General features: G+C 31.4%; 4 protein-coding genes across 5 annotated transcripts in view; 2 read left to right on the top strand and 2 right to left on the bottom strand.

Annotated features, from left to right (window-relative positions):
* The window catches only part of LOC132731766 (uncharacterized), a 7,006-nt gene extending 6,345 nt beyond the window's left edge, over positions 1 to 661 (bottom strand). Inside the window, exon 1 of the mRNA XM_060718018.1 lies at positions 493 to 661. The gene's annotated coding sequence lies outside the window, so the exon portion shown is untranslated. The remainder of the gene's footprint in view (positions 1 to 492) is intronic.
* Positions 662 to 7,429: 6,768 nt separating this feature from the next.
* On the top strand, positions 7,430 to 13,964 carry LOC132731768 (uncharacterized). 2 transcript variants are annotated; one of them, XM_060718022.1, is made up of 2 exons: positions 7,430 to 7,534; positions 10,730 to 13,964. In XM_060718022.1, exon 2 carries the CDS (start codon positions 10,731 to 10,733, stop codon positions 12,813 to 12,815), a length of 2,085 nt encoding a protein of 694 aa, XP_060574005.1. In that variant the 5' UTR covers positions 7,430 to 7,534; position 10,730; the 3' UTR covers positions 12,816 to 13,964. The 2 variants fall into 2 exon arrangements, with proteins under 2 accessions (XP_060574005.1, XP_060574003.1); XM_060718020.1 differs by lacking the exon at positions 7,430 to 7,534 and adding an exon at positions 10,122 to 10,349.
* Positions 13,965 to 23,163: 9,199 nt separating this feature from the next.
* On the bottom strand, positions 23,164 to 34,866 carry LOC132731771 (paramyosin-like). Its single transcript, XM_060718024.1, has 13 exons — positions 34,712 to 34,866; positions 34,256 to 34,351; positions 33,106 to 33,394; positions 32,776 to 32,979; positions 32,288 to 32,467; positions 31,361 to 31,455; positions 30,994 to 31,105; positions 30,399 to 30,514; positions 29,811 to 29,831; positions 29,438 to 29,458; positions 28,313 to 28,402; positions 26,377 to 26,643; positions 23,164 to 24,819 (listed from the first exon to the last, which is right to left on the bottom strand). Exons 1-13 carry the CDS (start codon positions 34,864 to 34,866, stop codon positions 24,564 to 24,566), a joined length of 1,902 nt encoding a protein of 633 aa, XP_060574007.1. The 3' UTR covers positions 23,164 to 24,563.
* A 5,320-nt stretch (positions 34,867 to 40,186) lies between these two features.
* LOC132731778 (uncharacterized) lies at positions 40,187 to 43,023 on the top strand. The gene has a single exon (XM_060718033.1). The coding sequence runs from the start codon at positions 40,187 to 40,189 to the stop codon at positions 42,266 to 42,268; it is 2,082 nt and encodes a 693-aa protein (XP_060574016.1). The 3' UTR covers positions 42,269 to 43,023.
* The last annotated feature ends 29,066 nt before the right edge of the window (positions 43,024 to 72,089 follow it).

Genomic DNA, 72,089 nt, shown 5'->3' with positions numbered 1-72,089 from the left:
CCTGGACAAATAACCTCATGCAAGCGCACTGCATATATCTCAGAGTTCAATTTACATTGACCTGTAATCCTGAAATATTTCAGGACGAATTTTAATATAGTGGGGGAGTGGTCATCACCGTCAAGAACTGTTCACTATTTAGGGATAAATATGTGCAGCCTGACTGGACCATCGGAATACCGCTCTGCAGCTCTACCCACTGAGGTAGCCGGCCGCTAACACATCTTTCTCCCCTAAATAATGAACAGTTCTAAACCACGACATACTCCCCTGCTATAATGAAATTAAACTCTATGCTATATTTAGTCACAGCTCAACATTATGTCAAATGTCACAGGGTGACAAAAATGTCCAGCCGGATCAGGACTAGGGCTCAGGACTCTCGGAACGAACACTATTCTGTGTGTCCAACCACTGAGCTATCTGGTCGCTTACACATTTTCTCCCCTAAATAGTGAACAGTTCTGAACCATGACATCTTGAAAACTGTACCTGTAACATTTCTACTTGTTCCGACTTGGCTTTAACTGTTGATTTATTGGTATGAGAGATAGCATTTAGTTCCTGAAGTTGTGCTGATGTAGCCACACATTTCTCCTCTTCTATCCTCAACTTCTCCTCTGCCTTCATTACCTGGTTCCTCATCTCCACGAAGCGAGCTTCAATTATGTTCTATAGATAAAAGATGAAGGTATAATTACACATAGAAATACAAATTAACACATAGACATTATATTTTTCAAAAAATATCATATGTCTGTCTCTTCAAAATGCGTTTTCCTTAACCATTCCCAGGCTAAATAACTTCAATTGACATCCTTAATCTGGACAAAACCATTCATTTTTGTAAGATAAAATTTCAAAATAAGTATTAAGTAAGTAAATAAGAAACAGTGAAGACTATTATCAGGCTACTTGTCACATGGGTAGATTCAATTACTACAATACCTAGAATATTAAATATCACATGATTTGTATACTTTGTCATTTTTCATGTCCTCCAGTTGTAACCTGAGTGTTCCTACAGATTGTTCCGCCAGTCTTCGTCCAGTGCTCTCGTCTGATAACTTAGACTGCAGTTCCTGTACAGTGTTTTCTAGCAGACGACACTTTGCCTGCATGGAATCTCTGTCACTAGGGTTAAGGTTGTTGAGTTATTGGTCAGAAGTACAAGGTCAATATGACATTGACCCCTTGACCCCAAAATCAATAGGGGTCATCTACTGGTCATGACCAATCATCATACAAAGTTTGAAGTTCCTAGGCATAAGCGTTCTTTAGTTATTGATCGGAAACCATTTTTACCTACAAGGTCAATGTGACCTTGACCTTGGACCCCTTGACCCCAAAATCAATAGGGGTCATCTGCTGGCAATGACCAATCATCATACCAAGTTTGAAGTTTCTAGACCTAAGCGTTCTTTAGTTATTGATCAGAAACCGTTTGTACTTACAAGGTCAATGTGACCTTGACCTTTGACCCCTTGATCCCAAAATCAATAGGGGTCATCTGCTGGTCATGACCAATCATCATACAAAGTTTGAAGTTCCTAGGCCTAAGCGTTTTTAGTTAATTGATCGGAAACCGTTTTTACTTACAAGGTCAATTTGACCTTGACCTTTGACCCCTTGACCCCAAAATCAATAGGTCATCTGCTGGCAATGACTAATCACCATACCAAGTTTGAAGTTCCTAGGCCTTAAGGTTCTTTAGTTATTGATCGGAAACCGTTTTTGCTTACAAGGTCAATATGACCTCGACCTTTGACCCCTTGACCCCAAAATCAATAGGGGTCATCTACTGGTCATGACCAATCACAATACCATGTTTGAAGTTCCTAGGCCTAAGGGTTCTTTAGTTATCACTCGGAAACCATTTGGTCTAGAAGAATTTTCAAATATGAAATTAAATTTATATACAGTTTTATATGAGGTAATGAACATACTTGTGAAAGATTATCATTGAGGTAGTGTCGTTCATTTTCATGTTGAGATTTTAATTCATTTATTGCAATATTTAATTCCCGAGCCTCACGTTTCCCAGTTTCCTTTTGAGCCTTCAGATCAGCATGAATGGTATGGTTTTCGGCTATTAGACGAGTGTTTCTCTCTTGGAGTTTGGCAAGAGCTTCATTTAGGGCCATTAACTCTTTTCTCTGGCCATCAAGTAGCACCTTGGAGTCCCCAGTTGAGGATTCCAATTTCTGAACACGAGCTTCAAGTTGTCTCTTCACTCTGTCAAGTGAAAAATAAATTACAGTAAATAATCCTTATTTCTGTTTAATAAATGTACCATAAGATGGGTCTTGGTCATTTTCTATTTGCCAGCCTTTAAGATCTTTCAGGTTTTATGTCAATTTTCAAGCATGATCAATTGTACCTATTTGGAGAAATGACCAGGATTTTTGGAACCTTAAACATGTAATCATTCAGTAAAATTTCACACTACAGTTATGGCCCTTTGCAAGTTTTCTTCAAATATGACAAAAATATAACATATAAGTTCAAGTAATATTTGTGCAGAAAGAATTTGTATGTACAACCTAACAAGGAATTTTGTTAGTTCAGAAAGACACCGATACCCGATTAAGTAGGCTGCTTCCACTATTCCTTGTAATCAAGCTAAAGGAGTTGACTGAAATATTACTTGCCTTGTTACAGATTCCTCTATTCCTTGTAATAAAGCTAAAAGAGTTTACAGAAATATTACTTGCCCTGATACAGCTTCCACTATTCCTTGTAATCAAGCTAAAAGAGTTGACTGAAATATTACTTGCCCTGATACAGCTTCCACTATTCCTTGTAATCAAGCTAAAAGAGTTGACAGAAATATTACTTGCCTTGTTACAGCTTCCACTATTCCTTGTATTCAAGCTAAAAGAGTTGACTGAAATATTACTTGCCCTGATACAGCTTCCACGTTTTCCTTGTAATCAAGCTAAAAGAGTTGACTGAAATATTACTTGCCTTGATACAGCTTCCACTATTCATTGTTATCAAGCTAAAAGAGTTGACAGAAATATTACTTGCCTTGATACAGCTTCCACTATTCCTTGTTATCAAGCTAAAAGAGTTGACAGAAATATTACTTGCCTTGATACAGCGTCCACTATTCCTTGTAATCAAGCTAAAAGAGTTTACAGAAATATTACTTGCCTTGATACAGCTTCCACTATTCCTTGTAATCAAGCTAAAAGAGTTGACAAAAATATTACTTGCCTTGATACAGCTTCCTCTATTCCTTGTAATCAAGCTAAAAGAGTTGACAGAAATATTACTTGCCTTGATACAGCTTCCACTATTCCTTGTAATCAAGCTAAAAGAGTTGACAGAAATATTCCTTGCCTTAATACAGCTTCCTCTATTCCTTGTAATCAAGCTAAAAGAGTTGACTGAAAAATTACTTGCCTTGTTACAGATTCCAACTCTTGTAAAGTTTTTGCAAATGTATTCAGCTGTATCTCCTTCTGTTTTAACTGCTCATTTATATTGTCTATCTCCTTTCTAAACTAGAACTATCACTAAATGTGATTAATACCCCCACAAGACTGCTTCAGAAATGAGGATGTTACTAGAAACAGAATACCTTGTAAAAGAATTGAAATATAGAGTTATGGTTGAGGGCAATTAAAGATAGTTGTGGTTCTTGTATGTTGCATGATGAAGTTGTATTGAATTTCAAACAGTAGTTTTCAAATTATGCTCTGGACAAGGAAAAGTAACAAAGGGCAATAACTCTGTAATTAGTCAAGATGGAGTTATGGTTCTTGTGCACTGCACTTCCTCTTAATGTGCTTGACCATTGTATGAAGTTATATTGAATTCCAACTATTAGTCTTCAAGTTATGCACCCCGGACAAAAAAAGCAATGGAAAAGTAACAAAGGGCAATAACTCTGTAATTAGTCAAGATGGAGTTATAGTTCTTGTGCACTGCACTTCCCCTTATTGTGCTTGACCATTGTATGAAGTTGTTTTGAATTCCAACCAGTAGTTTTCAAGTCATGCTCTGGACAAGGAAAAGTAACAAAGGGCAATAACTCTGTAATAAGTCAAGATGGAGTTATGGTTCTTGTGCACTGCACTTCCTCTCAATGTGCTTGACCATTGTATTAAGTTATAATGAATTCCAACAATTAGTCTTCAAGTTATGGTCCGGACAAAAGAAAGCAATACAAGTAACAAAGGGCAATAACTCTGTAATTACTTTAGATAGAGTTATAGTTCTTGTGCACTGCACTTCCCCTTATTGTGTTTGACAATTCTATGAAGTTGTTTTAAATTCCAACCAGTAGTTTTCAAGTAATGCCCCGGACAAGGAAAAGTAACAAAGGGCAATAACTCTGTAATTAGTGAAGATAGAGTTATGGTTTTTATGCACTGCACTTTCTCTCAATGTGCTTAAACATTGTATGTAGTTATATTGAATTCCAACCATTAGTCTTCAAGTTATGGTTTGGACAAAAAAAGGAATGGAAAAGTAATAAAGGGCAATAACTCTGTAATTACTTAAGATAGAGTTATGGTTCTTGTGCACTGCACTTCCCCTTATTGTGTTTGACAATTGTATGAAGTTGTTTTGAATTCCAACCAGTAGTTTTCAAGTTATGCACCGGACACAGAAAAGTAACAAAGGGCAATAACTCTGTAATAAGTCAAGATGGAGTTATGGTTCTTGTGCACTGCACTTCCTCTCAATGTGCTTGACCATTGTATTAAGTTCTAATGAATTCCAACAATTAGTCTTCAAGTTATGGTTCGGACAAAAGAAAGCAATGGAAAAGTAACAAAGGGCAATAACTCTGTAATTACTTTAGATAGAGTTATGGTTCTTGTGCACTGCACTTCCCCTTATTGTGTTTGACAATTGTATGAAGTTGTTTTGAATTCCATCCAGTAGTTTTCAAGTTATGCCCCAGACAAGGAAAAGTAACAAAGGGCAATAACTCTGTAATTAGTCAAGATAGAGTTATGGTTCTTGTGCACTGCACTTCCTCTCAATGTGCCTGACCATTGTGTGTTGTTATATTGAATTCCAACAATTAGTCTTCAAGTTATGCTCCGGACAAGGAAAATGCAACGGACGTCTGGACCGACCGACTGACCGACCGACCAACCGCCCGACCAACCAACCGACCGACCGACCGACCACCGGGTGACTCCTATATACCCCCCAAACTTTGTTTCTGGGGGTATAAATATACAGAAAATACATGAAACATTTCTTATATAGAACTTTTGACCTATGTTATTTAGAAATAACATAATGAGTAACATAATGAAAGTAAATTTTCTCAAGCAGAATGTCATTATTATTTTTCCTGTGATACATGTATATTGTTATGTGTTGTTGTTGGATATCCTATCAAAAAGTCATAATTATGTCAACTGTAAGTTTTTGAAGACTGACAGGGACTCAATAAACCCCATTGATTATCTTATACATGTTTACCTAAAAATCAAACAAAACAAACAGAGTTCCACTTAACACTAATTTAAACCTCTCTAGGAGCTAACATCTCCTATTTACAATTAAAATCTTTATCTTTAAAGAGAGATTTGTTCTGTATACAGAGGTTATATACACTTACTTGGCTAAATCTTTCTCTTGTACCGCCATGGTCCTATCTTGTTCCAGTCGTAACTTTTCCTGAGCGTGTTCTCTTTTCAGATGTTCTATTTTCTCATCAGTTCTCTCCCTTAGCTCTGTTAACTGTCTTTCTTTCTCTGTCAGAGAGCGACACATTCCCTCATAATCTGTAACCAAGTGTAATGTTTAATTGGAAAGGGCAAGAGTACCTGAACAATTATGTCAAGACAATAAGCTGCGCTGTCTGTTTAATCAAGATCAGGGTGAAAAAGGATTATTTCTTATTGATACCCTTGTTTAATTTTGATGAAATTAATAAAGTGCGTTGATTATCGATGTTGCTTGTTAAAATTGTTGATTTTTATGTATATTAAATTCTTTTTAAGGTGAGAAAGTTTTGACAAGAATAAATTCAAATTGCTATACAAAGTAACCAAAGCTGAATACTTCAAATTGCTATGACACTAATTCATTAAAGGAACTTCACTGAGGTCCTAAAAATCTAAATTCACAGTTATGTCCCAGAAAAAGTTCAAAGTGTGATAATTCCAAACTTAGGCAAGGCAGAGTTACTGTTCTTTGCACTGAACTTCTACTCAATGAGATCTATGTACAGACTTGAACGTGTCACATCGTCTCAATTTGTTGATCATTCCTGTGAAATAGTTGTAAAATCCGACTTTAAATAATAAAGTTATGGGTCGGACAAGATATTGCTGCAAGGTCATGCTGTGACCTTGACATTCAAGGTAACGACCCTAATGATGCGTGCGACATGTCATCTCAATATAGTGATCATTTCTGTGAAATAGTTGTAAAATCAGGCTTCAAATAGCAAAGTTATGGGCCGGACACTATTTGGCTGCAAGGTAATGCTGTGACCTTGACCTTCAATGTAGCGACCCAAATTTACGCGCGACACTTCATCTCAGTATGGTGATCATTCCTGTGAAATAGTTGTAAAATCCGACTTCAAATAACAAAGATAACTTATGGGCCAGACAAAATTTGGCAGCAAGGTCATGCTATGACCTTGTCCTTCAATGTAGCGACCCAAATTTTACACGTGACACTTCATCTAAATATGGTGATCATTTCTGTGAAAAAGTTGTAAAATCCGACTTCAAATAACGAAGTTATGGGCCGGACACAAGTTCAGGGCGTACGTAAGAGACATTACAACACATTTTAATTTTGGTCATTTTTTCTCAATTAGAATAATCATTTTGGAAAAACTCACTGAGTGAATTATCTGAAATTTGGCACACAAGTTATTGGTCTAGACCTTCATTAAATGGAACATTCATCTTGAAAAAAAAGAGTGAAATAAGAATCCCTAAAGAAAGCCCAACGCGGCAAAATTGAAAATGTTGCAGACTCGGTTTGATTGAGCCTGTTCATGGACAGTACTGTCAAGTGCAAACTACCGTACACACCCTCTAGCATCGGCTTAAGCAGAATTCAACAGTTAACATGAACTGGTAAAATTAAGAATTTTGAAACATCCGCAGATGTGTTCATATGGCGGTTATCATGGAACCTTCAATGTGACACGTTAGTGCCATTCCATGAAAAGCAGCATATGGTCCCCCCAAGTAAAAAAATGCTGGAGCCCTAAACAAGAAAACAATGGGTGGAACTAAATAAAATTGAAGCCTGACAAAATACCTCAGTGGAGTCCCTATAACATACATGAAGCATGAATCTAGGACAGTTGATCTTTATCTTATATTGTCAAGAAATTTTCTTCAACAAAGGGAGACAATTAAGTCATAATATGAAATATCTGCTCAAGAGAGTTATCTGCTTAAGAGTTAAAAACAAATCCAGCAAACCGGATACTTTATTTGCAACTGGGAAATTCCTGAAGTATTTTGTTTTGCTTTTAAATATTGAAAATCTAGTGACATTATGATCTTAATTTGAAGCAGATATAAACAAAAAGGTAAATATTTCATGATTACTCTATAATATTACTGGCTAGTGTTGATTAAAATTTATTTGAAAAAGAGGTCAAAGTTTTGTATTGATTGAAATTTTCGATTCATAGCATATATATAAAAAACAGTATAAATTAATTTTCACACTACAAGTCATTTAAAACATTAAATAAGTAGTAATAAAAACTTATTTCAAACAATTTTCTATTAAGGAAAATTTCACAATTTAACAATAAACAACAATAATATTTTGATTGTTATCTTAGATAAGAAAATCAGAAAAGAAGTAAAGAAATTTAGTATGCCAGAAACTTTATACTACTGTAGAACAATAATTATAATATTTTCAGAATGTATCAGGTACAAAATTACAACCACATTGTTATGATATTTGATACAAAAGTTATTGTTCTAGACCGTTACTAAATAAAACATTAATCTTGAAAAATCATTTCCAGTCCCAGACTGACAAAAAAACCTCAGTGGAGTCCCTTTAACATACATGAAGCATGAATCCAGTACAGTTATCTTTATCTTATCTTGTCCAAATATGGTGTCAATCAGTTTTCTTCCACAAAGGGAGACAACAAGTCAGATATGAAATACCTGCTCAAGAGAGTTATCTTCTTAAGAGATAAAAATAAATCCAGCAAATTGTTGTTAACAACTGGGAAATTTCTGAAGAAGTTTGTTTTGCTTTTCTAAGTATTGAAAATCTAGTGACCTCATGATCTTAAATTTGTAGCAGGTATAAACAAAAATGTAAAAGTTTAATGATTACTTTATTATATTACTGACTACTAGTGTTGATTAAAATTTATTTCAAAAAGGGGTCAAAGTTTTGTATTTAATTGAAATTTTCGATTCATTACATATATCAAAAATAAACAGTATAAATTAATTTTCACAATACAAAAGTCATTTAAAACATTTAATAATACACTTCTTTTAAAATAACAAATATTGATTATGATCAAAATAGTGATAAAAACTTATTTCAAAACAATTTTCTATAAAGGAAATTTTCACAATTAAACAATAATCAACAATCATAGTTTGATTGTGATCTTAGATAAGAAAATCAGAAAAGAAGTAAAGAAATTTAATATGCCAGAAACTTTATACTATTTTAGAACAAAACAATATTTTCAGAATGAGTCAGGTACCAAATTACAACCAGACTGTGTCAAATAAGCAATCAGAGGTTCTGACTGGTAAAGATGAATACTTTCTCAAACACAGAACAGAACAATTATTCTTAAAAAGAATTCTACAATATTTTTATCAAACAGAGAAATCATATTTTAGTGCTCGATTTGAATTAAAATCATAGTAAAAAGTAACAGTTTTGGGTCATTTTTTCACAATAAGAATAACTTTTTTGGAATTCTGGAAAAACACACTAACCAATGATCTGATATTTGGCACAAAAGTTATTGTTCTAGACCTTCATTAAATGGAGCATTCATCTTGAAAAAATATTCCAGTCTGAGCCTGACAAAAACCTCAATGGAGTCCCTTAAACAAACATACACATACATGAATCTAGTATGTTGATCTTTATTTTAACTTGCCCAAAAATCTTAGTCAAGTTTTCTTCAACAAAGGGAGACAACAAAGTCAGATATGAAATATCTGCTCAAGAGAGTTATCTTCTTAAGAGTTAAAAATAATTCCAGCAAATTGTTGTTTGCAACTGGGAAATTTCTTAAGTATTTTGTTTTGCTTTTCAAATATTGAAAATCTAGTGACCTCATGATCTTATATTTGAAGCAGATATAAACAAAAAGTAAAACTTTAATGATTACTCTATTATATTACTGGCTAGTGTTGATTAAAATTTATTCAAAAAGAGGTCAAAGTTTTGTATTTAATTGAAATTTTCGATTCATAGCATATATAATAATTAAACAGTATAAATTAATTTTCACAATACAAAAGTCATTTCAAACATTAAATAATACACTTCTTTTAAAATAACAAATATTAATTTTGATCAAAATGGTGATAAAAACTTATTTTAAAACAATTTTCTATAAAGGAAAATTTCACAATTTAACAATAAAAAAAACAATAATATTCAATGATTGTGATCTTAGATAAGAAAATCAGAAAAGAAGTAAAGAAATTTAAAATGTCAGAAACGTTATACAATTTTAGTACAATAACAATATTTTCAGAATGAAACAACCAGACTATGTCAAATATAAGCTATCAGAGGTTCTTACTGGTATAGGTTAATACATTTTCAAAGACAAAACAGGAACATTATTCTTAAAGAATTCTACAATATCTTTATTAAATACAGAAATCATATTTTAGTGCTCGATTTGAATTAAAAGAGTTGTAAAGAGTAACAATTTTGGGTCATTTTTTTCAAAATAAGAATAGCTTTTCTGTAATTCCGAAAAAAACACGCTGAACCAATGATGTGATATTTGGCACAAAAGTTATTGTTCTGGACGTTTGATAAATGAAATATTAGTCTTGAAAAATCATTTCCAGTCCTGGCATGACAAAATACCTCAGTAGAGTCCCTTTAACATACATGAAGTATGATCTTGTCTAAAAAAACTTGTCAATCAGTTTTCTCCCACAAAGGGAAACAACAAATGTAACATATATATATAATAACTGTTCAACAGAGTTATCTTCTTAAGATTGAAAGAGAAACAGGAAGTTAAAAATAAATCCAGAAAACCCAATACTCTAATTGTTGTTAGCAACTGGGAAATTTCTGAAGTGTTTTGTTTTGCTTTTTAAATATTGAACATGTAGTGACTTCATGATCTTTAATCTGCTGCGGATATAAACAAAAACGTAAAACGTTAATGATTACTTTATTATATTACTGACTAGCGTTGATTAAGGAGGTCAAAGATCCGATTGAGCTATTTTTTTTTATTATTTTTTTGTTTCATAGGGTAAATAAAAACATAAACTGCATAAATCAATTTTCACAAAACAGAAATCATCTAATACATTTTAATATACATTTCTTTGAAAATTAACAAAAATTAATTATGATGAAGCTGATGATAACAACTTATTTTAAAACAATTTCATCTAAAGGACAATTTAACAATCAACAATTGCAATCTGATTGTTGTGATCTCAGAAAGGAAAATCAGTTTATCAGTAAAGATATTACATATGCCAGAAACTTTATAATAGTTTAGAACATTGATGATATTTTTCAGAATGTATCAAGTACCAAATTACACTGAGACTGTGTCAATGAGATTATCAGAGGTTCTGGCTGATATAGGTGTTGATGAGAGAATTATACTGAAGAGGAGAAGAGCATGGCTTCTGAGAGAATCAATAGAAAATATACATGACCAACTACTTTATGGAAATCTTATTACATACTATTTTGGGAGTCAATCAGAAGGCACAACTACAATTGGAATAAATTCAGACATGGACCAACTTGTTTGTATCAATGAACTCACTGTGATACCAGACTGGAGTGACTGGATACCTGGTGCACGTAATCATTTGATGATTCAAGATAATTCTGTAACTCCTGGATATTGTTTACTTCAACGTCTGAGATCTGATGCTCCGCTTCCTGCTGATTGTGAATCTGACCAATTATTCTTCAAAGACAGATCAGGAAAATTTCTTTTAAAAAATTCTTTTGTTCGTTGCTGTGTTTATGAATTACATGGGCCCGCACAAACACAACAAGGACAACAAGGCTACTGTGATAAGGATATTGTATTAGCTCTACATTGTACAACATGGCCACAACAAGCTAGAGAATGGTTGGGTCAACAAGGTGAAGGTCAATGGCCCTCTGCTGAAATGAAACAATATTGCAGCAGAACTGGATGCTTTGTTGTTCCTGTTGGATTTAGTGGCAGTGAACATGAGCATCTTGAATGGAGAATTTCAACATCTTTAGCAGAAAGGTGTTTAATGTTCAACCTGAATGTTACACAGATTCGCTGTTATGTATTGATGAAAATTATTTTAAAAACATTTATAAATCCATTGTTTAAAGATGTTATTTCAAGTTTCATGTGTAAAACTGTACTCTTCCACTGTATTTCCAAAACACATTCTAACATCTGGAGGGAAAATAACATACTATCTTGTCTATCATTGTGTTTATATCTCCTGTACAACAGTATCATTAATAAAAATTGTCCACATTTTATCATACCTGGGAATAATTTAATGAGGGGGGAAATTTCACGTGCAGTCGAAACATATATCCTGGAAATACTCAACAATATCATCAACAGTGAAGGAGTGGCACTACTTGGGATTACATGTGATGCTCTTGGTTTCAGGCTTTGTCTCAAGTTTTATAACTTATGTCCTTTCAAGACAAGTGACGATATTTCAGCAGCACTATCATTTAATCTGGCTTTCAAAATATATCTGGCACTGATAGAAACTTATAATTTTCTTTACGACAGTAGTCCAAAAAAAGCTGTAGAAATATTAAAGAAATATGTATCAAAGATACTAAACTTTCAACATAAAGAAGGATTGCATAAGACAGCCAGTCTTCTTCTGTTACCGTGGTATTGTACAACACTAGGATCTGTCCTGGCTTCACTAAACATCTATCAGTACTACACTGTATCTGCAAATGCCCTCCATCTCATCTCTTTTGGTCTGAATACAGATGTTGCATCAAGTAAACTAAAATTAGCTTCAATCTTATACTGTGCACAAGAAATACAAAAAGCTGACCTAGTACTCACTGAAATTGAAAGAACATATGATCTTCAAATTGTTGAGCCTTTCTGTGGTTGTAATTTATTAGAGATGGAATTACCAAGACAAGGATACCTTGAATTATGTGACAATCATAATGAAGAAGCCTTACAGTATACAACAGCATTCTGTGTTAGATTTCTGCCATGTGAAATTCACTGTGTACCCTATGAACTCAGATATGAAATGTTTAGATCAACACAAGAGGACAGAATATTTCGTACAGACAGAGACAACACATGGATGAATTTGGCTGTGGTGGATTCCCTCCCTTACCTCTACTTTTTACAATACAAAGTTTACAACCATTTAGGGAGACGTGACCAGAAACAAGCTGCTCTCTTCAAACTTATCAGAAGCATAAAAGAGGAACCAAGACTTAGACATCGGGAAACAGCTCTAAATCTTCTAGGAAAATGTATGGAACAAGAAGGTAGAGCTGGAGACGCTTTACAGTGTTTTTCAATGTCACTTTATGTAAGGGGTAGAAACAATGCTGCAAAGATTCATATGGCCAAACTCCTATCTGTATTGATAAATTCAAGGACATAAAAGGTGACAAAATGTGAAAGGAAAGAACAATTTACAATTTAAATAAATGAACAAACTTTAATCTATGGCCTTTCACAACTTTTTTTCCTAAATAATGTGATTTGTGCTATCCGTACCAGCAATATCAACTTTGATTATACCCTAAACAAAACAATGACCTTTAACATCAAAGTACTTTGAAATGTGAAGTTTGGAGGCTGAAGGTGGATGAACTTCCAGCAATTCAGGAAGCATAATTTCTATAAAGTATTAGAGTATTTGAAAACCAGGCCAGAGAGTGTGTCCATATCATTACATAGAATTTGAGCTGCATATGAATTTAGTCAAGTTTAGTCCATGGAAAAATTGTTTGATTTGAAATAAAACCTTAATAAGTCTTAAAAACTTAAGTATAATATATTTTTCAGATATGACCACACAATATTACAGCAAATATTTCCTGTTTTCCTTGATAAATGGTTCCTTTATCTTGTATAAGTAACTGTTTCTGTACTGTATCCTTGATAATGAGCAGCTGACCTTTATTACTATCCAACTCGACATTAGTGTTACTAAAATCCTTCATGGTAGATAACTCCTCCTCTCTATCTTCAAGTTCCCTCTACAAGTTATATCATTAGTTATTACTTTTTTGCAAGTTTTATATATAGGCAGGTCCTATATAAATGGTTGTTTGTATATATAAACTGAGCCCCAGACAAGGGCTAAATTTCAAACAAACATTTATATAAGGCAATAATAACTTACAGGAATATACATTATATAACGAAAGGAATATTGATATCGATAATCAGGGCTAGAAAATAGGTCATATCATTTAATTTGTACATATTTGAATATTATTCCTTACCAGACCAAGTATTGAAGTTTTAATGATGGCATGCTGATTCAGTTTTTAAATATTTCTGAAAACTTTTAAATTCTCAATAAGTTTATACAGTCAACTATACCATGGTATGTTGTAACTTCAAATGAACGACATCAAGTGTTCTTGTTGATGATGTAACTGAACTTTTAACTATGTTTCTATTGAACCATCACTGCATATATAGTTTGATATTTGTAGTAACTATTTTTCATTATTTAAAAAATGTTTTTATAAAAATGTGAATTGTAAATATTAAACAATAAATAAAACAATTTTATATCATTATTGGGGTTGAATTTTGTCTTTTTTTAAGAAACATGACCAAATTAACTTTTCTTTATAATCTTGAAGTTTGCAGTTTGGATTTACATCTGTAGGCTAGCTAGACAGCTTCCTCAACTGAAAGAATCCAATATCCCTGGCAGGATTTGAACCTTCAGTGATAGGGAGCAAGTTGTTTGAAGTCAATGACCTTGACCTCTTGGTCACAGATAACTAATACTAGTAATCATTATGTTTATGTGTGTGGTTTTACGCTGCACCAACATTTAAAAGGTCATATACTGAATTTTAAGCTTTACTGGTAGACTTCAGGTACGCATCTGTGCGTAGTTTCAGGCATGAACAGGCACCTAAGTAGAACCATTGACATTCTGTAGGTTAGATGGATAGTTTTTCCACACATTTAGAATACAAAGTCAATGGTCAGGATTCAAACACATAGTGGTGAGGGACAATGAATCGGAAGTCATTGACCATAACCACTCCGCATAGGATGCCCAACATGATCATTCAGTAAAATAATAGTTGTACATTGTTAAATAACTTAGAAAGAATACCAACTTTTAACTTGTTGACAACTTCTAGCTCAGACTGGTATTTATCACACAGTACTGTATGATCGTGCTGTAAAACTTCAAAGTCATGTGACAATATTGTATAATCTTCCATCCATTTAGAGACTGAATTTTTCTCCTCTGCTAGCATTAAACAACAACTAAACAGAAACTGTAACATTGTATAACAGAAAACAGTAAACAAAACAAAGTTAACACATCATAAGTTCAATTTACTTTGTGAAAGCATAAGTTTAACTTCCCTAAGCTCTTATAAGAAATTGAAATTGAAATAGATATTTTAACATCCATTAGAAGATTTGTAAACGTTACACTCTACCAACTATAATAACAAGTCAAATAAGTTAACAATCAAACAAAATTCCAAGTTTTAATTAATGAAACAACTACTTACGGAATTCTTTTCTATTTAAAGACGCTTCTCTAGAGATCCATTAAAACCCATTCAATTTTTCAAGTCTTCATTTCAAGTCACTTCTGATTCCATCCCCATCAAGTTATGTTTTGTATTTCTTAAATCAGATTCTAGAGTTAATATTGTATTGTCCTTGTTCCTTGAATCCCTTTCCGTTGATTTTTGAGTAGTTTCTGTTCTCTAAATCTATGAAGAAAGAAGTTACAATTAACAACACCATTTTCTCCCAAAATATCTCGAAAAAGAAAAAAAACACAAACTGCTTTAATTTTGAAAAAAAAAATAAAAAGACTTTATTTTAAAAGGCAACATAGTTAGGCAAGCTCAGTCTTCCCTATGAACCTCTATCAAAATGTACAAATATACAGTTACAAAAAAGATTTATATAAACAAAGAAAACTTGATTATTAATGTTACAAGTAATACAACATAGAAAATATTTTAAAGTATGAAATTGTACAGTTTATGACCATAACATGTATATATGTGATATTAAAACAATAGCTAGGTTATTTGATGCCCATCAGAGAACCACCATTTTAGACAATTAGTTTTGAATGTTTGTAACTTGGAAGATTTTCGTATGTTTAAAGGTACTACTAGGGAGTTCCAAAGTTTTGAACCCGAATATAACAGGGATTTTCTGCAGAATTCAATTCTTGGCTCGGGGACTAAAAGTCAACTTTGTTCATATTATCTTAATGATTTATTTTCCGTATTTATAAAAAGATTTTGCATATAATCAGGGAGAAGATTGATTAGGGACTTGTATACTAAAATGGCCTTTTTATAATTTACTTTATGATTATCAGAGAATTTTTATCCAGAAAAGTTAAGGTCATACAGCAATTTTAAGCTTTACTGGTGAAACTATGCATAAAATTCACCTTCATTAATTTTTTCAAGCATGCACATAAGCTTAACAACCAGAAGATGAAAGAATTCAATGTCCCTAACAGGATTCAAACCCACAAGGGCTGAGGGCCGATTTTGGAGTAATCATATTGTAGTTGTACTAGTAATTTGAAATTAACTGTATAACTGTGAGTAATTTCACTTACTTTTCCAATGACATCTTAGATCTCCACTTTTCTCTCATCATTGTGTTTACTCTCAATCTCAAGCTCTTTCTCCAGTAGTCCAATATATTAGACGTTACAGGCTTGTTATAGTTTATGTCGGTCAAGCCTGACGTCTAATAGTTATTGCTCAAACACGCATACTGAGTAGCATCATAAAAAAAATAAAAAAATGTCTATTGTCTTGCCTTTCAAGCTTTATTCAAAAGCTTATCTTCTTTTCTTTCAATTTCATGCTCAATCATACACAAAAACTCTCAAACAATGTTCTTATCAATTTAAAATAAAATATAAACATCAATCTATTTTTGTCTATCAGCCATGCTGTTAAGCAAGGTGCTTTACAGATTGATTCCAAATTTTTGAACGGAAAAATATATTCGAACACAATGACGGTGCATAGGCAATTATTTCGTTAAAAAAATATTCCGTTAGATTATTCTGACTCAGTTAAACGCTTGCATTTGAATTTGCCAATCAGATTTCGCGCACTTTATGGCCGCCATTTATTTATCGGCTGTAAAAAGAATTGAAATACATGAGGGGATTTAATCATGATTTTCGGATGTGACAGTTTAATTATTTTGACAAAAGGTATTTATTTTTTAGTTTTGTTCATAAATAGGTCAAAACTTATGTAAATACACGCTGTTTACATTGTTTTTCGTTCCGCCCGATTTTCTGGCGGAACATGCTATGGGTTTTTGAGCAATTTCGATATGACGTTGCTTTGCCCAGAAGCAAAAATATCTCAAAGCGACGTCATATTCATAGGACTATTTCTCCAGGTGAGATTTCCCATTCTTGCATATCAGACTGGCGTTTCCGTGAGTTTTACCCATGCCGGAAATTTCATCTGGCATGGGAGGTGCCAGATGAGTCGCGTGCTGCACGCATAGGATGACGTCATTTTACCGTTATGAATAAAGTTGTAATTCATACGCTGTTGTAAGAAAGTAGTTACGGCTGTATTGTCCAATAAATATTGACCTGGCACTTCATTAATTTTCGGAAAGGTCATATGAATAAACATTGACCATTACCTATCGAATATATCGATATATTTGCTAACTTCACTCGTCATTGTGGTGTGGATGTCGGACTACCGATCTGAATGTCTCTGGTTCGATACCTAACCAACGTCACGTTATAGGTTTTTTTAAAATTAAATCGCAAGAATTAATTTGAAATCGTTTTACTTCACCTGGTTTTAGAATACCTTTTAAGTTGTGTCTTTATGCTAAATTATGTCTCTTTTTTCTTTACGGTGTCTTTCAACGGTTCTTTTTCTGACATTATGCAATCGTATATGCTTTTTAATGCATACACGCTATAAAGGCAGTTATTAAAAATTCTACATATGTAGTACACACAATAAAAAGGTTTTAAATAGTTTAAAGAGAATGGCAATTTCAAAATTAAAATTTAAAAAAATCGCTGAAATAGGATTTGAACATACCAGTCTACGTTTACATTCTTCCAGTGAAAACTCTTTACCAACTGCGCTAAGGGGGAATTTTAATTTACACTTTTTTAACAATAGGATATTTGTAAACATTCAAATTGATTTACAAGTAGATCGTAACGTTTACGGAATATACCGACTACAGGGTCAAATGCAAGAGTGCCAGGTCAATGTTGTTGGACAATAATTATATAAATTTCCATTGTTTTGTTTTGTTTTTGTTTTGTTTTGGGTTTTACGTCACATCGACACAGTATAGGTCATATCGCGACGTTCCAGCTGTACTGGTGGAGGAAGACCTAAATTTCCATTGAAATTAAACACTGTTAAAGACACAGGGACCCAGCACAGTGTTGGGATAGTGTAAAAAGTAATTCTAAAAAAAAATATATACTTTATATATAATATATAGGGTATATATTTTTTTTTAGAATTACTTTTTTACACTATCCCAACACTGTGCTGGGTCCCTGTGGTTAAAGATAAAGAATTTAAAATCCAACGAAATATGGTAGAATATGCAAGAAAAAATATCTGACATATGTCAGGATTCAAACACATAGTGGTGAGGGACAATGAATCGGAAGTCAATGACCTTAATAACAATTATTTACATTATTAGTATTTAAACTTACCCCTTTGAGCCTTTCGTACGTTTTTTGTATGAAAATTCTAAAACGGTAAAAAGCACATTGCAAATGGCTGGTTACAGAAAGGGGGACAACTGTTAGGCATTCGTACCCAGTAAATTCGTATATTAACAATGGTGAATGCGAAATAATTGGTTCCTATCACAGACACTTGGGGTTTGGAGCTCAAAACGCCTTTAAAATCCAAATAAAATGCATATTTGTCAATCCCAGCACATGTACTGATCATATATATCAAAAAACCTTAATATAAGCCGTTTTGAAAAAAATTCATTTTTCAAAATCTATAATAATACAATATAATATATGTATTATTATAGATGTTGAAATATGAAATTTTTTCCTTATATATTTTCCTTATCTATTTTGTTAATGTTGTTAACTATTTTATAAGTTTCAATCATATTTGCTCTGTTTCTTCTGTATTCTAAAGTTGGTATGCCTAATTATAACAGTCTCTCGCTATATCTTTTTCCAGCTAATTCACTTAGTACTCTAGTGGCTATTTGTTTGCACATTTTCAATGGATACTGCAAATTTTTTAAATTTAGGTGACCAGATTGCAGAATAATGATCATTATGAAAGTGTAATATAAAATTAGCAAAGCTGTCAGTAACCATTGTTATCAACAACACTAGTACCATTATAGTGAAAAATGTTTGTGTCCCGTGTGAATGAGAGCTTGCCTTAATGGGTTGGGGAGCAGAATTGCAGCCAATGTTTAACCCTGCAGGATCATAAATGGCGGCTAAATTGTTTCAAATTACTGGAGTATATGCAGCTCTTAGCCCCAATAAGTGATGTGATTTCGACCCCTGGTATCGCTTTAAGTTTGTTACACCCAACATTAGTCCTGATGTTTTATACTAAGATTGAAGAACAACATGTACATGGAATATTTTATTACCACCTTGACCAACCTGATCCTTTAAAGTATCAAATATATCAAAGCACTTTTCGGAGGCTGATTTAACTCTCAAGGCCAGACATTGCCTTTTCATTTATTACTTATTGATCCCAAATGATGGAGTTTCTTGTTTAACATATAGAATCATTTAAATATTGGAAGCAGTATGCCAGGTCTTTCTTAATATATAGGTACAAACAATATTCATTGTTGCAATCTTGACCTTTGACCCCGACAATCAAAATGAGAACTTCGATACAGGGCTTGTTTAATTAGTTTGACACCTGCTATTCACGTTGTTTGGCCTGAATGAAGATCTTTAGTGGCCATCTAATCTTAGTTAATCTCCGTTCCTGCCTGAAATAATGCACGGAAGGGTCACTGAGCTCTTCCTCCACCAGTAAAGCTGGAATGTAGTTATATGACAAAAAAGTAGATTTCTGTCTTCAGTTTTTGGGACATATCACAATATATCAACACAGATTTCTTTCAGTTAATGCTTTATTTAGCTTTGCATAATAGAATTACAGTTAAATACTGGTACATATATTATAAAATACAATTGATATCTACTATATGGAAAAGAGTTTTGCAATAAATGAAAATGGAATGATTTAGCATTTTGCTATAATTTTAAATGTGAAAATAGACAAAGAGCAACATATAAACTTTTACAAATATTATAAAATCCATTTGTTATACTATATGGAAATAGATTTTGAGAAATGGAATGATTCAGAATTTTGATGTAATTTAAAATGTGAAAATAGACAAACAGCAACATATATATTGGTACAAATATTATAAAATCCATTTGTTATACTATATGGAAATACGTTTGAAAATGTAATGATTCAGAATTTTGCTGAAATCTTCAATGTGAAAAATAGACAACCAGCAACATACATACAACAACTAACAGAACTACCATACTGGCAAGAATTTGAGTCAGTTGAATGCTGTTATTGTAATTTGTATATAAATAATTAATAATGTTACATCACATAGATATTGGTTTATATAATCTGTAAGAAAGAATGCTTTCATTTGTGAGTTACTAAATCTTACTACGAGAGTTTCAGAAATTATGGTTTTGAGTGAAGCACAAGTTTTAAATAAAGTTACCATTTTATCATACAATCTAAATAGGGCTTAAAGTAAACTTTGCTTACTTACTGGGATTCTGTCACATTTTCTTTGACATTTAAGAGTTTTCCACAATTGTTACTTCATGTAGTAGCAGAGGAGCAAAATTACAAATGTTATAAAAATTTCATTTTGATTCTACTAGTCAAACCACTATACTAATGTACTTCCCTGTTGAACTAAGTTTAAAAAATCGAAAAAAAAAACATATGTGTACATTATACTAACATTAAAAAGAAGAAAACATCTATACAACATCATTCTGTTCTCAAATTACAACATGCTTATACCCTACTAAAACTTTTGTATGACAAATGTTACAATTACATTTTTTGCATGTTGAATTTTTGAATTTCAATATGGCCAAGCTTTTTAAATATTTTTTGAGCTGTCAAGTGGACAGTGTCCTCAACTTTTCTCACTGCTTGAAATAAGAAACCTTTCTTACTGAAAATTTTGGCTAAGACTTTATAGAAAATAAATTTCTTACTACCTCCCTTTCTTTACATGAAATGTAAATTCGGGGTATAGAAAATAAATTTCTTACTACCTCCCTTTCTTTACATGAAATGTAAATTCGGTAATATCTTTACAAACAAGAACTGTCGGAGGACAGTAACGCTCGACTATTCGAAAATTTGTCACAAGGGTGTTTCATTGAGTATAATAATGCTTACCTATATGAATACATAAAATTGTACGAAAATGTACAAACCCTTTCAAGTTTCAAATACAATCACAGAGAACAAGTGTGTGAAGTTTCAATCCATTCCTTCAGTAGTTATGGAGATACCAGCTTTACACACAAAAACTTAACCACGAATTTATGAATCGAAAAAGGGGAATAATTATGCGAAAAAGTTAAATCAGAGTAATGGGACTTGTGCCAATCATCTTAAATAATCACAGAGACCGAGTGTGTGAAGTTTCAATCCATTCCCTTCAGTAGTTATGGAGATACCAGCTTACACGCAAAAACTTAACCAAGAATTCCTAAGATAAAAAAGGGGCATAATTATGCAAAAAAGCAAATCAGAGTTATGGGACTTGTGCCAATCATCTTAGATAATCACAGAGACCAAGTGTGTGAAGTTTTCAATCCATTCCCTTAGTAGTTATGGAGATACCAGCTTACACGCAAAAACTTAACCAAGAATTTTCTAAGTCGAACCAGGGGCATAATTATGTAAAAAAGCAAATAAGAGTTATGGGACTTGTGCCAATCATCTTAGATAATCACAGAGAACAAGTGTGTGAAGTTTCAATCCATTCCCTTCAGTAGTTATGGAGATACCAGCTTACATACAAAAACTTAACCAAGAATTTTCTAAGTCGAAAAAAGGGGGCATAATTATGTAAAAAAAGCAAATCAGAGTTATGGGACTTGTTGCCAATCATCTAAGATAATCACAGAGAACAAGTGTGTGAAGTTTCAATCCATTCCCTTCAGTAGTTATGGAGATACCAGCTTACATACCAAATCTTAACCAAGAATTTCTAAGTTCGAAAAAAGGGCATAATTATGTAAAAAAAGGCAAAATCAGAGTTATGGGGACTTGTGCCAATCATCTAGATAATCACAGAGAACAAGTGTGTGAAGTTTTCAATCCATTCCCTTCAGTAGTTATGGAGATACCAGCTTACACGCAAAAAACTTAACCAAGAATTTCTAAGTCGAAAAAGGGGCATAATTTATGTAAAAAGCAAATAAGAGTTAATGGGACTTGTGCCAATCATCTTAGATAATCACAGAGAACAAAGTGTTTGAAGTTTCAATCCATTCCCCTTCCCAGTAGTTATGGAAGCATCCCAGCTTACATACAAAAACTTAACCAAGAATTTCTAAGTCGAAAAAGGGGCATAATTATGTAAAAAAGCAAATCAGAGTAATGGGACTTGTGCCAATCATCTTAGATAATCACAGAGAACAAGTGTGTGAAGTTTCAATCCATTCCCTTCAGTAGTTATGGAGATACCAGCTTACATACAAAAACTTAACCACAGGGACGCCGACGCCGACGCCGACACCGACGCCGACGCCGACACCGACGCCGACGCCGACAAATGGGTGACTGCATTAGCTCGATTATTCTACGAATAGTCGAGCTAAAAATGCTTTTTGGAACTTACAATATTGATAAATCTTCATTTGAGCATCATGTTTATGTTATAAAACCATAAAAACTTTAGTTACAGGATTTGTAACTATTTTTCATCTTCTAAAATCAGTAATATTCGTTTATGGCTACAAATTAATTCAATAAATATCTGAAATGTTTATAAATCAGTAGACAAAATAGATTCAAATCACAGATAACAAACATAACACACTATTATACAATCAAAATAAAATAAGTATGTTTTAAAACATATCTTTAAAAAAAAATCGAAATGCAATTTTGGTGTTTGCTTAAAATGTGTATCACAGAAACGTGTAGAAATAAAACATATATCTAATATACATTACATAAAATACATCAAATCAGATAAATAAATTTGGTTTTAATGTTTTAATGTTATACCATTGTTTGTTTGTTAGGTTTTATGTGAGATTACAATATTATATAAGTCATTAACTAATGGGCAGTTTCCTTAAAAGTTATTATTTAATCAATACCCATGTTGTCTGTTTTCTGCAAGTAAATGCTTAATTTTCCAACCCCCCCTCCCGAAAAAAAACAACAACAGAAAACAACATCAAACAGCACAAAAATACATGTATTTGAGTATAGGCTGTGAAAAACTAATGCAAATTATAAAGTATCATTTAGAACATAATCATTTTGAACCAAACCATCATGAAAATGTGTGTGACAGACCCAGGAATGTACAACTAGAAATGAGACTAATTGCTGTGGATAATGTATGGTAAGAATGACTTGAATGGTTATGAACACATATTTATTACTGTTTTATTTCAATATATTGCAAAAATGCCCAGGTATTTAATTTTCTCTGTAAATCTTGAGACATTCAAATATCGCAGATAAAATCATATAGTATGATAAGAATATAAGAGTAGGCATGTTTCTTTTAATATAAGACGAGTCTTGTTGTTTTAGGTGATTTATGCAGTGCTTGGTTAAATCTGTATTGTTTTCTTTCTAATATTATTATATAAATTATATGATTAATCTGTTTTCTTATTAAATAAATATTCATAATTCTGATTACTTTCTTATTCTAAAAAATACATAACTAAACATTGATTTATTAAATTTTATAAACTCAAACATAGAGGTACCTCACTAAAATAATAATATTTAAGTTTATTTCAATCTGAAATCAAAGGGAGGGTCAAAATTAGTAATGCAATATCACCCTTTTGTAATAACATTTATAAATATACATGTTACACATGTATTGTGTATTGAACACTTGTTGCCAAAAAAAAAAGCATGAATAGAAAATGTGTTTGGTTTTCACATTTTAATATAACATCTCCCTTTATACTCCCTATAACTATTATCATTTGAGAATATTTTAATATTTTGTAGCCTCAGTGAAATATAAACTATATCACATCAATGAAAACAAATATCATCTATACATACAAGATTTGTGATAAATACAATAATATAGACATGTATGATTATGTAGATAAAAGTTAATATCATGGAAGGACAACTACAACTAACATATCATAGGAATAATACATTGCCATGGTAACAAACATAAAATACAGTCAATATATCACTAAATCTATAAATTTCTCCTGGTATTGTGGTTTTGATTATAATTTAATGATTATGAAAATTAAGTCATGTAAAGCATCAAGGACGGAATGTTTGTGACTAATTTCTACAGTAAATACTTAATATATAAAACATATAAAAAAGATATAATCATTTATATATTCTGTATGTTTTTCTAGTTACAGCTTCTATTAAACTATATAATATCATATGACTGACAATATCAAAATAAAATACTGGCAGTTCTATTCTCTGAAAATATCATACAAATTTGTAATCAGCTGCTGTAGAAATAATGCATAGTAAGGTTTAATGCAATGTTTTAAGACAGTTCAGTATGTATAGGCTATACTTTTACAATATTCCATAGAGATAAGTCTATACTGTATGGATTGTGAAAAATTACAATGGTAATGTACACAGTATTTGTCTTGGCTAAAATTAATAAAAGACACTGAACTGTAATACTTAAGTATTATATGCACCAACTAAATAACTTATTAATCAAGACATTTCAATATCCATTTACTAAACTTGATGACCATATTACTGTACAGTAGCTATACTATACTGTGCAGTTCATGTATGCACTAGCTTTACTCTACTGTACAATTCAGTATGTACTAGCTATATGCTACTTTACAGTTCAAAATGCACTAGCTATACTATGATTTTGAGGACGAAAGCCCGTAATGCATTGGTGGTAAACTAGCAACAGACAAATCTTCGCAGTAGGAATTGTCCGGGGAGTCTGCATGACGTGGACTGTGAAATCCAACTCTGTGACTGGCCTGGTGTGTGCGGACTCTAGGGCTGACCATACTGTCATCAAAGTGACCGCCTGAAGACAAAAGAGCTTGCGCCTGGGACTGTGACCTGGCTATTATAGCATTGATTGCTTCCATTCTGTTTTTGTGTTTTCTGTGGAAAATGAAAGATGTTTTGTTTAGAATTAATTATAATTTTAATCAATTCTATAATTTCTAGTGAATATATATATATAAAGTCACCTAAACATGTGTTAGTTCGGCTAGCTTGTAAAAAGAAGAAGACGAAAAACAAAGCAACTGTTTCACATATTATAACTCAAAATGAATTTTTTATTAATTTGTAACTCAATTTCAGGGTTACAGTCATCACAAATCTATAATGGCTGAGAATTATGATATAATAAACTTAAAGAAAATTTCAAATAAATATTCTGATTTTTACATAAATAAGTCATTCAAATAAAATATACTGATATTTACATAACAAAGTTATTTTCATAAAATATACTGACTTTCACTAACAAATAATTAACGTAAGAAACAAAGTGATTTTTACATAACAAAGTAATTTTCGTAAAAATAAACTGATTTGTAAAAAACAAATTCATAAAAGAGAACATTATAAGTATCTTTTTTTAAGATAAATATATTTTTCACTTATTTCTTATAATAATACAAAGTGAAAGTATCTGTTACGAAGTGAGTATTGTGAGTTTTAAGTTTTATATAATAACGATTAGGGTATAAGTTACATTTAATAAATAACATGAACAATGTAACATGTGAATATTAATATGTCATTAAAAGTGAAAACAAATTGGCGTTCAGTATATAATGGATAATTAGAAATTCCTAAATGTTCCTGGCCACACAAAACTTAGTGCTATAAGAAAGCATCATCAATTGCTCTCAAAAGGTAATAATTTTTGAAATTAAATACATCAAAAACTGTCTGAATTACATATTACTAGCTTTACATATTAACATTACAATTAAATGTGCTATAAATGTGATTAAATAAGTTAAGTTTTTTGTTGTTAAATATCAACTTTTATTAAAACAGGACCATGCTTTAACTACTGTGTCATGTTTTAGTTTATTGCATCATGTATATAATATAAGACAAATGTTAAGAACAAGGTGAGTTTTTCTGTTACCTGTTCACTACTGGCATAATTGGTGTACGCTCTAAAGTTAATAAATATACCAAGAAATGAATATTTCATATAATAATGTTTTTATTTTAAGGTCAAACTTACAGTCATACACTATTATGGTAAGTTTCCAGCTTTATGGATGAGGGAGGATTTTATGCCGAGTCCCTTTATGAATTATTTCAAATATAAAATTCATACGTTCCATAAGGTATTTAAACCTAAAGAAGAATAGGACATGTGTCTGCCCCTAAAATATATATATGTTTAAACCACTCTGCCAAGAAAGCCTCTTATTTATGTGGAGATTTCTCCAGAGTAGTAAAGACAAAAATAAGTAAGAGAAAGTCTCCTGAAGTGTAAAAACAAAATCAGAAGACAGTGACAGATATTCCTCTTTAAATTTATATAGCAAACATTTCAAAGCCTCATATTAACGTTGATTTAATTAATATTACATAGACAAGATTTATATAACAAACATTTTAAAGCCTCGTATTTACGTAGATTTTAATTAACATTACAATTATTATTAGACCAGATATTTTACTTACTTTTCTCCGGAAGGTGGATCACGTCTCCGATAATGATGTAACTGTTTACGTAACCTTTGACAATCTTCTTCTAGCGCCACTAACGACGTCTTAGTGATCTGATGTAGGGATTTCTCTGTACTAAGTTCACCCTGAACTTCCGCTACCTGTTTTCGTAGCCTAGATACAAGGGACTCGGGACTCTTCTCTTTGTCTCCACCCCTTGTTGAGTCTAGATGTGTAGTCATTTGACGACTCAGATCTTGAATTACTCGATTCATCTCCTGCCTGTAATAATGTTACACATACATTTAACAATAATAATGGTTACCAATATATCTAACAATAACAATGGTAACCTATACATTTAACAGTAAATGTTTCTGAAATTTTAGTATATAACAAGAGCTGTCGGTAGGACAGCACGCTCGACTATTCTAAGTGCTTGATAGTAAAAGAGCCTTGATAATGTTAAATCTTTTAAGATCACAAAAGGGCTAAAAAATTTTTATAAATTCATGTTATAGGCCTTAGAGAGAGTCTAATTATACAGTATTGGCTCGACTATTCGGAAGGTAATGTCACAAGGGTGTTTTATTGAGTATAATAATACTAATTACCTATGAATACATAAATTTGACAGAAAAGGTACAAAGGCTTCTAATTAAGATGTTTTATCAAGTAAATCACTGCTTTATTATTATGAATGCATAAAATTGTCCAAAAAAAAGGCAGCAACTCTTCAGTAGTAATTGAGATAACAGCTTACAAGCAAAACTTTACCATGAATTTCTAAGTTGAAAAAGGGGAGAAAAATCAGCCTAAATGCAAGATAGAATTATGGATCTTTGTCAGTGACCTACAATTATGACCCTAAATGCATATGTGAAGTTTTAAATAAATATCTTTAATAGTTATTGAGATAGGTAAAACTTGCATGTAAACATTATAACCAAGAGACTAAGTAGAAAAGGGGATATGAATCAGCCTCAATGCAAGATAGAGTTATGGAACTTGGTCAGTGACATACAATCTTGACCCTCCAATTATGACCCTAAGTGCATGTGTAAAGTTTCAAGTAAATATCTTTGAAGACCTTTAACCTTTAACCAAAATTTCTAAGTTTCAAAGGGGCAAATAATTCTGCAAATATTGCAGGCAGAGTTATGCAATTTTGCAAACTGATGTACATTGTTACTATAAAAAAGTATTTTAAATTCCAATTGAATATCTCAAGCAATAATTGAGATATTTGACTTTACAAAAAAACTTTACCCAAATTTCTAAGTTCCAAAGGGGCATAATTCTGTCAATATTGTAGGCAAGTTATCCAACTTGTCAATCTGATGTACCTTGTTACTATAAATAAGTATTGTAAGTTTCAATTGAATCTCTCAAACAATAATTGAGATATTTGACTTTAAAAAAAAATTAACCAAAATTTCTAAGTTAAAAAGGGGCATAATTCTGTCAATATTGTAGGCAGAGTTATCCAACTTGTCAATCTGATGTACCTTGTTACTATAAATAAGTATTGTAAGTTTCAATTGAATATCTCAAGCAATAATTGAGATATTTGACTTTACAAAAAACTTTAACCACAATTTCTAAGTTAAAAAGGGGCATAATTCTGTCAATATTGTAGGCAGAGTTATCCAACTTGTCAATCTGATGTACCTTGTTACTATAAATAAGTATTGTAAGTTTCAATTGAATATCTCAAGCAATAATTGAGATATTTGACTTTACAAAAAACTTTAACCAACGCAGACGCCGACGCCGGGGCGACTACAATAGCTCTCATATTCTTCGAATAGTCGAGCTAAAAACCTTCAATCTGACCATGGAATATATATTGCAATTGTTTTATACTGTGTATGTACCTATTTTGAATCACGTTAAGAAACAAAAGATCATGTTAGTGAATGTATAATACTAAAATACAAAGGTAACTTACCACATAGTTTTATCCGAGTCACCTGACTGTTCTACTTTCCTAGCTAGAAAATTACGTAATCTTTTCAATTCTTCCTCCTGTGCTTCAAACCTGTTTTGAATATTATGTTTTAACAAGTATATAATTAAAATAAATGACATTAAATTCTACAGATATACATTTTTGTTTGTTTTGCATAAAGAAAAACAAAGTTTAGAACACCAGATGCATTATTTGATAAAGTGGCATATCCAAAAATGAAATATTAATATTGGTGTTTGTGAGCTAGATATTATTTGATATGCCATTTTATTTTAACAAACAAATTTTCTATTTATTTCATGAATTTCTTAACGGTTATATTTTGTCCTTTTTTATTGATGTTTTGCAGGACTGAAAACTGGTTTTCAAAAATATGTTTAAATATTGCTAAAGTCCTCCTTTAAATTTTGAAATAGTCAATTCTTATTTTAAGACTTTTTAATTACAAGATGCTAGATATTATAAGAAATTGAAAAGAAATGTAAGATCAACCATAGTAACTAAATCCCTAGCCCATAAAATATGACTACTGTAATAGCTAAAATTACAGAACAGCTTTACAAATTGCTATAAAACCTTTGAAAAAAAAGTAAAATATTCTGTTCAGGTTTCAGGTTACACTTCTTCTATCACAGTTGTATAAAGGTTTTCATTCTTTACTGGTCAAGGAAGGGCTGCAATATATTGAACATTATTTCCAGCACAATGATCCGGACATGGGAGTGCACACTGTGTTCAGAATAAATTATAAAGTTTGTACAGGTTTGATCCCATAATTATACCCATCCTTTCAAAATCAGTTTTCTCTGTCATATTTTTTAAATACCTGTAAATGTATAATTTACACACAGAAAAAATACTGGCAACACTTCAATTTTAGCCACACTCTATATAATATAATATATATATAATGAATGCAATGGTGTGTATTTTTGTCTAAAATGACCTTTTTTTCTATAAAAATATGAACACCCAAAAATTGAGTCAACAAAAAACAAGAAAGTTCCACACAAGTGCAAGTTAGTTTAATGTGTATGACTTCAATCAGTAAAAAAAAAACTTTGTGCTGTTTTATATTTGAGCACCACATTCATAAATCCTCACCACTTCTCTTCAAGCTGAAGCCTGTATTATACATGTAGTAAAATAACAGCTAATTTCTTGTCAATTTTTCTAAATATCATTAAAAACTAAGATTTTTATACCAATTTCACTCCTAAAATTTAAACAAGTTTTGTAAATAGAAAGTAACATTAAGTTTTTTTGTGGTTATATTATAGTTATTCAATTCAATTTATCAGTCAGCATGAAAGATTATTTCTTGTTTACTAAATTAAAAACATGAGAAACCTAACTTTGATCAACTGTGTTTGATAACATCCATACTCTCGGATTTGTGCCAAAAGCTAAAAAAAAATATTCTAATTATAAAAAAAGAAAATGCAGTGGCAGATATTCCCAGTTGCTAATTGCTTACCATTTTTCTTCCATTTCCAAGCTAGATATATAACAAAATATGACTTTCAAGCTATATATTTGATGTAACAAAAAATGATTTCAAAATGTGCTTCAATACCAAACACATGGAACCTTCACAAATAATGGCACTTATTATATTTGCTATGTTAAATAGTTTTATTGACAAAAAATCTTACAATTAACAGATCAAACAGGTAAATATAAATTTCAGAAAAAAAAACTGTCATTGGGAGTAACATGAGAACTGAGGAAACATAAGGAGGCAAATTACATTTCAAGTTTGATATAAATTGTCAAAATTAACGTGTAACAATTAAAAAGCTGGCTCTCATTAAATTTTGGCCTTCGTCTCCATTTAGTCAAAATTAATAAAGAAATAAAATACACAAAAAAACGTGAACACATGTTTTTTAGATCTGAAACAAAAGATACATTCATGCCTGTTAACAATTAAACAGAAAAAATACATGAATTTCACATGTTAACCTTTCAAACATAACAAACAGACAATGAAGTCTGACAAGATGTTTATATATATATAGAAATGCTGTAAGAAGAACAGAAAAGAAATGAATATACAATGTACCTAGCATGTAACTCCATTTGTTTGTCAGCCTCTATCTTTAACGTATCCTCAGCATGTTTCTGTTTCACCTTACATTCTCTAACATTATCCTCTAGCACCAATATCTCCTCTTGTAGCTATAGTTACAAAATAGTATAACATTGATAATAACATAAATAAAAGCAATAACTCATATTCGATAAGTTTAAACATAATAATTTTTTACCTCAATTAAAAAAAAATTGAAGCTTATATAAATCACACTTGAGATAATCTACTGTAATCACTGGTATCATACAAGAAAACACAAACTGGTCATAAACACAATGTCATAATCCCTAAGTCAAAATTCAGACTCTCTGGTTCTGCAATGATAATTTGTTTGGGGGACGTAGGTGGTGAATAGTTGAACAACTGTTGGCACAATCAGAAAACCAAACATTGAGGGAAGTAATACAAAGCACTAAAGCTGGGTGGGGCAAAATCAATTTTGTATCTGACAATGATAAAATTATTATCTAATTCACTAATTGTAAAGACTGATTTATTTGCCGTATGACAGGAGGCGAGCATTGATAGCACATGTTAAAATCAGTTACTGTTTGTTATTGTGTACCTTAAGGTTTTCTTTATTTTTGCTGGCAATATGTTCCCTGCATGAGTCAAGATCTGTAGATAATTGTTGATTTAATAACTGAAATTTATCCTTCTCTTCTTCAATGTTTTCACTGTAATATATAAATTACATAGTGTAAATACACATATTTAGAATAACCAAAAAAGATAAGTCTTTGCCATTAGTATAGAACCAGGCCAGCATGCACATCCGCATACCCTCAGACCAGACTCTATACTGTTTGTAGCTATACTTTTTTTAATTTTAATATAGAAATCTCTAAAACTTTGAATTGACTGGAACTAACCAGTACTGATGGCATATGAGGAAACATTGTTTTGACTTAACGCTCCTTCCTTTTACTTACATTTGTTGTTGATATTCTAGAGCTGACTTTTTGATTTTACCATTAAGATTCTGTTTCTGTGTTTCTATAATCTGTTTCAAATTACTAATCTCCTTCTGCAATGTAAAAATATAAAAAGTTAAAAATTAAAGTATAAGTATTAAGAGAAGGAAGTTATTTTTGCATTCTAAATAAATGATGGCATACATAAGAATTGTGATTGCCAAAAGATAAATATGTGCCATGTTTTTACTATTCGTTTTATTAAAAATATCATTTTATGTTTTATTTTGTCCTTGAATCTTGTGTAATTATTTTGTTATTTATGTGTTATATTTCTTTACAGTCCAATATACAAGTGCCATTACCATTTCATCTCACCTATTCATTCTAACAACCAATCACTAATATTTTATCTAAACAGAACTTGCATGCTGTGCCTCAGTTTTTACAAACTTCCCTGGACAAATAATCTCACGCAAGCGCACTGCATATATCTCAGAGTTTAATTCACATTGACCTGTAATCCTGAAATATTTCAGGAGGAATTTCAATATAGTGGGGGAGTGGTCATCACCGTTAAGAACTGTTCACTATTTAGGGATAAATATGTGCAACCTGACCAGGACCATCGGAATACCGCTCTGCAGCTCTACCCACTGAGCTATCCGGCCGCTAACAAATCTTTCTCCCCTAAACAATGAACAGTTCTAAACCACGACATACTCCTCTGCTTTAATGAAATTAAACTCTATGCTATATTTAGTCACAGCTCAACATTAGGCCAAATGTCACAGGGTGACAAAAATGTCCAGCCGGATCAGAACTAGGACTCAGGACCCTCGGAACACCATTCCGCGTGTCCAACCACTGAGCTATCTGGTCGCTTACACATTTTCTCCCCTAAATAGTGAACAGTTCTGAACCATGACATCTGGCAAACTGTACCTGTAACATTTCTACTTGTTCCGACTTGGCTTTAACCGTTGATTTATTGGTATGGGAGATAGCATTTAGTTCCTGAAGTTGTGCTGATGTAGCCACACATTTCTCCTCTTCTATCCTCAACTTCTCCTCTGCCTTCATTACCTGGTTCCTCATCTCCACAAAGCGAGCTTCAATTACGTTCTATAGATAAAAGATGAAGGTATAATTACACATAGAAATACAAATTAACACAAAGACATAACATTTTTCAATAAATAACATATGTCTGTCTCTTCAAAATGCGTTTTTCTTAACCATTCCCAGGCTAAATATCTTCAATTGACATCCTTAATCTGGACAAAACCATTCATTTTTATAAGATAAAATTTCAAAATAAGTATTAAGTAAGTAAATAACAAACAGTGTAGACTATTATCAGGCTGCTTGTACCATGGGTAGATTCAATTGCTAAAATAACTAGAATATTAAATATCACATGATTTGTATACCTTGTCATTTTTCATGTCCTCCAGTTGTAACCTGAGTGTTCCTACAGATTGTTCCGCCAGTCTTCGTCCAGTGCTCTCGTCTGATAACTTAGACTGCAGTTCCTGTACAGTGTTTTCTAGCAGACGACACTTTGCCTGCATGGAATCTCTGTCACTAGCTGCTGCAGCCAGGCTTGCTTCCACTGACCGTAATCTTGTTTGTGTCTACATTAAAAGATTATCATGATAAAAATTTGTTTGAAGAAACACAAATCTAAATAAAAAAAAAGAAGAATTTTCAAATATGAAATTAAATTTATAAACAGTTTTGATATGAGGTAATGAACATACTTGTGAAAGATTATCATTGAGGTAGTGTCGTTCATTTTCATGTTGAGATTTTAATTCATTTATTGCAATATTTAATTCCCGAACCTCGCGGTTCCCACTTTCCTTTTGAGCCTTCAAATCAGCATGAATGGTGTGGTTTTCGGCTTCTAGACGAGTGTTTCTCTCCTGGAGTTTGGCAAGAGCTTCATTTAGGGCCATCAACTCTTTTCTCTTGCCATCAAGTAGCACCTTGGAGTCCCCAGTTGAGGATTCCAATTTCTGAACATGAGCTTCAAGTTGTCTCTTCTCTCTGTCAAGTGAAAAATGAATTACAGTAAATAATCCTTATTTCTGTTTAATAAATGTACCATAAGATGGGTCTTGTTCATTTTCTATTTGCCAGCCTTTAAGATCTTTCAGGTTTTATGTCAATTTTCAAGCATTATCAATTGTAAAGTTAAAAATGATATTATCATAGCAAAACACAGTAAACAATACTTTTTTTTAATAAGGTATATTATAAGTTGGGATTTGTTTATTTATTCATGTAAGCCTTTAAAATCAAACAGATTCCATTACAGTCTTATGTCAATTATTTAAGCATTATCAAGTTAAAAATTACAACTAGCCATCACTTCTGACACCAAAACACCTTGGCAGAACCACCAACACTCCATCAGACAAAAATAAAAATGTTTGTCAAGAAAAGTTGCACTATCAGCATCCTTAACAATTTGTAAACTATAACTTTAGTAAAACAAAATCATGCAGGATCTTTTTATTTAAATACACAAGGTAGAAAATCATGATATTGGAATTGGTTAGGTTTGTTATATTTATGGGTTGAGAAATGTAAGCTGTTTTAGGGAAATTCTGCAGTAGATTTGGAGAAATTACCAGGATTTTTGCAACCTTAAACATGTAATAATTCAGCAAAATTCACAAGTAAAATTTCACACTACAGTTATGGCCCTTTGCAAATTTTCTTCAAATATGACAAAATATAACATATAGGTTCAAGTAATATTTGTGCAGAAAGAATTTGTATGTACAACCTTACAACCTTACAAGGAATTGTGTTAGTTCAAAAAGACACTGATACCAGATTAAGAAGGCTGCTTCCACTATTCCTTGTAATCAAGCTAAAAGAGTTGACTGAAATATTACTTACCTTGTTACAGATTCCAGCTCTTGTAAAGTTTTACCAAATGTGTTCAGTTGTATCTCCTTCTGTTTCAACTGCTCCTTTATATTGTCTCTCTCCTTCCTAAAATATACAGAAATACATGATGAAGCATTTCTTATATACAACTTTTGACCTATGTTATTGAGTATTAACATAATGAGTAACATAATGAAAGTAAATTTTCTCAAGCAGAATGTCATAATTGTTCTTTTTTGTGATATATTGTTATGTGTTGCTGTTAGGTATAATATCAAAAGGTAATAATTATGTCAACTGTAAGTTTTTCATGACTGACAGGAACTCAATAAGCCCCATTGATTATTTTATACATGTTTAATAAAAAAAAACAGAGTTCACTTAACACTAATTTAAACCTCTCTAGGGGCTAACATCTCCTATCAAAGAGAGAGTTGTTCTGTATACAGAGGTTATAACACTTACTGGGCTAAATCTTTCTCTTGTAACGCCATGGTCCTATCTTGTTCCAGTTGTAACTTTTCCCGAGCGTGTTCTCTTTTCAGATGTTCCATTTTCTCATCAGTTCTCTCCCTTAGCTCTGTTAACTGCCTTTCTTTATCTGTCAGAGAGCGACACATTCCCTCATAATCTGTAAATGCAGAAAGCAAGTAACGAGTTTCTTATTTAATAATAAAAAAGTGTCCAAAATAAAAAGAACTGGATGGGACAAATTTTTTCAACAAAATCATGCTATAACTTGCAACTGTTATTATTAAGTTGCAACCATATTTTGACTGCATTTACATTAAAAAGTACCAATGAAGAAAACGGAAACCACTCCCAACTGTAACGATTTAATGAAAAGGTCAAGAAGAATATGAAAAACAAGATCAACAAGGAAAGGCGGCGTTCAATGAACGCAACCCCCATATGACCCAGCAACAAGAACCAATGGCAAGGAGCCCAGGCGGACCCCTAACATAAAAAGGACAGGGCAACGACATGTTAATCATTAAATGATAAATAATTTGTAACTGATTAGGAATTCAAAGAAAATAATAATAGGCCCACAAAGGGGAAGGGGACAGGAGACCGGGGGAAGGGGGGGGTTAATCAAAGAAATAAAAACTAGAGGCAATGGGGAAGATACTTACCGTAGACGAGAAAACAACAAGGGACACAAGCAAAAGTGTCACCAAAACAGTATGAAACAACATAGACATACATCTGAGGAACACAGTGGGGCGCCGCCTTGGAACGGTCAGCAGCAAAATAATGACTGCTGGGGAGTTTAAACCGGTTAATGGTGCACCAAACCTCGCTCTTAGCCCCACCATGTTCCTATAAACGAGACAGTGTAAATAAAATGAATCCCCGCCAAGTGAAATTCTAACAGTTGTCATGGTTACAAAAGGTTAAATAAGTAAAACACTAAAATGATCATGTAGAAACATATAAAAGTAAACCCAATGACCATAACAAATGTACTCAATGTCCTAAAGGAAGACATAGCAACAAGAAAATCACCTACAAGGGCCCGACGAAGCAAGGCAGAAGACGAACATTAAGACAATTCAGTCCCAAAGGGCTTTACGAACTATCCATCATAGTGTCTCCCACTTGGTCCGTCAGATGCAATCAAAAGAGGAAAGCGTAGTGTCCAACTGTAAAAGGGTTGAACACTAAACATGCAGTATGTCTTAAAATAGTAGGTCATAACCTCTTTTAATAAAACGTTTAATGATTTTAGTAAAAACAGCAGAAAAATTACCATGACCCAAAATCTTACGAAGTTTGTAAACCACATCGCCATAAAAACCAGGCTGGCTAATCCCTTGTCGCAGAAGAGTTTTTTAAATCACTATTGAATTTAGAAATTAAATCAAAGTTACGATTGTAAAATTTAGTAAAATATTTTCCGTAATTTATGATAGCGGTAGCCCTGTTTTAGAAGCTTGCTGGTAATAAAAATATTCCGCTCGTTGAAATCCTTTACGTTGTTACAAGCTCTAGCGAATCTAATTAACTGAGAAACATAAACTCCGTAGGATGTTGCATGGGGTACGTCTCCATCCAAATGTGGATAATTAACTATACAAAAGTCAAAGTCATCTCTTTTATCATAAATTTTCGTGTGAATAGAATTGTTGTTGATAGTAATATGAAGATCCAAAAATGATGTACTAAAATTTCAAGAGTTCGTTTTATTAAGTTGTAGTTCATGCGGATAAATGTCAGACACCATTTGATCAAAATAAGGATTATCTAAATTAAAAATATCATCAAGGTATCTGGAAGTATTATTAAATGCGACTATAACATCTTGTTGTTTCTCTTCAGAGAGACTCAACATAAAACCATGTATAATATGTCAGACAACTCATGAACAGTTTGAGGCTGCACTGTCTGGCTATAATATATTCAAGATCAAGATGGGCATTAAAATATATTATTTATTTAATGGATAGCCTTTTTTAATAAGCATAGTGTGTTGATTATCAATGTACCATGGCACCTTGTTGAAATTATTTGTTTTTATTGTACAGTTTTGTTTATGTTAGTATGTTTTTGTATGAATGAAAGGAAATTGTCATACAAATTTAAGTAGCCGTTGTTGAATAAACTTTTCCTTCAAAATGTTTTGAACCTATTGGATTAACTAACATACATGAAGCATGAATCTAGTACAATTTTGAGTCACTAGATTACAACTGTATACCAAATTCACATGCATGTTTTTTCTAATCAAATCTCAATAACAGCTTAAGTTAACAGATTCAAAGCATGTTAAATCAATAAAGGCAGATTATAATTTAATTGTGAAGCATAATACAAATTGTCTTGTGCAAATATCTTGTGTCAATCAGTTTTCATCATCAAAGGGAGACAACAAAGTCAGATATGAAATGCCTGCTCAAGAGAGTTATCTTCTTCAGAGTTAAAAATAAATTCCAGCAAACCCAATGCTTCAATTGTTGTTAGCAATTGGGAAATTCCTGAAGTATTTTGTTTTGCTTTTCAAATATTGAAAATCTAGTGACTTCATGATCTTAAATCTTCTACAGAAGATATAAACAAAAAGGTAAAAATTTAATGATTATTCTATACTACTGACAAGTTTCATTTAAAGTTATTTCAAAAAGAAGTAAAAGTTTTGTATTTGATTGAAATTTTCGATTCATAGGGTACAAAAAAAACAGTATTACTTAATTTTCACTTAACAACATTTAAAATATCACATAATACACTTCTTTTAAAATAACAAATATTGATTATGATGGTGATAAAAAACTTATTTTAAAACAATTTTCTTCATAGCAAAATTTCACAATATAACAATAAACAACAATAATATTCTGATTGTGATCTTAGATAAGAAAATCAGAAAAGAACTAAAGAAATTTAATAGGCCAGAAACTTTATACTACTTTAGAACAATAATTATATTTTCAGAATGTATCAGGTACCAAATTAAAACCAGACTATGTCAAATAAGCTATCAGAGGTTCTGACTGGTACAGGTTCATACAAAGACAGAACAGGAAAATTATTCTTAAAGAATTCTACAATATCTTTATCAAACAGAGAAATCATATTTTAGTGCTCGATTTGAATTAAAAGCAGAGTAAAGAGTAACAATTTTGGGACATTTTTTCACAATATGAATAACTTTTCTGGAATTCTGGAAAAACACCCTTAACCAATGATCTGATATTTGTCACAAAAGTTATTGTTCTAGACCTTTATCAAATGAAAGATTAGTCTTAAAAAATCATTTTCATTTTTGGCATGACAAAAACTCAGTGGAGTCCCTTTAACATACATGAAGCATGAATCTAGTACAGTTGATCTTTATCTTATGTCTTAATATCTTGTCATTAAAGGGAGACAACAAATGTCAGATTAAATGCTCAAGAGAGTTATGTTCTCAAGATTGAAAGAGAAAGAGGAAGTTAAATATAAATCTAGAAAACCCAATACTAGCAACTGGGAAATTTCTTTAGTATTTTGTTTTGCTTTTTAGATATTGAACATCTAGTGACTTCATTATCTAAAATCTGCAGCAGATATAAAAAGGTGACAATTTAATAATTACTCTTTTATATTACTGACTAGTGTTGATTAAAATTTATTTCAAAAAAGAAGTCAAAGGTCTAATTAAACTATTTTATTAAAATTTTGTTTCATAGGTTATATAAAAATTAACTGTATAAATCAATTTTCACAAAACAAAAATCGTCTAAAATTTAAAAAAAAAACATTTCTTATAAAATAACAAACAAAAGCTGTTACAGGAGACAGTGCAGCTCGACTAATAAAATACTGGACGCAGTAAGGAAGACAAATCTATGAAAGAAAAGTCAATTATGTATAATTATGTATTAATTAAGTTATAGTAAAAAAATAACATTGTTAACATAAATTTCAAGTTCAAGGGGGAATAATTCTGGAAAAAGTCACACTAGAGTTATGAACCTTGTCATACAACATGTGTGTAATGATAATAAATATATTTGAAGTTTGAAGTAGATACCTTAATAAGTAAAGAAGTTATAATATTTCTTAAAGAAAATCCTAAGTTCAAAGAGAAATAAATCTGAAAATATTGCTTCAAGAGTTATGCACCTTGTCACATAAGATGTAATTGATGATAAAGAATAAATATTTGAAGTTTGAGGTAGATACCTTTAAAACTAAAGAAGTTATAGTAAAAAACATTTTTCAAGGAAAAATATCTTAGTTTATGGGGAGATAATTTTTTCAATATTGGTGCTAGAGTTATGATTCTTGTCAGATAAGATGTACTTAATGATAAGGAACATTAATGAAGTATAAAGTTAATCCCATAAAAATCAAGAAGTAACAGTAAAAAATAGTATTTATAAGGAAAATTCTAAGTTCAATGTGAGATAAATCTATAAATATTAGTGCTAGAAGTTATGACCCTTGTCACATAAGATGTGGTTGATGGTGAGGAGCCTATATTTGAAGTATGAAGTTGATCCCTTAAGAAATAAAGAAGTAACATTAAAAATAGTATTTTTTAAGGAAATTCTAAGTTCAATGGGAGATAAATCTGAAAATATTTTTGCTAGAATTATGAACCTTGTCACATAAGATGTGGTTGATGATAACGAACATATATTTGAAGTTTGAAGTAAATACCTTTAGAAATGAAATATTATATAGTGAATAGTTTTACTGCACCAAAACGTTAATCTGGACGCGGACGCCGACGCCGGGCATGACTTGATGACATCACGATGGAGAGGGTTATGAATAGTTTAAAATAATGTGATCTATACTGTTGACTAGTATTATTGAAAACTTATAATTTGTACAATTGGTGAGTTCGATTTCATTGCCAGCATGTACTAGTGGTACCTTTTTATTCATTAATAACATAGTAAACCTTCTTCCTGAATCTTTTAGATATATATAATTATCTTCAATCAAGATATAAATTATATCAGTTTGAATCAATTTTTTGTTCTTATTGAAATTTGATTGTGTTCAATAGTTATTTCAAGCTCTTGATTACTTGATTTTAAAACCGGAATCAAATATAGAGCATGCATATCACTATCAAATGAACGTTGCTAGGGATGTTTTTGTCGTAAGATTTATCGTAAGTGAATTTTTTATCTTAAGATAAAATTTTAACTTACGAGTGGCTTTGTGAAAATGACTTAAGATTTAACTTACGATTCGTGAAAATGTCTGCAGGTCTCCATATACTTCGTATAGTCGAGCTAAAAATAATAATGATGAGGAGGATGATAAAAACTGATTTAAAAACATTTTTTTTAAAAGAAATATTTTAAAAATTAAACAAAGAAAACAATAACAATCCGATTGTGGTGATCTTACACAAGAAAATCAGAAAAGAAGTGAAGAAATTAGAAATGTTAAAAACTTTATAAAAAGATTTTTAAGAACATTAATGATATTTTCAGAATGTATCAAGTACCAAATTACACCGAGACTGTGTCAATGAAACTATCAGAGGTTCTGGCTGATATAGGTGTTGATGAAAGAATAGTGATGAAGAGGAGAAAAGCATGGCTTCTGAGAGAATCAATAAGAAATATAAATCACCAACTATTTGATACAAAAATCATATCATACTATTTTGGGAGTCAATCAGAAGGCACAACTACAGAAGGAATAAATTCAGACATTGATCAAGTTCTTTGTCCTAAAAACATCCCTGTGATACAAGACTGGAGTGACTGGATGCCTAATGTATTTATTAATCTCTTGACGATTCAAGATAATTCTGTATCTCCTGGATATTGTTTACTTCAAGCGCTGAGACATGATGCTCCTCTTCCTATAAATGGTGAATCTGATCAAATCTTGTTCAAGGACAGAACAGGAAAATTACTTCTTAAGAATTCTATAGTATCTATTTTAACAAGATTTGGTTCAGAAACACATGGGCCAGCACGAGCAAATTCAGGACGGTTAGGCTTATCTGATTCAGATAATGTGTTTGGTCTACATTGTACAACATGGCCACAACAAGCTAGACAATGGTTGTATCAACAAGGTGAAGGGCAATGGCCGTCTGCTGAAATGAAACAATTTTGCAGCAGAACTGGATGCTTTGTTGTTGGTGTAGGATGTAGTGGCAGTGAACATGAGCAACTTGAGTGGAGAATATCAACATCTTTAGCAGAAAGGTGTTTGATGTTCAACCTGAATATTACACAGATTCGCTGTTATGTCTTGATGAAAATTATTTTAAAAGCATTTATTAATCCATTGTTTAAAGATGTTATTTCAAGTTACATGTGTAAAACTGTACTCTTCAACTGTATTGCAAATACAAATAGTAATATCTGGAGGGAAAATAACTTACTTTCTTGTCTGTCATTGTGTTTATATCTCCTGTACAACAATATCATTAATGAAAATTGTCCACATTTCATCATACATGGGAACAATTTAATGAGGGGGAAGATTTTACCTGCAGTCAAACCACATATCCTGGAAATACTCAACAATATCATCAACAGTGATGGAATGGCACTTCTTGGGATCAAATGTGATGATCTTGGTTCCAGGCTTCATCTCAAGTTTTATAACTTATGTCCATTCAAGAAAAGTGATATCATTTCAGGAATACTATTATTCAATCTGGCTGTATCTCTATCTGAGAATCTGAAATATACTTATAACAGTAGTCCGTATAAAGCTGTAAAAATATTAAAGAACTATATGTCAATATCATTCCACTGTCAATATGAAGGATTGGATAAAACAGCCAGTCATCTTCTGTTACCATGGTATTGTACAACACTTGGATCTGTGCTGGCTTCCCTTAACATCTATCATTTCAACATTATATCAGCAGATGCCCTCAAACTCATCTCAATTGGTCTGAATACAGATGTTGCATCAAGTAAACTGAAACTAGCTTCAATCTTATACTGTGTTCAAGAAATACAAAAAGCTGACCTTGTTCTCAGTGAGATTGAAAGGAGATATGATCTACAAATTGTTGAGCCTGTCTGTAATTGTCATCGATTTACGAAGAAACCATTTAGACATGCTTTCAATGAATTATGTAACACTCATAATGAAGAAGTCTTACAGTATACAACAGCCTCATGTGTTAGATTTCTGCCATGTGAAATTCACTGTGTACCAACAGATCTTCGGTATGAAATGCTTAGATCTACACAAGAGGACATAATATTTCGCACAGAAGAAGACAACAAATGGATGGATAGTACTGTTGTGGATTCCCTCCCTTACCTTTACTTTTTACAATACAAGATTTACAGCCATCTTGGAAGACATGGCCAGAAAAATGCTGCTCTCTTCAAACTTATCAGAACCATAAAAGAGGAACAAAACCTCGGACACCGGGAAACAGCTTTAAATCTTCTCGGAAAAAGCATGGAACAAGAAGGTAGAGCTGAAGATGCTTTACAGTGTTATTTGATGTCACTTGACATAAGGGGGAGAAACAATGCTGCAAAGATTCATATCGCCTCCCTCATATCTGTATTGATAAATGCAAGGACATAAAAGGTATGCAAAATTTGTGGAAATGACTAAAGCAAGACAGTAACAGAAATATGTGGTATTAACAGGCTAGATTATGACAGCAACATTATTGCTCAACATTCTTTTTATATCTTTTCAAATAGCAAATTTCTTGTCATAAGAAACACTTTTAAATACGTTATTTGTATGTCATCCATAAGTCAATATATAAAAGAGATAAAGCAAACTACCATATAGTCTGGTTTTTATGTCTGATTACAGCCATATAGTCTGGTTTTCATGTCTGTTTACTCCATATAGTCTGGTTTTCATGTTTGATTACTGTTATATAGTCTGGTTTTCATGTCTGATTGTTGATATTTTCAAAGTAGGATAATAATTTCATTTTTGTATTAATATGTCTGATTCTCAATATTTTTGGTAGTATTCATCATCTTCACATGAAATAATCAGTAATTGCTCATTTATCATCATCTATTGAACTCATTATAACAAATATCTTTATTTCTTAAACTTTCCTACAATGTTTGTTGAAGCTGCTATGTTATAGCTTAGTACATTATAATATCCATAAATATGTTAATCTGCAATTTTTTACATATCAGTACTTCACACAGTTATGTATGTTAAGTGACAATGGTAAATAGATATCATTTTAATTCCAATTTTCTTTGAAACTGTATTAACTGACTCCCTGTCCCTTGAAAAGTCACATATGATAGTCTTGACTGTATGTGTACTTAATTAAAGCATATTTCGCTTTACTGCATTATATGTAATTGTAATATGTAAGCATAATATTTGTATCAACAATTATTGAAGAAATTAACTTTGATAGTTTAGTTTTGTAAATCAAGATGGTACTGTTTCTTCGGTTATTCACTTAGTTGACTTGGGTACCCGTAATTTTCTTTCCATTTACCGTAATTGTTGCTATTCATTTTAATTTGTTACCATAAGTGTTAATTTTCAATAAATTGATCAGATCAAATTTTGTATGTTCACTTTGTATTTTGTAATTATAACCAGTTGATATGAAAAACTCATTTTAGGATTGGGATTCCAGACCAATTCTAATTAACTTAGATTTATCATAAGTGAAATCTGATTGCTTGAGAATCCTATCCTTATTTCCTAAATCACTCAAAGGTTATAGAGCGTGCCTTCTCAGTTGGTTAAGGAACAGCAAATATGATAGTCAAATACAAGATCTGAGTAAGGTTAAAGGTTCCATTTCCTAAATGCCAGTTTGGTAATTATGGTTGAAATTGAATAAACAACCGTTCCCAATTGAGAGATGGCATATTTCATATTATTATATATTTTTATACTGGAATGACCTGTTTTTAAGAAAAAATATTAAACCAAAGAATAAAAAAAGAGTAAAGTGTTCATTTGTATAGGAAATCTGAAAGCAAAAAAATTAACAAGTACATACAACCAACATAGTGTTGTACTAAACATAATTTAAAGATTGTTCGGCTTAAAAATTGATGCTAAGTAGTTCCTGGCATTGATAATGATCATGTGGGGTATTTTCTTAAAATAGCTATCTTGGCACTGGAGCTAAAGTATGTAACAGTAATTATGAAATCAAATGTAATTTGCGCTTTGTGGAATAACAGATAGTAAATGCAGTAAAATTCGGAGGTTTTTGACATAAGCTCTAATATCTTATGTCCGAGGCTAGTTTGGTGTTTTGGACCTTAATGACATAGACCTTTGACCCTATGTATACAAAATATATTAAAGAATAATTGAGTTATTAATTTAGCCTTTAATGTGCAACAACTAAAAGTAATCAGCCTTTTGCCACCTGCACAGAGCCACAGTAAAACAAGTAATTTAAAGTAAAAAAAACAACAACAAAACAGAGTGGAAAGAGTTTGTCCCTATACCCACCTAGAATGTGGCCTACATATGAAGTTATTTATAAGCGACAACCCTGAAAATCATTGTTTGATGGCAATTAAACCTAAAGTCTCTAAAATGCTTTGGTATTGTCATTCATGTAATATGGCCACATGTAGATACCTTCTGTTTATCTTGATAAACAAATTCTTCATCTTGTCAGATTCTTGTGTAAGTTTCTGTACTATATTCATGGTAATAAGTAGTTGACCTTTATTGCTTTCTCAAAATTCTTCTTACTAATCTGAAAACAAAATGATTCATCGGAAGCATTAATCACAACAAAATTAAATGAAAATTGCAGACTCGGTTAGATTGAATCTGTACAAGGATAATGAATAAGTGCAACATTCAAAACGCCCCCTAGCATCGATTTGAGCGGTACAGTACTACTCAATTCTCAACACTTACAAGAGATGGCCAGGGGCGTACCTTGGCTTATTTTGAGTAAACCCCAATTACAGTCCATTGGGCCAAAGTGTCGTTACTTCCTGGTATTCAGGGGAAATCTAATCGATGAAATGTCATTTAAATATTATCTTTATCTAAAGTTATGAAAATTATATAAAGTATTGAAATGACAGATATTTGCATGAAGTCTGACGTGAAGACTGCTTTTATCAAATAATTTAGAAGTTATTTACCATTTGGAAAACGAAATATAACCAGATACCTCTATTGTTATTAAGATGATTAAGGTTAACATTTTATTCTTCTTCAATATATCTAAACATGAGATATAATCAAGGAAAATATTGCTTCAAAAAGTATTTACCATTGTACATTGTAATCACGATGTTTAAAACCAGTTTTAGTTTCATTTTTTATTTCATTTTTCAGATATTTTTTTTTGTAATCACGATGTTTAAAACAAGTTTTTGTTTCATTATTTATTTCATTTTAACATACCTAAACATGAGATATTATCAAGGAAACTATCGCTTTAAAAACGATCTGTATGAACATAAAACTAACACAACAGATTAAATGTTTAAGTGTAACAATAATCTATATTATCATAACTACACCTTAAATTTATTAATTCGCGATCATTTAGGTCCCTAAAAGGTATAATTTTAGAAATGCAGTGTTTCAATATTAGAGAATAATTGTTTTCACAATTTTTCCTCAACTTTACTCTTTAAAATTCACATTTATTTACAAATAAACAGGATAATTACGGTTTATTTAAAGCAAGAGCGGAAACATATTTTAGCTTTGTAAACAGTTCAAAATGAGAAAAAAAAAAAAAAAAACATTCTCTCATATGGCTATACATTGTTCTTATTATAATCTTCTCTCTATTATGTATGTATGTATAGATGAGACTATGATAAAATACATAATAGATGCCATTGTTTGCAGAAATATGCAATTCATTTCTATACTCAATTAGCTTTCTATAGTGATATATCTTGTAAATCATTTATTCTAAGGGACTTGAATCTATTTACAACAAGAGTTGAATTCGGTTTTTCATGATAGTTGTGGGCAATTGTTTGCTGTTAACATCAGATTTGTAAGACCCAAACTATTCTATACAATTTCAAATGTTTGAAAAATGAAATGAATGTGACAGACTTATACATTGACAAACAACTACAGGAGGCTGACTCGGATTCCAAACAAAAGTTACAGACAAGACATATATTTGTACATAAAGTTCAGCCAAGTTTATAAGCATTATAACATTAATTTTTCAAAGCATAGGCTTACTCTATCTTAAAGAAAATGGGAATTTTCAAAAAAAAAATTAATATATCATATCGTTACATTTTGTATGTCACTCCGTGGGTTCTGTACTGAGAGGCCAACCATTTTGTTTTGTAAGTTTTAAAAATGCTAATCCTTAATAAAATTCGCAAAGGGTGATATAAATTGAATTTCAATTGTAATTCAAACATTACCTACTGAAAAATTTGGTTATTTGTATCAAAAAGAAAAAACAATAAAAAATTTCTTGCTAAAATTTCTTCCCGTTTATATACCCAATGAATATATTGTATTTTCTCTCATACATGCATGTGCTTTACTCACCTTTGATTGTATGACAATATATTTGACAAAGGTTACATCGTAAGCATATCTATGGAATCAATAATTACATGTGGGAAGCAGCTACGCAACTATAGAGCGATCTACATCAAAATTCTTTATTTTTCACATCATTTTTTAAATTTTACTTTCTCGAAACTCTGTTCATTCAAGATATAGTTCACTCATCTTTTAGTAAAACTATTTTCATTGCAAAAATTTATCGAAATCTATAAAAGTCTTACTGATCTTGTCTAATTTGAATAAAAGACAGCACAAACTGTGAAGCGGAAACTGCATTCGTTATTAATAGTCAAGCGAAGTTGTCCATTTCATAAACTGCCAGTTTTTTTTAATTACACTATGTATTCACATTGTGTCTACCTGTAGCGTGTAGAGTTCAAAACATTTTAAATATACTTTGTGTGTACTCAAAGCATGTTAATTTGACATTTACAAGGAATTGTGTAGTAATTACCAATATTTTCAAATATCAAATTTGAGCCTAATTTGTGCGTATTGGAATATCGGCAGGTACGCGACTGATGGCATCAAGGACCAGAACTGAAGTTTGTCTTTTATGGTAGATAACTCCTCCTTTCTGGCTTCCACTTTCCATTACAAGTTACACTACATATCGAAACAAGTAATTTATTATTGTTTATTACAGTAGCATACCTCAAAATCAGCAAAAATAAATAGTAAAAACTTTAGAAAGCATAAAAATTTATCCCCGCCCAGGGTTATAAGTAAGTTTAGAACGTTCATACCTTAATTCCTCAGTTAACCGTAATCCTCGATTATCCCCAAATTTAGTCCAGTCCTGAACATATTCTATTAAGTAAGATTTTAATGAACTGTATGTGTTTTTGTTATTTAAAAATTGATTTTGCAATGTATATAGACTATAGTATGCAAACATTTTTAGGACAAATATTATTCTATTCAAATAGTTCAAACATTCAAACAATTTAGTAACAAATGCTTGAGTAAATTGGAATCGCAACCCAAAATGTTCTTATGATATGACGTTGCTTTGCCAAGTACAAATATCTCAAAGCAATGCCATATTTATAGGACTAATGTCGAAACGGAAATGTTCAATAATAACAGGCCATAAGTATAACAAATTACTAAAATCCTGGTAACAAAGTGATCCCTCGGAAGCATTAATCACACCAAAATTACAAGAGAATTGCAGACTCGGTTTGATTGAGTCTGTACATGAGGGATAATGAATACGTGCAACATCCCTCACGCCCCCTAGCACCGACTTACATGCATCTAATTATAGTTCAAATTCAATAAAATCGCAAAAATACATGACACTAAAAAAAATCTCTTAAAATCCGTTAAATACACCAATCCGTAATTGATCACAAATAATTAAGAAAACTTTAATAATATTTACATTATTAATGTTTAAAATTCTGTCTTTGAGCCTTTATTCGTACGTTTGTTGTTGTTTTTTTTGTATGAAAATTCTAAAAGGTCAGACACTCACATTGATATTTCCATAGACTTACATTATAAGAAATGGTCCCTATTCCTACCTTAAAATTAAGTTTTCATGCTAAAGAGGTGATTTTTCTAGCAGAATGAAATGCCTGACACATAAATACGTTCCTGTAATATAGGGATAGCCAACCAATTTTTTAGCAAATTGACTTCAAAGAGGATTACCCCCCACTTTATTGAAATTTTCTGCTGATCACAGGACTGACATACACTTTTTATAAATGCAAATATCCAAGTTGAAATTATCATATAGACTCATGAAATATTTCATTTTCTTCAGAAAACAATGTAGTTAATTTTCTAAATTAGTTTTTATACTTAAAAATAACCCATTTTCATCCAATCACCAATCACCTCATGTATAAATTGAGTCATACGGTTTTCCCTGCACTTTTTTTCAGCCAATCGCTGCTCATGTTACAATGCGATACCCTGACCTAAAACGTTAAGCACATTGCAAATGGCTGGTTATTGAAAGGGGGACAACTGATAAGCATGCGTAAGTTCGTACTTGAACAGTGGTTAATACGAAAAAATTGGTTTCTGTGCTTATTTAAAATACAAGAAATATTTTCATGAAAGATGAAGTATGGAAACATGCATAGATGACTGTATTGAGAATATGCACATCATTTATTTTGAGAATTGTTGATGCAATAACAACAAATAGTCTTGAAATCGGCTAAGAGCTTATACCTGGTAATTTAAATACTTGCCTTATACAATAAAACTTCCAATAAGCATAAATTGCAATATGGCAAAGATGCCCGTCACTCAATTTTGTTCCATTTTTGTTCACATGAAATATAGGTTTTGTTCTGTTGATAGAATTTGGTATTTCGTCTGTTTTGCCATGCACATTGGCAATAATAGATCTTTGTTTAGTAGAAGGGGTCGGTTAGGGGGACTCTTGTATGAAAATGCAAATAGATTCCGTTCTCCAGCAGTGTGATACAGGTACATGTAATGATATACGTTCAAAATTAATCAATTTCCCAAGAAGATTATATAATTTGTGTTTATTCTAGATCTGGCATGGTCACTATGTAAAAAGGATTATGATCATTATGAAAGTGTAATATCAAATTTACAAAACGGTCAGTAACCATTCAATAATCAACAAAACGAGTACAATATATTATACTGAAAAATGTTTGTGTCCCGTGTGGCTGAGGGTTTGCCTTAAAGGGTTTGGGAATCAGAATTGCAGCCAAGGTTTAACCCGGCAAGATCATAATGGGCGGCTAAATGGGTTAAAATTACTGGAGTATATGCACCTCTTAGCTCAAATAAGAGATGTGATTTCGACCCCTGGTATTGCTTTAAGTTTGTTACACCCAACGTTAGACAAAATCATTTCTCCAGATTTGGTTTACTAAGATTGGAAGAACTACAAGAAATATTTCATTACCACCTTGACCAACCTGATCCTTTGAAGTGTCAAATATATCAAAGCTGGCTTTCCGGAGGCTGATTTAACTCTCACGGTCACACACTGCATTCTCATCTATTACTTATTGATCCCATAATGATGGGAGTTTCTTGCTTACCATATGGGACCGTTAAACTATTAGAAGCAGTTCGCCAGGTCTTTCTTAACATAAAGGAATAAACCATAATCATTAATACAATCTTGACCTTTGACTCCAACAATCACAAGAGAAATTTGGTAAAGGAATTGTTTAAATAGTTTTACACCAGGTAATAAGTTGTTTGGCATGAATGAAATCTTTAGTGGCCTATCATCAAATTCAGCAAAATCAATTAAATTTCTATCTTGAGTTGTTTAACACATCAGAAAATATCAACACAGATTTCTTTTAGTAATGCTTTATTTAGCTTACATAAGTTTTAATATATTAATGTTCAACATTATATCTGCTTCTAAAAAAGTTAGTGTTTCTAAATAAACATTTTTGGGTAAATGGGGGAAAATAATTTGAGAAAAAACTATTTTTGTTATCAGGGTGCTAAAAAATTTAAATAAAAAAATAATACAATTAAAAAGAAACTCAATATATTGATAAGGGCGTTGTTTTTCTTAAACATCTTTAGAAAAGTTTTAACGAGAAATGTTTGTTTGGAATAAGATTTTTCAAGATAATTTGATTGTTTTCCTTGAAATTTAAAGACGGATTTTATTTTCATAGTTTTAAGTGCACCGAAATCTCCGATATCTTCTTCCTGGAATACAATGTTATTTCGGTAAAACCTCTTGGGCAAATGGTTGATAAAGAAACGTTTAGTTTGATTATTTTAGGAAATGTTTTTTGAAAAGTTAATATATCATAGGAGATTGATGAAATGAAATGTAAAAGTAATTGGATAAGGGATATGTTTAAAATTATCAGCTAGCTTACGGAACGTCGGTGGTTCTTTTCGGGTGCCCGTTCGTGCCTGAAATAATGCACGGAAGGGCACCTGAGGTCTTCCTCCACCAGTAAAGCTGGAACGTAGCGATATGACCTATACTGTGTCGATGTGACGTAAAACCCAAAACAAACAAACAAAAATGTTTAAAATTATAAGATTTATACAAGATTGCTTTTTATTTTGAATGATTTAAGTTTAAGATTGTTTTTTGTTTATTATAATTTTGCTTTTTGTTGTTGCTTTTTGTTATAATAGTTAATCTAAAGGATATAATACCCTATGAAAAGATTATATCTGACTATTTTAAATCAATAAGATAAAAGTATATCGAGGATTATTAGTTTTTGAAACTCATAAGTATGTTTCAAATTGGTAAAAAAAAACGTTTCGTTGTTTCACTATAAATATCTAAATGTTTGACTGCAACTGTAATTTTCAGACTGCAGACAACTGAATCGTAACATTCAATTTATATAATTTTAAAATACTATAGAATAGAATAGAACTGAGGGAAACAACTCTAACACAGTACTTAGTATGTTTTTAAATATTATATAATGTATAATAGTACACCTTTTATATATTAAGTGAATCAACTCTAGCACAGTAATTGCCTTGAATATTTTTTGGGGGACAATTTAGGGTTTAAGTCGCACCAACACGGTCATATTACGCGACTACTGTCCACGTGTACTTGAATACTTCCTAACGTGAATTTATTGAAAAAAAAACACAAAACGTTCGGGATTCAAACCTACAGCGATGAAATGTAATTTGATATCTATAGTTTATATTTTAGCATTAAGTTATAGAATTACAGGAAGTAACCCTTGCTAGTTGCTATTTACTTGCTATAGTAATATAAAACGTGCAAAGAAAGTGTTTGATGTAATGCATGTGTCAAATTAGTTCGTAGACCAAGCCATTCAACAGTAAGAATACTGACTAAAATAATGATTAACGATAATATTTCTTTTCCAATGTTAGGACCTCCTTTAGCACTCCAATTGAAACAAAATGCCAATGCCGACATTGTATTAGTGTATGTTTGAACATAGAAATCAACTCGAGTTCCAATTTAAAAATTTATTGTTTCATTTAAAAAAAAACAGAATGTTTCGACACAACGTCATTTGACGTCAAGGACCGTGGACATCAAAATGTAATACATACTTTTGCGTACTGATGCCATATGCAGGATCTAAATAAAGGATACACAAGCACTGATAAATATGCTGTAAAATGCAATGTAGAATGGGAACACCAGCATAAAGTATATATTGACATGAAATTAGTTTTAAGTTATAAACAAAACAAACAAATAATAAAAAATGTAGTAAACAAAATTACTCAAGTATAAATGCCATAAGGATTAATCGTACCAAGCTTGCACATCCATGAAGTAATAATTTTACCAATTGCTTTTTACTTTATGAATAGCCATGCATGATAAGTCTTTACTAGGATGCCCTTGATAATTAAATTGTCCAGATACATTGGTAATGGTGTTAGGTAAGTGTTGAATATCAAATTTGTGACTATTCATTCTTTGACTACAATTTTGCTGTGTTTGACTAACAATATGCTTTTTCAGAAGAAAATCGGCGTGCATTGTAATGCACCTGGTTGTTCGTCCGTCCGTCCCTCTGTAAGCAGGTTTTCTTGTCCGGCCTGTATTATTTGAACCGATGAAAGGGAATTGAAACTACTTGGCAGAAATGTTCAATGTAATAAGACGATGTGTAGAGAGCCGAATTGACCTTACTGAGGTCTAAGTCAAGGTCACACTTAGTAATTTTGTTTCAATATCAAACTTTTGTGTCCGCCCTGTATCTTTTAAACCAATAAAAAGATAGCACAAATATTATTTATATATAGGCGGTGTGCAGAACGCAAATTCGAATTTACTACGATCACGTTTACCCCTACCCGGGGATTAAGTAATAGAAAGAGCATCGAAACACGAGGCTATCTGATTTGTACGAGGGGGCGTAGCCCCCGAGTTTTAATCAGATTGCCGTGTGTTTTGATATTCTTTCTCTTTTTAATCATAGTTATGTCACAATATGAAACCCCGGGAAAAGTTAACCAATGAACGAGCATCTGAATATGATATTTCTGTCACTTTCCTTTTCTCTTCCGTCACAATAAATAAACCCCAGCAAAAATGAGCCAATCAATGGACATGCTCTGGAGTGCGGGTAACTAATACCTGCACTACAGTTAACGCACTCTGCATGTACTAGTAGTATATGTAAACGATTTAACTCTGACACATTTGCAACAGAAAGGCCCCCAAACTATGATACAATTGATTTATATAGACTTGTTTAGGATATTATGGTGTCCGGTCTGTATCTTTTGAACCGGTGGAAGGAAATTGAAACTACTTGGCAGAAATGTTAACCATAATGAGAAGATGTGCAGAGCACAGGTTTGACCTTTCTCAGGTCAAGGACAAGGTCCAAATTAAGTCAATATTAAAATTTTGTTTCTGCTCTGTATCTTCTGAACCGATGGAAAGTAATTACATTTTTTTGTTTTGGCCCGAATATTACTTATATTTAGATGAGTTTGGACATTGTAAGATCAAAAATTTTGCTGCTCCGGGGATTTATTGATTTATATAGACTTATATAGAAATTTAAGTGTCCGATATGTATCTTTTGATGGAAAGAAATTAAAATTACTTGGCAGAAATGGTAACCATAATGAGATGATGGGCAGAGCGCAGGTTTGACCTTCCTCAGAACAAGGTCAAGATCACACTAAGTCATTTTGTATCCGTTTCAAACTTTTGTGTCTGTTCTGTTTCTTTTAAACCGATAGTATGAAATTAAATATGTTTGACAGAAATATTTATATAACCGATATGATGTGCAGTGAGCAGTTTTGGACTACCTTAGGTCAAGGTCACACTGACTCATTCAATGTCCTTATATAAGTGTATAACTTACATTATTTTCTGAAAACTGTTACTTTATAATGTGTGTCAAACTTCATAATTTTAGAATTTTTTTTCCTGTTAAGATTTAAGCTTTTATAAGTTTATATGATTTAACTATCTTGAAATAAGACTTAATAATCTTATTAATTGAAACTGATGTTATTTAAGATATGTAAACTAGTTCACTTAACAACAATAAGTTGTAAATGAGGCATATAAAATTCCAATTTTTAAAGGTAATTGATCATAGAAGGTTATAAGAACACATTTCCATACGCCAAAAATATTATATTTATGTTAAAGCTTAGATATTTACATGAAGTATCCTTTGTTGACATCTACAAAATTTATATAAATCATGCTCTTGTGGTCAATATTGGCTCTGTCCATGGGTTCACATTGATATAAAAATTCATTTTCATATATGGGTTCTTATGTAAAGTTACAATCCAAAATCTAAGTTATTTGGCATGTATCATTACATAGAAGAACCCTGCAATTGTTCCAAGTTTTAAATAATTTAACTGATATTAAAAAATGACTGTGCGCAGTGGGTTGGTAGGGGGATTGGGGAGGTTATAAAAACAGAAAATTATTTGTGAGCATAGCATTTTGATTTTTTGATATTTTTAGGCATAATATTTTGTGCTTTTGAATTAGGTATAATATTATTAATGTGTTTCTTTGAATTGTTATCATTTAAAACCAACATTTTTTGTTGCTTTTAGTCAGTATATATACTCCATGACAGTTGCATGAAGATAAATAATAACAACTGTGTGCTTCAAAATAAGCTTTTTAAAAGCATGACTAGTGACCTGTTTGGGGTCTGTACTGCACAGCGAAAGCTGTGGGATATATAATTATCACCAAGTATTCACGTGAAAAGAGCATAGCTCTTTGGCATGTATAAATGGAGATATGGAATTCTCTATATTGATAATTGAAATGAAACCTGTTTTGGACAAATGCTATAAATGGGTTTCCTCTCTGTTTAAAAAATATTCTAGATTACTTTAAATTTTATTTATTTATTATAATAAAACAAGTTTGCATTCGGGCGTATATTGCCACCTGAGTAGAACCACCGACGTTCCGTAAGCTAGCTGGATAGCTTCCTCACATGAAAGAAACCAAAGTCCCTGTCGGGATTCGAACCCACAGCGGTGCGGAAGAATGAATTAGAATATCTTGTAAATTTCTTGACCTTTTATAAGCAACAAATAGTTTGTATAATTTGCTTACACAAACGTTTGGGGAAATTTTCAAAAGGCTCTTTTATTATTTTACATATATTAGGTAAAGATGGTTTAAATGTACAAACAAAATGAATAATATTGTCAAGTTCTTCTGATTTATCTTTTGATTTTGATGTATCCTCCCTATTTAAAGTCAAAGCTTATACAATTGTGTCTCTGATGAGAGTTCATTGGTAATCTCTGGCACAGAAATAAACTCGCAGTTTATCACAGTCTTTTTCATATATGTTGTTATTTTGATGTTATTCGTCGGAACTTGGCTAAACCGAATACCTTTCTTACTTGACAAAGGATGGCATGAGGAAAAGTCAATGTACTGATAGGCATTACATACTTTTTCATGAAATAGAGAAAATAAGAATCCCTAAAGAAAGCCCAACACGGCAAAATTGAAAATTTTGAAGACTCGGTTTGATTGAGCCTGTTCATGGATATTGTCAAGTGTAACCTACCGTCCACGCCCCCTTGCACCGGCTTATAAGAATTCAACATTGAACATGAACTAGTAAAAATTTGAATTTTGAAACATCCGCAGATGTGTTCATATGGCGGTTATCATGGAACCTTCAATGTGACACGTAAGTGCCATTCCATGAAAAGCAGCATATGGTCCCCAAGTAAAAAATTGCGTGTGCCCTAAACGAGAAAACAAAATTGTGAAACTAAATAAAATGAAAATTTGAAAAGGGATCAGAGGTGATGAAGCCTACATATCACAGATAATACGTCAAAATACTATTTAAAAAGCAGGCCACAAATCCTAAGGGTGATTCAACAGTATTCAAGTGAGGAATACTGGAATCACCCAACAAGAAAATAGCCGAATAGAAAAAACTAAATTACCACAAGCACAACAATAATGTCCTGCTGAACGATCTTTAAGGATCGGAAATAAGTCATCTCTGATTGAATGTACGGGGCGACTTTTTACAGACTCCACACGGCACAAACAACGCAGATGTGACGATAAAATAGAAAAAATAAGAATCCTTAGAGAAAGCCCAACACGGCAAAATTGAAAATATTGCAGGCTCGGTTTGATTGAGTCTGTTCATGGACGGTACTGTCAAGTGTAACCTACCGTCCACGCCCTCTAACACTGGATTAAGCAGAATTTAACATTTAACATGAACTGGTAAAATTTAGAATTTGAAACATCCGCAGATGTGTTCATATGGCGGTTATCATGGAACCTTCAATGTGACACATAAGTGCCATTCCATGAAAAGCGGCATATGGTTCCCAAGTAAAAAATTGCGTGTGCCCTAAACAAGAAAACAATTGGAGGAACTAAATAAAATGGAATTTTGAAAGGGGATCAGAGGTTATGAAGCCTGCATATCACATGTTATACGTCAAAAGACAAATTTAAAAAGCAGGCCACATATCCTAAGGGTGATTCAACAGTATTTAAGTGGGGAATACTGGAACCGGACAAGAAAATAGCCGAATAGAAAAAAACTAAATTACCACAAGCACAACAATAATGTATTGTTTCCAACAACAATAAAATAAAGAAAATAAGAGTCCCTAAAGAAAACACTTGTTTCAATTTGACAGTTTTCTTTCTTTTCCAAACGACATCTAAAGTTTAAAGAAGATCCATTTGTTTTGGAATCATTATAGGTAAATTTAAAAGCGTTTGGATGGTTGTTAAATAGATGTCATCTACTGACTGTAGAAATTTAGTTTCGTACATGCCAATAGATAAAGTGACACAAATGATTAAGAACGATAATTTAAAGAACAAACTATATGGATGTATTAGCTTGGTACTATTAATTCTGATGACATTAATTATGTAATACTTTAATTATATTGTAGACACTACAATTCTTTATTTTTACCCTTTTTTGTTTATAACTTAAAACTTAATTCATTTTTGCTGATATTCCATTTTAACACTGCTTTTTTGACATGTAGTAGAACATTCATGACAGGAAAAAACCAAATTAAAGAGGAAACAACTGTTTCACAATATTTTTTTTGATAATTATCATTGTAACTAGTATTTTAATCTCTTAACTCCATGTTCCTAGATAAATGTTTAAATCAAGCAAATAAAAAGTTAACGTGACTAATTATGTAAAAATCTTGCACTGAAAGACAACATGTTAATATTCATACGAGTAATTATGTTTAAATAATGCACAAATTGTATTCATGATCATGTTTACTTAATCTTGATAAATATATCAACAAATTCCTTTAACTAAATAATCTACCTACGAAAATTCGTTGACACGTTTTAAATTAGCCCTAAATCGCTCAACAGAACTGTTTTCAGTGATAAAAATAATTTTTCAAATAAACTTGTGGAAAGACAAGTCCAGCTCAACTTCAACGTGCCTCTCTAGTTATAAAGTTTCCCGACACTGTTTATTTTTTCTTCGTAGTAATAATAATAAGAATGTAACCAATCACAAATGTCCCAAGTTCATTGTTACTGTCCATCTTGTATGTAAAGCATATTGACTCTGTTACTTGATTTTTTTCCATTTTCAGCCCAAGCAGCTCAAATGGGGCAAATCAAATTAATATGAGCAAACTTGATAATAAAAAATCTTTAAGAATCCTTTAGACAAAGTTTGGTTATCATTCATCCATCAATTTGTGGTAAAATTAAGAATTGTCCATAATGGACTGTCCTCTAAATAGGTTATGTAAGATTTCTCATAATTACTAAATTAACATATTTTTGCAAACAAAACTGTATTTTCAATATAACAATGTATTTACAACAAAGAAATACAAAACAAATGATATGAGCATAATGAAATCACTAAACAATAAAACATTGACTTACTGATTGCATTAATTCCATTACAATAATGGAACAAACTTTGAATTGGTTCATGAGGGCTAAAAGTGGTGATTCAGGCATAATCAGTCAAATTGATAAATAGGATTCTGTAATTTTAACTCTTAAAATGACAAATATGTTATCTAAATATACTTAATAGTTAACTTATCTTATTTTTTAATATTAAATCTCAAATAAATGATGATTTACATTGATGAAGTACAATGTCTAAAACAAAAGTGATACAATGATATATCACTAATTCTATAAATAAAATATCCTTGAAACTTTCTGACAGAAGTTCAAAAAAGAAGTTTTCCTACAATGTGTTCAACCTCAATATTATTTACATGAAGAATGCTACAAAGTTTGGTGATCATCCATCAGTTAGTTCAGTACAAGTAGATGGTTAAAGTTTATTCTATTTTTTAGCTTTAGCGGCCCCGAAAAGGGACCAATCAAATTAATATGAGCAAATTTTATAAAAGACTACATAAGAATACTACAGAAAAAGTTTGGTGATCATCCATCATTTAATTTAGGACGTTTGTTTTCTTTCTTTTTTTAGTTGTTGACCCCTAAAAGGGGCCGATTGAAATGACATGAGCAAATAAAAGTGTGACTATCACAAATATGGTACAGGCCAAATTTGAGTTAAATCTGCCCAGCAGTTTCAAAGAAGAAGCTGATTTTTGACGCATGACGACGGACGCCAGACCATCCCCTATTGATACTGGTGATACTTCGGTTCTGGTGAGCTAAAAGAAAAAAAAAACATTAACTTAAAAGGGGAAGGAGGACAATAAATAGTACGTGATTTAAACCATGGCCTTACTTAACATATCAGATAACGTGTCGTTCATGTGAAAGATGAGCATGCTCTTTGTGTTTGTCATAGATACGCATGCGCTGGTTATAGGTGAAAAGTGTTCATACGCAGTTAAATAGAGCGCCCGCGTCGGAATTGCGGAGTTAAGTCCTTGACTACTTATCGATTCGGAAGACAGGGTAAGAATAAATTTCCTTTATTTATAACTTTACTGTGAGACACTTATATTCAATTATTCATTCTCTGTATACATTAAACATTATTTATTGTTAAAATTCTTGTTTTGTTTGCCATTGAAACACAAGTTTGAATTATACAAGTTAATGACGCTGCCAAATGATGTGATCAGTCACAGGTAATGTCCAGAATTAACCTTGACAATTGCTCTCTTTTGCAGATGAATATTCGAAGCACTAATAAATATTTCTTCATGTTCTTGGTATGTGCTCATTGTTAAATAATTAAGTTGCATATTTTGTGAAATGCTTAAATTCACAAAGTAAATGCCATGTCTGAAAAGTTTGTCAGTTGCGACAAAGATTGATAGGTTTGGTGGTAAGCAAGATAAATTGGATACCAAGTAAAATGATTGGTATACTTGCATCAAGAGTCCTGAAAATACTGAAAGTGGGTCGATATATTGGTGCGAATTTCATAAAATTTGAATGATTTTGGGGACGAACTGTTCTCTTATTTGTGACAAGCTCAGCGATTTTTAGCCCAAATGTGATATCTTGGCGAAAATGAGTTATGACTAGTTTGTGGTAGAACAACATCTGCTGAATAGCTGGCAAAATTATCTTTTAAAAATACTTTATATTTCATGAAATATTCTAATTCGTATGACATCACCATAACAACCAAATCATAACATTTTAAACTTTTATTGGTATATAAACTAGAAATAATTCCATAGTTATACAATACACAAAATGCACAATAAAATAAACAAAATATAAAGTAATCATTCATATTGGTGTAATATATGTAATATCTTGATATAAAAACTATCATTTGTTTTCAATAATCGGTTGCCATGGCAACAAAAATATAAAAAAATCATCAAATGAAATATTTTGCACTCAACATGATTAATTCATCACCAAATAAATGCTATATTTTATTAAAAAACAACAATATTTAAGACTTTTTAGAAAAAGAAAAAAAAAAGATTTTTCATTTTCCCCCTAAAGTGTTATTGATAATAGATATAAACGTAAGGATTAAATTCTCAGAATTTCAGTAACTTTTCAATTATTAAGGCGAATATCATTACTTAAGTTAGTCCACTTCAAAGCACATAGCTGTAACATGATAGCATATAAATTATAAATCCAATGCAAAACAAATATTCTTTAATGCACTGATTACAAAAAGGTGTATTTTGGTTGCCATGGTAACAAAATTATGCACAAAAAAAACAAACAAAAAAACTGTTTGATTTAAAATAATTGCATTTTATAAAAAAAATGTTCCACAAAAAATAATTATATTCACAATAATTTCAAAGGTCTTTCAAAAATTTAACAAAAAAATAGAAAGATCTTGCACTAGATATTGACGATGTAATCATATTCTGATCAGTGTATTCTAAATTGTATAATATGAATAACATATAGTATGTTTTTAAATTGAAATAATTTAAATATTTTAAAACAATTATAATAACAGATTCTTGCAAACACATGGAAAGTCACAAATGACAGATCACTTATGTCCTTGAATGTAGTCTTGCAACCCGAGTTTGAGGGTTTGAGCCAAACAGGGTAACGACAACGATGTCTCTTCATATGCATTCAGTTTTTGTAAGCAGAAAATGATTCATAAACTTGGAAAAACTTGTTTCACAATTACGAAAAAGATATTGTAGCATCTGCCACTACAGTTTTAAGCCTTTTCAGGGATACTTCTGGAAACATAAATTCTATGAGAATGTAATTCACTTTGGTATACTCTCAAACATAGACAAGTCATTGACTTCTCACACGCCATCCTGAAATAACAAAAACCTGAATAAGTATAAATGAAACAATATAGTGTAGATATGATAATTTTACTGAACATATATAAACTACAAGTTAATTGTTGTATAGTGTTGCACAGCTATCTGGTTCATATAAAGTTTTGTTCATCATGTAAGTTCTTGTGTAATATATAACAGTCTATATGTCATGTACATGTAGCAGCAACATTCATCTTAAACATGGCTAAAATAATCTGAATCTACATTATGTGCATGTATCGTGGTGAAGTCACCTCACGTTTTATTTCAAAAATAGTGAATCTAAAATGGAATACCTACTGCATAAATATAAATGCTTACCCAATTGAAGTGTTTTTTTTTTATCTTGACCAATACTTTACAATTGATACAAAGTGATTGTTTTTTTACTCCATAACCCTGGTGCTCAATAGGGCATAGATGTCACACGTTGTGTCCAACAATGAAATAATATATTAATCAGCAAATAGGTGAACAATAGGTGAACAATCTATGTGTTCTGAAAATTATGTACAAAATGTAGATGTACTTTAAGAGCTAACATGATTTTCAATACATTAATGACAGTATTTGCATAAAACAATGCAGCATTATTTCTTAATAGAAACTTAAATTTTAGTTCCTGTTACTGTACAGAGTTATTTAATTTTAAAACAATATTTTTATCATCTTATCTGATATCATTTATAAAATGCTAAATTGCAAATAAGTTACACTGCTTTCAACCGCAATTCAGGAAATTTATCATTATCATTATTTGATAAAATGGGTTGAGAATGTTCAGTTCATGATGATTATTTATAATTATATGTTTACAATGATTACAATCATAGTAAATCATTTGATCATTTAAACCTGTATCAAAACACTTACCAGTACATTTCCTTGTGGTCTCAAACATGCTGGCTATTATCTTAGTACTTAAAAATCTTAAATGTAGGTTGGCTGACCATAATTACTTCATCAGCAAAAAAGTGCATGCTCATAAATGAAAGAAATATCCTGGTAACAGGGCTTCTATAAGTGGAAATTTGGGATTCATTTACTCCTTGATTTTGGCTTCCAAAATGTAATGCTTTTCCTTTTTTTACCTAAAATGTGACTTCCAATGACAGACATTTTGCAGTCTTTGACTGCCAATGTTTCGAACCTAATGGAAGTCCTGCTGGTAGAACATGCTATATGGTTTTCATGGGAAATGTGAATATAATATGATTTATTGTAGATACTACCAAAAAGATAAAAATAATAAATGCATTTTAATATTTATCTATGGTGACATCTTCAATAGTAGTACTAGATCTATTTATTGTATTTCAAAAGCAGCATGCAGTACAGGGATAACATTTTCTTTTTTTTAATTGGATCTTGAATTGTATAATCATAATGTTTATTTCTACGCTTACAACTTTAAAAGAAACTCTGTTTTGAAAGGAAACCCTTAAAATTAAGACATGGAAAGTCGCGTGACTTTGCAAGCGTTTCTCTTACAATGATTAAAAACTCAATTGGGCCAAAAATCGCTCAGCGCGTCACAATTTACAAATAGCAAAAATACGTATGTAATATCAAATAATAGTTATAAAATGAGTAAATTGTAAAATATAATAAATTCTTATTTACGTATTGTAACTTATTTATATAAGATTGAACTGTTTGAAAAAGAGAACAGTCGCCACAGAATCCTTCAAAAACAACTTATTTCAAATATTTGCGATACATTTTAAAACAAATTTACTTTTCAATCAGTTATTCTTTTTAACTTAAGTGTTAATTATGTTCATGAATAAGCATACTTTCTGCTTTTTTCCCCAACATTTTTTTTTTGGTCAGTTGCCCCCTTGTTGCCCCCCAAAAATTTTTTTCCCCGCTGGTTAATTTAGTCCTACCCCTTTCCCCCTCCCGTCTTTAAAAAACAGGTTTTGGGACATGTTTTTATTAATAAATACAAAAAATAAAATAAAAATAAAAAGAATATGATATTCAAACAAGGCATTATCACTTCAGTTACAGAATATGCAAACAGTGTGATTTTGTTAAAACAAAAACAAATTGATGGTTCTACCCTGCTCCCGACCCTACTTCCGACTAAAAGCACATACTTTAACGCCATCCTCATTAACACGCTTAAACTTTATTTCACCCATAGTGTGATTTTCAATCAAACTCTGTATTTGTCCGTAGAAAAAGAATGCATTGTTGAATCTGAAATATTTGAATAAATGTCATCAACAGAACATGATCCGCAAAACAAAATGGATCGATAAACTTAGCCGGAAAACCTTGAAATAACTTCTTAAATTGCCAGATTTGTAAAAAAAAATTAAAAAATCAGAAGTATTAGGAAAATATAGATCTTTTGATCGGTTTAATTTCTTTTCACGTTGATTTAAAGACAGGGAATTGTAACTTGCCGATTTTCTTAAAAGTTTAAAAGAAACATAGGTAAACGTGTGTTTGAATAAAAGATGATGAAAAGTAAAAACATGCAAATTTTAAGTTAACTATAAAACTTGTTTTTTGATACATTTCAGATAGGTAAATTATGAATTTTTTAAATGATTTAAATATTTCTGGAAATGAAATTAATCATCCTTAAAGTTTGAAGAAAGTTTATTTCTTTAGGGATTCTTGTATTTATCTATTTTATACATGAAATGAGTCCTTATTTTTTTATTTATTCAATGATACATAATTTAAAAAAAAATTGAACAGTTAATGTCACTTAATCAGGAAAAAGGAGAACAAGAAGATTTTTTTGATATATTTTTAAGCATACATATATTTTGTAATTTCTTAAAAATAAAACAAATTTGGCATTATCGTTTCTTCCGTTTCAATAGGTTAAATGTCTATATTTATATCAAAGATTTATATCAAAATTAAGATATTACGAATCTTTGATATCACGAATATAAGAAACAATCAGTAAAATAGGCGTAAAGTCGACTTGAAGCTTTTAACTATGACATAAAGATGAGAGCATATAATTTGCCAATTTTCATGACATTTTGTGCATAATCAGTTTTTGAAGTAATTCATTTTTACAGTGTCTGAGAAAAGAACATTTAAATGAAAGTAAAATTAAAAAACAATATAATTACATCAGGTAATATCTTACATATAAACTAATCGTTTTCTCTTTTCCTCTTTAAATAAAGTCTTTATCATATTTTTGTTATTATTATTGAGCTTTATGTAGTATATATGTTGATGATTTTATAATTAATACAGTTTTAGAAAAGTGACATTTTAAGTATTTAAGAATTGGTTGCATCTTAACGTTTTGAAACTTATAAAGTGGAATTCAGTTTTTAAAGAAGTTACATTTCATTTTATGCTGACACATTTTACCGTGTGTTTGGATCAAACAAAGACGATGAGATGTCAAAACAAGGTATTTTTCATAAAATATTTTAACTTTTTTTCTATACATATGAAGAAGAAGAAGAAGCTTTATTCTTTCATAAATCTCACAATACACAATTGACAAAGCCATTATAGCTCATAGTCACATTTTGGTATATACACTTTTGACTTGATATTGGCATTAGTCAACAATAAATCTGTCAGTAAAGTAAACAAGATATATGTGAAAATAGTAAGATGCAAGAAACAGGATACATTACTCTTACAAGATTTAAATGCTTTTGATTTGTAATTACTTCCCTTACCCATTTCAAAATATCTAATACAAAAGAATGTGTCAGACTTTTTCTTAAAAAGTGACTATTTTAAATATTTGTTTTTTGTTCATAATTGAATCTTAAAATGTTCAATCAAGCATTGATATAAAACATAAACTAAGTATGAAAAAATTATTTTGCATCTTCTTATTTTTTTTTTTTTGGTATTATTTGTATTAACTATTTTCTAACATGTCAGTACGTACTTACGTACGCACGTGCTGCGTGCGTAACATACGTACGTATATACATACAATAAAATACATTTGTGTTACCACAACATGATATTTTTACTTCTAATACATTATTACCGCGGTTCAACCCTGTGCAATCAATAAAATTATTAAAGAATGTAACACTATACTATCTAAATATTATATCTACATCTTCTTATTTTCAAATGCTTTGTATACATATACAGATAAATTTTTTATTACTTTTTAACATTTTCTGATGAAAACAATTCTATGGTTTTAAACATGCTTGGTCGAACTCTGTAGTATCTATTTACATATTTATCTCTAATTGTGTCATACATGTTACAACTCAAAAAGGAAAATGAAATTCGTCTTCTAATTTATTACACGATATGCAAAGTCTATTTTCTCTACAGTTCTATTCATCGGCCACATTCTATATTTAATCGATGTGAGGATACTCTCAATCTACATAATGCATTTCTATATTTTTTAACATTAAGTATTTTAAGGTATGGTTGAAAAACCAAAACTACATTATAGATTTATAAAAAGTAGCTCTTGTTGAGATAAAATCCTACTTTGCCATCCTTGTACAAAAACATCCTTTATTCTTGCTTAAAAAATTTGTACAAATATGTTAAAATCTCCTACTCCCTGCGCTAGCCAAACATGATAAAAACCTAGTCTGGATAAAATATTCTTAACACAATGAAGCCCAATTATGATTTTTGAGGTTGATTTCCAAATGTCATTTAACATCATTTTTATATATAATAATTATATATTTATTTTCAGGGCTGCTTGTTACTTTCAACCAATATTTATAATGTACACAATTCTAAGAACTATATAGATCAGTTCTTCCAAGATCGCCGTATATAAAATTCATTTTGTGTGCTTACTTTTACACTAATGTTCGTTTGCAGAACATTGTATGCACCCTTTCAATTTGGTTTGCTTGTAAAAAACCCCACACCTCAGCACCAATAAATAGGAACTGGTTAATTAGTTATCAAACAGGTCTAAGACAAAACATGATCTGAAGACAAATTAACAAACCTAGACATATAACATTTTAACTTAAAAATTGCCTTTAAAAACTTGCCCTGATAACGTGTTACAGGCTTCCCTTAAAGGAGCCACCTTGACGTAAAAACAATTCCTAGGTACGTATATTTATTGACGATTTCTAAAATATTTCCATCATAATAAAAAGCCAAGTTATTTGGTAAAACGCCCCCCCTTTTCGAAAATATTATCACTTTTGTTTTATCTTTATTTAAGCTTAATTTCCATCTGGAACAATATTCATGTAAAATATTAAGACTTGTCTGTAGTTCTTCAGCAGAGTTTGCTAAAAGAAACAATATCATCAGCATACATCAATAAAAATAGTTTCAATGATCCTATATCTAACACCCTCTGCCCTTAATGAACAATTCTTCTTCTAAATCGTTTAAATACATGGCAAACAGAAAAGGACTCAAAGATTCACCTTGTCTTACTCCAGATAACTATCAAAAATAGAAACCTGTCTCACCATATAATTTTACTCTTGAACGTACGTGTGCATACATTGATTGAATAATATTAAATAACTTACCCCTTACACCAATTTGAATAATTTATACCATATATTCGGTCTTACTAAGTAGTCAAACGCTTTCGAAAAAATCAACAAAGACACAAAATAATTTTTATTTTGATTAAGAACATGATTAATAAGACTATTAAGAACAAAAAATATTATTCAACAGTCCCCATTTTTCGCTCTAAAACCTGCTTGAGCTTCAACATATATATAGTAATTTTCAGGCCCATAAAGTAAGTCGTTTTGTTAATAATACTTGTAAATAATTTTCCAACGACACTTAAAAGAGTAATTCCTCTAAAATTTTGAGGCATTATCTAGACTACCCTTTTTATGAAAGGGATGATATATCCTTCACTCCATGAGGTTGGAAAATAACCTTTTTCAAGAATTTTATTAAATAATTTCAAAATATGTAAAGCTAAGATATCCTTTCCATAGACTAAGAATTCGTTTATAATACCGTCTGGGCCTGCACTACGACCTAAGTTCAGGTCCACAATACCCTGTAATATTTCTTCCATAGTAAACATATTACATGATAGATAAATTAAGTTTTTAAGATGATCTATATAGTTCCGGAAATGAAATTAATCGTGATTTAATTGCAGAAAAGTTATTTTGAAACGGGACAACAAGTCATAAACATCAAAATTACATAATTACGCAGTGAGACATTAGACAACAAATGGAATTTTGAAAAGGACTAGCACAAATCAAACAAAAGTCGACTTGACTTAAATCAGTTTAAATATTTAGTTTCCAACCGGTTTAACCTTAAGGAACTTTAGGTTTACCCTCCGCCCGTCTGTACTTCCGACCGTCCATTCGTACATCTGTTCTTCCGCCAGTCCGCCTGTCCACAAATCGGGATCCAATGATAACGCAAGAAGTACTGAATAATTTTTTTATTAAACTTGATGTAAGATACATGGCAGTTTGGAGATAGCAAATGAACACATTATTATACATTATTTACATCATGTATCGCCGTATTTCTTCAATGCTGCATTTTTCTAAAAATAATATTCGACGTGAACTACTTTTGTAACATCAATTATAGCCCTCCTCTGTACAATTATCAATGTGGCCATACCACGTGACTTTTCGGGTACGGAGCACGCCGATTTTATACCCGATTCAGTAAGTTTTTTTATTTGTAACTTATTTATTACTCAATCGATTTTGATCTGATAAGGCGCAGAGTACCCTTAATTATATCAGCTTTCCACGGTATATCAAAATTCTAAAACCCTCTGAATGGTTTTTAAGAATATTCGTGTACAGATTTCTTTTCAAAGACGGGACCGGGGGAACGAAACACACTCATTTCTCATAACAAGCGAATTCTAGCAAACCATATGTTTTTGTCACTATTTCATAGAAAAATACATGTTAAATCTGATAGATTTACTATGTCCAATGTGTGAGTGAATGCAGCGATGTTTTAGCATATTTTCATAAAGTTATGTTGAAATGGTATAGAACACACTGTTATTTCAAAAGATAAAGTACAAACAAAATTTCTGTCTTTTTTATTTATTAATTTAAACGAGAACCCTGGGCCTGTTTTGCAATGTATCATTATTGTATTCAGGATTATTAAAAAATAAAAGAACATTTTGAGAGAACGTCGATTGTATTTCACTTTTAATTTTTTTATTAGTTTAAATTTGTGAAGTGTAAGATATGTTTTTGCTTGATAATGAAAATAATAAAACAAGGTCATGACCTAAATCGCTGAAAAATATCATTACTTCGTAACATTATATATTTGTTTATAATAAGTAAGTCACTAGATACAATTTTTCAATATCATGGTCATGTTAAATTAAAAAATGTAGTTGCCATGGCTAAAATGTTTAAGGTTTAAAGACATGAAGCTTTAAAAATAAAAATAACGTTTAATTCAGGTAATGTCAGTCATTTTTGGTTTGGTTTCACGTCTCATCAAAACTGACATGATCATGTGGCGACTTTCTAGTTTTACAAGAGCCCCTTTGGGTATAATTAGGGTACGAATGGGCACCTGGTAGAACGACCGACGTTCTGTAAGCTACTTAGAAAACATTCTCACATGAAAAACATCGAAGTCCCTAGTGGTCACAAACTTACTTCATGTAGTATATAAAATAGAACGCAGCTTTCAAAATACATAGCATTTGATTGACAAAATGGGTATTATTAAAAGATCACTTTATTTTTAACACAACCACGCAAACACACGTATCCATGAGCTCATGTACGTAAAGCATTTTTAAATGAAATTTGGTCATTGACAATAAGTCTTGTGAGTTACTGATAACTACAATGAAAATGAAACTAAGAGAGTCCAAGATAGGCATGATTTTACCAAAAGGTCTTACATGTCTATGTAACAATGTTACCTTGAACAAACTACATTACGTTATATAACAGGCCTTGTTCCCATATGTATTCTTTAACTTATCCGGCTTTTAGTTTTGATTGCACGAAAGGCTGCGGAATATCTTTGTCCATACGTAGATACTTTGATAATCTAAATACATGCAGTTAGTTTCGGACCCTGGCAGATCAATCATGTCAAATATCATGTGGCAGAAAATGCCAGCGTTTTTCTCAAAATCTGATTATTTAAATAAAACTTTGCAAGGAACATATATTTCCAACTTACTCCTAACTACTTGTTTGTTTTTTTTATTCATTCTAGCTTCAGACATTTCTATATACCAAATTAATTGAATGAAAGAATCGACAGATGTCCATGTATTTTACAAATCGTTTTATAATCCGAAAAAAATATAAATAACTATTTCAAATGGAAAACAAAACAGAACAGAACATAAATTTTAAATTTGTTCCGTATCTCAACCTAAAATGTTTGCATGAGTTCCGTATCATTTCATTATAACTTAATTAACTTGTGCTAAAGCAACAAATAAAGATTAACATTTAAAGTGTTTCTGAAAATCGCATTTCTTAAAAATTAATTTCAAATATCTACTTTTGTGTTACCCTGTTCCGTCCTTCCGTCATTCCGTCCTTCCGCCATTCTGCCATTCCGTCATCATCAGTTTCCGTTCATTATCTTAGTAATGGTTGCACACATTCAATTCAAGTTTGGCATATGGATATATCATGAGAAAATACAGGTCAAGTAAGAATATGGTCATGGTTCGCTGATTTTAGGCAGAGTTATGCCCCTTTTACTTTGAAAATAATATGAAATTTTCAGTTTCTGTTCATTAAATCTCCAACGGTATTACACTTTCAACTTAAACTTGACATATGGATATGTCATGAGAAAATACAGGCCAAGTTCGAATTTTGTCACGGTTCGATGATTTTTTGCAGAGTTATCCCCCTTTTACTTTGAAAATAATATGAAAGTTTCAGTTTCCGTTCATTATCTCCCCAACGGTATTGAACATTCAAGTCAAATTTGACATATGGGTACGTCAAAGTAATGCACAGGTCAAGTTCGAATTTGGTCATCGTTCGATGATTTTTGGCAGAGTTATGTCCCTTTAACTTTGAAAAAAAAGGAAATTTTCAGTTCCCATTCATTATCTCCTAAACAGTTGTACATATTCAACTCAAATTAAAGATATGGATATGTCATAACAATGCATTTGTCAATTTTGAATTTTGTAATGGTTTGATGATAGCTGACAGAGTTATCCCTCTTGAACTTTGAAAAAAAATCAGAAATTTTAAGTTCCGTTCATTATCTCACATTCAACTCAAATTTGACATAAACATATATCTTAATAAGCAGTTCAAGTTTGAATTTGTTCGTGGTTCAATGATTTTGGACAAAGTTTTTGAATGTTGGAAAAATTTTGAATTTTCAGTTTCATCACTCATATTTTTGTTGAAATGTATGAAGCCATTATTTTGGCTGCAAATATGCAATATGCATTTTACAAAAGGTTAACACTGAATAGTTTCAGTGCCTTGAACTTTGTTTAAAAATGGTTTGTGTTAACATTGAATAGTTTTCAGGGCTTTGAACTTTAAATCAAAACAATAATTTGTTCAAACAAATTTGGAACTAAATATTATAACATTTGAAATTTCGGCTGCATGCGGGGGCATCCGAAAGCCAAATATTAATTGCGCAACATTTAAAATCGAATTGTGCGCGACGTACTCTCAAATGTTCTTTTTTTTTTAATAATCCTGTTTACATCAAGCTGTAAGCATAATGATACATTGCAAAACAGGTCCTAGGGTTATATTCTAAATTAATAAAAATATATAACTAGGGAAAAATCACACACATTATAATAGGAATTAAATTTTCATATATTTCATTTTAGGATTATTTCAAAGACAGAAAATGTGTGTGTACCGTATCTTTTGAAATAACAGTGTGTTCCGTACCATTTCAACATAAATATGAATAAACATCACTGCATTCACTCCATACTATGGACATAGTAAATCGATCAGATTTAACATGTAATCGTGACAAAAACAAATGACTTACTAGAAATCGCTTGTTATGACAAATGAGTGTGTACCTTCCCCTCGGCCCCGGCTATGAAAAGAAAACTGTACACGAATGTTCTCAAAAAACATTCAGGGTTTTTTAGAATTTTAGTTCATATAATTACGGGTACTCTGCGCCTTATCTGATCAAAATCGGTTGAGTAATAAAAAAGTTACAAATAAAAAACATGAATCGGGTGAAAATCGGCGAAAGTCATGTGGTATGGCCACATTGAATTATGTCACTGAGGATTTGGGGACATTTCCATGTGAAATATACTAAAATATGCCGTAAACAGTGTGAACAGATGAATGAAACTTCACCCTTCATGTGCCTAACTGTTTGCATTACATGTAATAGATAAATGTTTAAAATTAACTGTTTTTCTGATAGTAGCAATACAAAGTGTTCATCATAACATGCGGAATATTCATTGTTCGTGTATACGCCGACAAAACAGAAGTTACTTTCTTAGCTGTACATTGTCAAACAATCATGATTCGGATCAGCATATTCCAGCTTACACTTTTTTAATAGGAGATAAAATAAACTCCGCCCATTTTCCCGCCCACTTCATCATCGTGAATAACCGTATTTATCCGCTCATTTTCGGTATTTATCGTCAGCGACAAGAAGGAAACAAGAATACACACCGGCGTAGTTTCTGTTTACTGCACCTTTTATATGTTTGGTTATTTACCAAACATGATTCACTTTCATGATTTCCATTCTATGCCTTTATTCAATCAATATCAGGGGACTTTAAATAATTATAGACATATAAATATGGAATAGTTGTAGATACCACATTTCCTAGAAAAAGAAAAAAATATTAAAAACAAAAACAAAAAAAAACTCACTTGGTTACTTACTGTCTGATGTTAAACATTTTTCAAGGCAATACAAACTATTGATAAAACTATATTAAACGACAAATACATTTCACTTAGTGGATTCCAATTTGCATAGGAATGAGTAACATTGACAGTTTAGCTGCTACCTTACTACTTTTCAAATCAACATCTGATAGAGATTTTGATACGACTAAATACTAATACAGACTAAATTATGGCTGTTGTCTTTCCTAGTAGTAGTCTTTTACTATTACATTTGTAACCTTAATTCTAATGTATATATGACTTGACAAGAAATTTTTTTTAACAATAGTAAAATTAAAACCAAAGTTGTATGTACCCTTTCGTACATTACTTTTTATTTTTGCCATACTGCATAAATATAATTCCCCATTTTTACATATTTTTTTAATAACAATATTTAATTTATGTATACCTTGTTAATTATATCTCTAAGAAAGCCATCACTTACAAAACTTAATAAATATTCTGTGTAGCATTTCAAGTACATATAAATAGTTCTCTGCTTTTGAACAGATAGACAACTGTAACAGCTATTGACAGCATGTATACACATATTTTAGAGCCGTTACTGATTCAGTACAATGCATAAAAGAAGACCTTAACCTACCCCAGCTTATATATATTTAATAATGAAAGGCGAAATCACATCTAGCTCTGACTCAAATTACCTCCCAATGGAGGTAAACAGAGATGCTAGGATACACTGAATATTTAGTTCAACATTAATATGGGACAAATTCAAAGGTTTTAGGTTATTCAACGGAATTATTGATAGTAAACTTTGAATAGTTCCGTGGTTATACACTTGGTAAAAAATTTGGGTTTTTCTACAACCCAATATAGTCATTTAACGAAAGGCACAGGCTTACTGTTCAGATCTCTATTCGTGTAGCCAAAAGTGACTTCTATGCATAGTACTGTTTGCTGACAAGCGGACGGTACTTCCGTTGTAACATTTGAAGGCACATCAACCCTATCGAGAAGAAAAGTGGTTTGTGTCATTATATATGGGAAACATTCCCTTATGTTAATTCACCAACTTTAGTTTTTTCATATTATTATGCTCATTATCAGTATAAACGTTGTAACATTGTTATATTATATCTAAACCAATTTTGCATTACTGGAGTATCTTGTACTAGAATACGTTTTAACAAAATCAGAGGATATACGAAGTAAACTGTAATGCAGTTGATAACTGTGAAATTTATAACAGTTTTATATAATTTGAAATTTTGTTGTACCAGCAAGAGTTACCTCTCTTTATATTCTGCTTTCGTGAAAATTTGCTCCGCCTATTAATTCTCGTCTATTATCGTGATAATTCCATATATGGA

Source organism: Ruditapes philippinarum, unplaced genomic scaffold (assembly GCF_026571515.1).
Source record: "Ruditapes philippinarum isolate M1 unplaced genomic scaffold, ASM2657151v2 ctg603_1_1_1_1, whole genome shotgun sequence".
NCBI classification, from domain to species: Eukaryota; Metazoa; Mollusca; class Bivalvia; order Venerida; family Veneridae; genus Ruditapes; species Ruditapes philippinarum.
The sequence above is the reverse complement of the archived record's forward strand: the minus strand, read 5'-3'. Positions and strand labels throughout refer to the sequence as shown.

Coding starts and splice junctions, on each gene's coding strand:
- LOC132731768 (XM_060718022.1), top strand. CDS start 10,731: ATGTATCAAGTACCAAATTACACTGAGACTGTGTCAATGAGATTATCA.
- LOC132731771 (XM_060718024.1), bottom strand. CDS start 34,866: ATGTGTCGCTCTCTGACAGATAAAGAAAGGCAGTTAACAGAGCTAAGG. Junction 26,644..28,312: donor GACTCGGATAAAACTATGTG/GTAAGTTACCTT, acceptor ACATTATTACAG/GCAGGAGATGAATCGAGTAA. Junction 24,820..26,376: donor GATCCACCTTCCGGAGAAAA/GTAAGTAAAATA, acceptor CATTTTCCACAG/AAAACACAAAAACAGAATGG.
- LOC132731778 (XM_060718033.1), top strand. CDS start 40,187: ATGTATCAAGTACCAAATTACACCGAGACTGTGTCAATGAAACTATCA.